The sequence below is a fragment of the Pleurodeles waltl genome, chromosome 8 (genome assembly GCF_031143425.1).
Source record: "Pleurodeles waltl isolate 20211129_DDA chromosome 8, aPleWal1.hap1.20221129, whole genome shotgun sequence".
In the NCBI taxonomy this organism is placed as follows: Eukaryota; Metazoa; Chordata; class Amphibia; order Caudata; family Salamandridae; genus Pleurodeles; species Pleurodeles waltl.
The window spans coordinates 1,137,034,261-1,137,106,349 of record NC_090447.1 but is presented as its reverse complement, the minus strand read 5'-3'; positions in this window follow the sequence as shown (position 1 = coordinate 1,137,106,349).

The following is a 72,089-nucleotide window of genomic DNA, read 5'->3' as shown; positions in this document are numbered from 1 at the left end:
CATCACCCACATGCAGACACAGCAACATCCACTGCCTCCACTGTGTCCCCCTCCTCCTCTTCTCCCTCCTTCCTCCCAGTGTCGTCTACACTCTCACCTGCATGCACTACATCTACAGGCACCAGGACTCGCACCAGAACACCCAGCACCACACCCTGCTCACCTGCACTCACCACCTCCACTCCCATTTACACGTCCCCTGTGTCCTCTCCCAGTGTGTCTGTGACGCCCCCTCCCAAAGTACACAAACGCGGGCACCCACACACCCAACATCCATCCACCTCACGACAGCCTCCAGTACCTGCACCTGCACCCAAAACACATAAAGTGACACCTCCTACAACCACCTCCTCTTCCTCCACTCCCAGGCCCCCTCAAACTACCCTTCCCAGTGTTCGTCAGAAACTGTCCCTCTGTAAAGTTGACCTTTTTGCCCCCACCCCCCCCTCCAATTTATCAGTCCCGTCGTAGCCCCTCAGCCAAAAAGCCTCCAATACCAGTGGTGCCTGTTCAAGGTGTGTGGAGTGCACCGGCCACCAGGGCAGGCAGTATGGCCTGGAGCCAAGGCACTGGCAGCCCACCCCCTGTAAAGGCTCTAAAATTGGAAAGTGGCCGACAGGACCCTGTGAAGACTCCTGGAGGCAAAACAACTCACAGGGGTCGCAGGGGGATTGCAGAGTCAGCTGTGACTCCTCCAAAGATGGGGAAGGGCCAGAGGAAGTCTGCACAGCCTGTTGTGAGCATCACGGCGGAGAAGGGCGGCATCCTTCCCGGCGGTCGGGACGCCACCACCAGCACCGTCGTCACTGGTCCGGAGACCACCGCCGGAGTCAGTGCCCAGGAGGGCCCAAGTATCGTCACTGGTCCGGAGACCACCGCCTGAGTCAGTGCCCAGGAGGGCCCAAGTATCGTCACTGGTCAGGAGACCACCGCCGGAGTCAGTGCCCAGGAGGGCCCAAGTATCGTCACTGGTCAGGAGACCACCGCCGGAGCCGCTGGGCAATGACGGAACATCATGCCACACACCAATGCCCAGTCCAGGGAACGTCATGCCACACACCAATGCCCGTTCCAGAGACCGCCATGGCAAAGCACCGCTGAACAGCCCAGAGACCGCCATGGCAAAGCACCGCTGAACAGTCCAGAGACCGCCATGGCAAAGCACCGCTGAACAGTCCAGAGACCGCCATGGCAAAGCACCGCTGAACAGGGCATGCACCGGGGAAGAATGAAAAGACCGCCACATCAAGCATCGTCATCCCATGTGCAGCTGGGACAGTGACGGGACAGGAACTTTCACAGGGAGGCTAATCCAGTCTGGGCACCAGTCCCCCTCCAGAGCCAGTGGAGGCTGTTATCTTCTTGCGAAACTGTGGCTTTGCACTCCCCAGGATGGTACAGTGAGCAAACCACCCACTGTTATCGAGTTGAGAGACTGTGGCTTTGCACTCCCCAGGATGGTACAGTGGGAAACCCACCCACTGTTATCGAGTTGAGAGACTGTGGCTTTGCACTCCCCAGGATGGTACAGTGGGCAACCCACCCACTGTAGAGACTTGAGAGACTGTGGCTTTGCACTCCCCAGGATGGTACAGTGGGCAACCCACCCACTGTTATCGAGTTGAGAGACTGTGGCTTTGCACTCCCCAGGATGGTACAGTGGGCAACCCACCCACTGTAGAGACTTGAGAGACTGTGGCTTTGCACTCCCCAGGATGGTACGGTGGGCAACCCACCCACTGTAGAGACTTGAGAGACTGTGGCTTTGCACTCCCCAGGATACATCAATGGGCATGGAGCCCCGTCGTGGATCTGGCTTTGCACTCATCCGGCTGAGGTGCCCCCCCTTCCCTTCCCCCTGAGGTGCCTGTAGTATTTCTATCTGGTGCCCCGGCAGTGTTCTCTCCGATTGTGGACAGGTATCTTTTGTCGGCCTCGCCCGTGCATTTTTGGACTAGTGGTGCACGGACATTGATATGTGCATATCTGCACTACTTCTCGTAATGTATATATTTTTGAATGATTTTATAATGTATCTGTATATTTTTGAAACATGTATATTGATACATTACAATGTTTGAACTGATTTCGTTTTGTCTTTGCATTCTTCCGGGGGGATTGTGGGTTGTTACTGTGATTTTAGTAAATGCATTGGTGTTTGTGTTGAAATATGCAAGGGTGGGGGTGGGGGTGTGGGTGTTTTGTGTGTGTCCCCCTAACTTTTGCCTCCCCTATGTCGTAGGTGCAGTACTCACCGTTGTCTTCGCCGGTGCTGGCATTGCTCTTTGTAGATGAGTAGGAATACAAGGGCTGGTAGAATGTGTAATTGCGGCTCCATGGAGTCCTCCTTCCTCGTGGGATGTGTTCAGGTGAGCGTTTTCCCATTGCAGTAACAGTTTCCGCCGTGTTTTTATCCATGGTGAATCCGCCCCGGAAAAGGTGGCGGATTGGTAGGTTGTGATACTATGGGCGGTACATTGTCTTCCGCCTGTCTGTTGGCGGTGACCGCCGCGCTGCTTGTCAGCACCGCCGTGGCGGGCGGTGTGTTAAACTGGCTGTCTTTGTTGGCGGTTTCCGCCAGGGTCACAATTCCCTTTTTTTGTCTGCCAGCCTGTTTGCAGTATTACCGCACCTTTAACACCGTCCGCCAGGGTTGTAATGACCCCCATTGTTTTTTTTACTGTCACTTTATTGACCACGCGATAACCGATGCATGCACATAGTTCACCATTTTTCTATGGTACAAAATAAAAATGGGGATATCACCGGTGTGGTAGTATGACATATGAACCCTTTGGCCAGCAAGGTACTCCCAAAGGTAATGGTTCTCAGGCTAAGAAAGGGTGTACACTCTAACCAGTTTTGATATTCCTGATACATCAATAATTGTTAGCTCTGTATTGTTGTGGAATATTATCAACTGTGTATGTTTGAAATGCATTTGTATTAGCATCGAATGCAGTAAAACTGACCCATAAGTAAAAGTTTTGTGCCTCACCATTGATGTAACCTCTCCAGTCCCATTAGGAAGCCCATTTTGAAGTAAATATTGTGTGACAGCATGTCTACAATTTACTGGAATAACTACTGGATTAGCCATTTCAGAAAATAGGATTCAGAGAAGGAAACGCAAGGTCTGGTATCCTTTTAAACGTTCAAGCTTGAATAACTTACAGACAAATATAGGTGCTACCTATACTGCTGAGGGGGATAATTCCCTAACACCATGGACGTCTTCATATAAAAGTGATTAGGGGACGTTAGGCAAACAAACAAAAACTATCCAGGAGATCTGCTAAATGAGTACCTGACCTTGATATGTTGGTGGCGTCATGTTATTTGGTTCCTACTTTAGTAGTAGATCTGCATGTTTAGAATGGTAGAGTGTGGAAAACTGAGTCCATCCACGCAGTTAGTAACTGTCAGCCTAACTCCTGGCTAGCTCACAGTGTCACGTGGGCTCTCATTATCTTAAATGAGACTACTGGATTTCTAGGTAGCAGGGTTGTTCCTGGTGTGGGGGACTAAGTCTTACCCACTTGGAAGGACCACTGTCACCCCAAATCCGGTTTTGCTCCAGCTAACTAGCAGTGCCTCATCTCTCCCAAGGGGAAGAGATGATTGGGCAGCCGAGCGCATGACATCTTTGGAACTTCTCAGGGAAGTCGTGGTCACTCAGATCCAAACCAGCTCTCTCATTTACAGAATGATCTCATATACAAATGACAAAGGCAGTTTGAGTTTTATAGATTGTTTTAATAAAACAACTGTATTTTAGATATTAAGGCATGAGCCGCAAGAACCAGAACCATACAACACAGTAGGATTGAAATAGCCACTAGGAGAGTGAAACATAAGAATAACGCTCTCATGGTGTTAATAGATTCTACTCTCTCTCAGTTAATTCTATTTCGAGCACAGCATGTTAAGCTTCTAACTTGCCTTTTAAATTCCCCGGGAAGCCATCAACCCTCATACCTGAGCAAAAGCCTGTGATCTGGTTCAGCATCTGCAACAAGGCAGTCAGCTTCTAGTTGTGGTTCCCTGATCGGAAGCTCCCTCTTCCGTGTATTAGGACAAGGAAGTGTTTTTATAACTAACATGTCAGTGTGATCACAAAATGTCCCTACGCAAGAATGCCAAAGACTAAACTCCTACCACGTCTATCGGCAATGTACCAGACTGTATCCTTGACTGAAGCACAGAGTGAACAAGAATGTGTTATTGAAAACTCCAGTGCTGAAGTAGGCTAAACAGTGTGATGTAAAAAATAAAACAAGACCGTAGAACTGGCTATTTGAAAAATAACAGTATGAGGCTGAATAAAAAGCATTTAGAGCAAAGTGCACAGAGGCTCTATGCTGTGAGCAAAGGAATAAAATACATCAAGTGCAAAGTGCACAAAGGCCTAACGCCTGAAGCTAACGCGCAAAGGATACATAAAACTGACCACACTACAACAGTGCCTCACCCGAGCCCCAAACCTACAGGAGTAAAAGATGATTATGGCAACCTGAAAGGGACAATCTGACGCCCCAGGGGAGCCATGGAAACTGATCTTACCACTTTCGTACCTAAACTCATGCATGCTAATCTGAGGCACAAAAGATGCAAAAAACGTTTTCAATGTATTTATTAAAGCAATTGTAATCTGGCATATAGAGTGTAAGCTGCAATAATTCAATAGAGCAAGGTAATCAGCATTACACTCATGGTAAAAAGAATAAACAATCCAACTATGATGTATATGATTCTAGATGTTCTGTAGGATCCTACCTAACCCTATGTCTACACTGAGAACATGTCAGGTGTACCCTTCTGCTTGGCCCGATCTAGGTGATTAGCTCCAAATCCATGCCTGGAAACAGTGTCAGGAGTTATGTAGCTGGCAATCCACTCAGGAGGCAGTAGATCAGCACCAGCCAAGCTGCATATCACACATCATGCGTCCCAGGATAGTTGTGTCCAGAATGCCCTCTGCCCTTACTGGGTCAGTGCACCATTTATATAATAAACCATACCATGCTGGAAGTACATTCCGATGCAATGCTATTTCTAGGTGGTAGAGGCTGTCTCCTGAAGGGGCTACACAAACCAGCATATTGTGTACAGTGTCCTTTAGCTTTGGACAGAAACTACTGATTACATGTCATGTAAAAGCTAATTAAACAAATGGTTTGTGCCTCACTTTCCTAGAATAAAGCCAGCTCATACAAATATGTAAAATCATTGCAACTAAAATGAAGCTAAAACAGGGGTGACCAACCTGGGTCCTAGAAGTCTTGACAACAAAAGAACCTCTACATGGGGCAGACAGCATTGCTGCATGCCAGACAAGGTATCAGTCAGAAACTGTCACAGGTAATTGAAATCCTGGATGATATGGCCTCTGCCCTGTCTGCTTTATAGAGAGCTTCTATGCTGCTAGTGCCTCCACTGAGCTCAGTGCTTCTGGCACACCTGCCCTTACTTAGCCTTCTCTCCCTAGTCTAACCCCTGACACCACTCCCACACTCCCCCATTCAAAGCCCTCACCCTGTTTCAATTGACAGCCCACTTTCTCCTTTTGACCCATCTTTCTCAATCCTAGTAGTACGGATTTATGCAGAGTGAGTGGTTTGGTATGTAGCTTGTAAGTGTGGCAAGTTTTGAGTTTTGTGTGAAACTGTGATATTTATCCTAAGGAGAGTTTGTTGAATGAATTGAAATCTACTACAGACTGTGATAGGACACAATTTTTGATTACGCATCTGTCACGCCTGGCACGCACACCTTTGAATGCATAGTCCTGGGAGCGAGAGGCGTTCAACAGATGCTGGCTACCAATTCCACTTAGAACTCCTCCATCCACCATTACTAGAAGGCTGAATGAGAATTTTCCCAGAGGGGAAAGGGGAATGAGATGACCTGTAGAGAAGGTACTGCTATTCTTTAGGGCTTGTTTGCATTCTCTAGTCTTACTGCCTTCCAGACTGCCTCTGCTGCCCTTGTGCTGTGCTCAAAATGATGTTGTGCTGTCTTTGTTCTGTTACTTGAAAGGACAGCCAACAAATTAGTAAAAAATTTACCCACTTCGGTATCTACCCCAAACCCTAGTGAATTACCTCAGATTGTATTACATTCTAAAACCTATATTCCACCAATCATCCATCCTTTGAATGGTTACTTTAAAAATACAATGTGTATTTTACATTCCTTATGCTTTTCTTCCTTGGACTTAAGGTCAAGAATCTTCTGCTCTCCAGATTTGACCTATAAAATAGTTCATGAGCACAACACCACAGTAGTATGATACTTTGTTTTTGCTTTAACTAGAGGTATCATGCACTGTCATTCTATTCTACTTGTTGCATTGTATACATGTTTGCCTGAGTTCTCAAGTATTTAACTACCAAGTCCATACTGAGACTTATCTGACCCAAAAACAATAAACTTTTATCACAGTACTTCAGGTACTAGTTCTCGAGTTTCTCCTCAGGTATGTTGTCTCTTAGACTATGTTGTTCTATTCAAAGCCAAAAGCTCTGTGCCATATAATTGAGTTCAGACACAAAGGCATCTTCCAGTTCAGTTCAAACATACTAGTTTCTTCAAATTAAGTTTTAAACATAAAATGCTCTAATTGTTGTTCACTCTGTTTGTCGACTAGTCATTGAGTTGATAACTTCAACTGTTCTTTTATTTCCAGGTTCTCTAACAGAAGCAGGCCCATTGCGTTGACAAGGAGAGAGATTCACAAATGGAGAGGCTGCCTTGGGTAATAATCCTTAATAACAAGCAACTGAGGCATCATAGGCACGGTTTAAAAAGTGACTGTAGGATATTGGGTTGTTAGTTGTGTGGCCTGCACAGCAATAGGTCCACAAATGTCCTTAATGGTAGTCAAGCACCCCATTGTAGAGCTTGAATCTCTCCGAGGAGTGAAGCAGAGCAGCCCAGGGCCTACTCAGGGAAGGTGGTGTGGACTAGTAATCACTGTATTAAAAAATGATTGTCCAGTCAGTAGTTTTTCTTTAGAAAAAGAAGTACATTTCTTACACACACACTACTAAATACTATGCAGTGATTTAGAAATGTATACATTGGCAGATGGAAAAATACCATAGATGACTTTACATAATCACCTTTGACACCCTAAGGGGGTCATACAAACATATCAAGTAATTGTATTTGCTTTATCAAGGTTCAAGCGCACCAAAGCACATGTTAAAATCATCATTTCACACTTAAAAGCAGTCATCAAAACAATAATTTTGAGCAAATTATCTTATTAATGTTAAAAACACATTTTCACTTTGATCACTAATTATTGACAGTATTAAATCAATAAAACATGTAAAGTGATCAAAACATGTTTGTCTATTTGTTATACATTTTCCAGCCATAAAGATGCAATTATAAAACAGCTCCGAGACGGCATCACATTTGAATTATACTACATTGCAATCATGGACTTGGCCCCAGAGGTGCATCAAGACATGTATCTCCAATAACCACTTCCAGCCTTTCAGGCCACAATAACTGCAAACATCAACACAAGCCCTTGAGGGTGCAGCTCTCCCAGCTGTAGAGCCAAAGCTCCAGCCTTAAGAGTGAAAATCCTGGTGAGGGCCTGGATTTCTGACCCCCGCAAACATACTAATAGTACTTGTAAAACACTGTCTAGGTGTGAACTGCTATTCTCTCGCATCCCCCCATGCTTCCTTCAATTTGTTGGTGGTGTGCTACCGTCCTGGGGCCACCATAAGGGGAAAAACATGCACATATGCAAAAGCCCTGCAGGGCATTATAGGGCCTTCCAGCCGGAGCAGTGAATATTATAGTAGAGGCTCTCCCACTGAGCCAGGGAGAGCCATGTAGCTTTGCTTTTGCCTTTTAAAATATTTTTATGGGAGTGCTCTGTCTCATCTGAGCTTCTCCGACTGACTCCTTAGATGGGGGCAGTTAAGGAAGTCCAGCCCTGGCTGCACCTGCCGGCTCCCCACACTAGCAACATTTCCTTTGCTGCCCATAGGAGCTGGTAGCTCGGTGGCCTCCTGCTTCCTGCAGGTACAGGCATGGGGAGTGGGGCAGGTCTACAGTGACTGGGAGGGTGTGACAGCACTCCCCCTGCTCTCCTGTGCTTCAGGGGGCCAGGGATGGGGTCCCGGTCCCCTTTTCCAATAAGTATGACCTGGGGGATGGGGTCCCAGGGTCAGAAGAGAGTCCATGCACCCCTACTCCCTGCCCAAAAATTTAACATAGAATCCTGCACTAACCCCGAGCCCTGGCTCACCCTGTGGTAAAGTAAGAAACGGCAGCAGAGTCCCATGCTCTCCATCTCTGGTAAAGGGTTGCCAAACATTAAAATGACACAACTCGAGCCCCATTGGGTCGATGTTGATGATCATGGGCTTATTTCACTTCTGCTGATGAGCTCCAGTCACTTGTGGCAATTGCAGCAGACTCACTTACCTCCAAAGCACAGCAGTCCTTAAGAAACTGATTCTCCTGGCTTCTTTTATGGAGACAGTACTACAGCACTTAATAAGTCGATCCATGCAATGCGTTATGTGCACCAGTGAGGTCCATTAGTACAGCAGTATCCATAACAGAAGACTATTCAATGATGATACAGTCCAAAATACATTTTCCAAAGGACAAGTGATACAGCATCAATGTTGATACAATCCAAAACACGTTCCCAAAGGACAGACTAACCAGCCAACATGTGTTTCGTCACTGGAACGGGAGTTTTTCAAGTCTGAAAACACAATTAAATACATAGGCCCTCAGTACAATCCTGGCGGTCGGTGATAAAGTGGCAGTAATACCGCCTACAGGCTGGCTGTAACTACCGCCAAATTATGACCATGGCGGTGAGAACTCAGATAGAAAGCCATTTTACCACACGTACCACCAGGGCGGAAACAACAGCCACCACGGCGGTAGCCGCCTACAGCCAGGCGGAAGTCAATGTTCTGCCCACAGTAGTACCATCAACATGAAAAGCCTGGCAGAAACACTGCACAGAAGTCAAAGGACTCACCTTTGGAGACACAGGGAACAACCACAATGCCATGTAGACCGAGCTGCAAATATTTCCCATTATATTTTACGTCCTGCTCCACCACGAACACCAACGACAGCGCAGATGACCACAGTGAGTACAGCCGCCTAGCACACTGGGGGGGGAGGAAAAGGAGAGTGACACACACACACACACAACACACACCCCCACTCCCAAAACCATACACACAATCAGATGCAGTAAGAAAACATATTTATCCCATACCCCACAGGAATAATGCAAGGACAACACGAATAGATGAAAGTGAGTGTAATACTATAAATACAGTAAGAATATGTTAATTCCAAAAGTATATACATATGTACATTACAAGGGACACTACCCAGTCCTCAATGTGCGTGAGCCACAGGGCCACATGACAAAGTCCAAGGCCCCACCTGTCTCCTGCACCAACACGGAGAAACAGTGCAGGGGTATCAGTTGGAAAATAGGCATCCACCTCAGGGGGATGGGGAATGAGGGGGGACCACCTCAGCCGGCAGATGGAACAAATCCACTGGTTCTGGAGGGGGCAACATGCCCTGTGCTTGCTCCTGGGGAGTGCAAGGCCACAGTCTCACGAGTGGGTGACTTGCCCACTTGCTCTGGAGGGGGCAACATGCCCTGTGCTTGATCCTGGGGAGTGCAAGGCCACAGTCTCACAAGTGGGTGACTTGCCCACTTGCTCTGGAGTGGTCAAGATGCCCATTGCTTTGTCCTGGGGAGTGCAAGGCCACAGTCTCTCAAGTGGGTGACTTACGAAAATGCTCTGGAGGGGGCAACATGCCCTGTGCTTGGTCCTGGGAGTGCAAGGCCAGAGTCTCACGAGTGGGTGACTTGCCCACTTGCTCTGGAGGGGTCAACATGCCCATTGCTTTGTCCTGTGGAGTGCAAGGCCACAGTCTTTCAAGTGGATGACTTGCCTACATGCTCTGGAGGGGGCAACATGCCCTGTGCTCGGCCCTGGGGAGTGCAAGGCCACCAGTCTCTCAAGTGGGTGACTTGCCCACATGCTCTGGAGGGGGCATCATGCCCTGTGCTTCTGATCCTGGGGAGGATGGGGTGAGTGGGTGGCATACCCACTGGTTCTGGAGGGGGCATCATGCCCTGTGCTTTTGATCCTGGGAAGACTGGGGTGAGTGGGTGGCATACCCACTGGTTATGGAGGGGGCCGTGCCCTGTGCTTCTGATCCTAGGGAGGCTGGGGTGAGTGGGTGGCATACCCACTGGTTTTAGAGGGGGCATCGTGCCCTGTGCTTCTGATCCTGTGGAGTGCAAGGTCACAGTCTCTCAGTTGGGTGTCATAACCACAGGATTTGCAGGGGGCAGGCCGCACAACAGCCCATGAAGGCAGGACTACAGGCCATCTGCTGGTGGTGACGGCTGCTCAGTGGTGGTAGTGGTGCTGCTGCAGCTGCTGGTGGGGGGGGAAGCTCTAGCCCATTCCCTGCAGCCTCAGAGGGCTGCCCACTGGTTCTGGTGCTGGTGCTGCTGCTGCTGCTGGTGGCGGCTGTGGGGGGAAGCTCCAGCCCATCCCCTGCAGCCTCGGATTGCTGCCCACTGGTGCTGGTGGTGCTGCTGCTGTTGGCAGTGGTAGGGGCAAGCTCCAGGCCATCCTCTGCAGCCTTGGATGGCTGCACAACCATGGTTGGTGGTGGGGGCTCCAACTGAGTCCCAGCACCAGGCCCCTTGTCTTTCCTGCCTGCTGGTGCAGGCCCCTTGCCCTTCCTGGCAGCAGGTGTGTAATTGCTTCTTGCCCTTCCTGTCAGCAGCTGGGGATGGCACCTTGCCCTTCCTGTCAGCAGCTGGGGATGGCACCTTGCTCTTCCTGGCAGCATTTCAGGCAGGCTCCTTGCCCCTCCTGGCAGCAGCTGAGGATGGCACCTTGCTCTTCCTGTCAGCAGCTGGGGATGGCACCTTGCCCTTCTTTGCAGCACTTGGGGCAGGCTCCTTGCCCTGCTGGGCAGCACTTGGGGATGGCACCCCTTCCTTGAGGCTGCCAGGTGCCCTGTATCCTTTCCCACCATGAGTAGGTGTGGACACTACTGTGCCCGTGGACTTGGTGGCTGAGGTGCTTGCCTGGGTTTTTGCCACACTGGCCAGATGTGAAAGATGGGAGGAGGGGGAGGGAAGAGGCCAATGGTGGAGAGGAAAAGCTGGTTAGGGACACTGGGGCGGGAAGAGGGAGAAGGTTTGGGAGTGGAAGAAGAGGGAGTGGTTGTAGGAGGTGTCTGTCTGCTGTGTTTTGGTGCAGGTGCATGGGTTGGATGCTGTTGTGAGGTGGATGACTGTTGGGCGTCTGAGTACTTGCTTTTGTGTACCTTGGGAGGGGGGACAGACACAGTGGGAGAGGACACAGGGGGCGTGTGCATGTCTGTTGTAGTGGTGTCTGCAAGTGAAGTGTGCGTTATGCTTAGTGTGGTGGTGATGCTGCTAGTGGATGATGGTGTAGTGCATGCAGGTGTGAGTGTAGAGGCAACGGGGGATGTGGATGAGGAGGAGGACACAGTGCAGGCAGTGGATGTTGGTATGTCTGCATCTGGATGGTGTTTGTGTGAGTGCCTGAGGGATGATGTGTGGTGTTTATGTTTGCCATGTCCACTCTTGTGTGTTGTACTGTGTGCATGCTTGTCTGCCTGTGTGCTTGGGATAGGTTGGGATTGAGGGAAATGGGATAGGGAAGAGGAAGTTGGAGGGGGGGATCGTACAAACAGGGATAGTGGCTGCCATCAGAGAGGAAGCCAGAGCCTGTATTGATCTCTGTTGGGCCGCCAAGCCAGTGTAAATGCCCTCCAGAAATGCGTTGGTCTGTTGCATTTGGGCTGCCAGTCCCTGGATGGCATTCACAATGGTTGACTGCTCTACAGAGATGGATCACAGTCAAAAGTCTCCTCACTCAGGGCAGCAGGGCTCACTGGGGCAGGGCCTGAGGTGCCTGGGGCGAAGGAGATGCCCACCCTCCTGGGTGAGCGTCACGGGCAACTCGATGAGGGGCTGCTGGGAGGGCAGTGCTGGTACGGGGTTTGGCGGATGTTCCTGTTGCCGGGGTGGTCACAGAAGTGTCTGCCACCACCAGGGAGCTTCCATCGGAGGAGGTATCTGTGTCCGAACTGTCCCCTCCTGTTTCCCCATGGTGCTCCCCTCGCCCTCTGTCCCACTGGTGCCCTCACTGTCAGTGTACTCTGCCTCCTGGGACCTGTGGGATGCAGCTCCCTCCATCGCCGGTGCCTCTGCTCCTCCGCCAGATGATGCTAATGCAAGGACAGGATGACAAAACAAAAAGGGGGGGAAGAGACAAAGGATACACTTGGTCAATGGCTAAACCAACACCACCGTTGGTGTACATACCACACTCACACACAGGGATCAGGTCTACGCACTATGCAATTCAGTAGCAGAACCTATGCTAGCCTCCAGGGCATGGGGAGGGACACATCCCGCCAATTGCAGCATACCTGCAACCCACACAGTCCTGCCCAGTAGAGGATATCTACAAGCTAGGTAGGAGGAATATCACTTCAGAACTCTGCACAACATTGGACCTACTCTGTAATGTCAGGCCTGGACTAGGGGCACCCACTGACACACATCCCCCACCCGGATACCACCCTACCAGGCGTAAGTTGTAATGATGGGCACTGTACTCACCCCCTTGTGGCTGCTGTGATGCCCTTAAGCGCCCATCCAGCTCTGGATAGGCCATCGCCAGTATGCAGGCCATCAGGGGGCCAGGGTTCGACAGGCATCCCTCCCTCGTTGGGGGGCTAACCCCAGCTGGGCCTCCACTGCCTTCTGTAACCAGCGTCTCAGGTCCTCCCACCATTTCCGATAGTGGGTGCTCTGCCTGCCAGAGAACCCTAGGGTCCACACGTCCTTGGTGATGGCACACCATATACCATTATTTTGATGGGCGTTGACCTGCAGAGAAATACACACAGGAAATGATATCAGTCAGACTTTCCTGGCTGTTACACTTTTGGCCCACCGTACCCCTTCACATCACCATTTGCACACAAAGGGCCCACTCCACAAGCTGTACTCCGCCCAGGGGACATCGAGCCCTTCACACACCAATCCAGTGCAGTCATGCCCTATGCATCGTACTCACAGTGTACTCACCTGTTGGTCTGGAGGCCCATACAGCAGTCTGTACTGGGATAGGACCCCATTTACTAGCCTCTCCAACTCCTCTGAGGTGAAGGCAGGGGCCCTTTCCCCAGTCACACGCGCTATGGTAGGTCCCAGACACAGGTCACAGCAGCACATGCAGTGTAGGTCCTCTCCTGTTGAAGGTCAGGTAGCAAGTGAGAGAACAGATATAAAATGGCGGTGACGTCTGCAGTGGTGCATATCATCACCACCGGCGTTCATCACCATTGGCCTCTGTTCCCCTATAGGGCCCAATGTTATCCAATGAGGAGTTGCACGGCGGTTCACGACCGCCTCCCACAACGGCGCACAACGTCAGCCGGAGTTACCTCACTTCCACCTGTCCCGCCACACAGGACAGGCGGATGCCATTTCTGAGGGGGGGGCACAGGCCCTGGATTATAACTGCATCACAGTTCACAATTGGACATACAGGACAAATGCCACTTATACATTTAAAATGACATCATGCATTGTACTGTTGTGGATCCAATTTTCAGTTTGTGTCCGGCTCCTCACTCCTTTGTCCCTTAGACCGCCACCGCTGTGGATGAATAGGAGATGGAGACATACCCCTGTGTACAGACCCCTGGTGGACTTGACAACAATGGACGACAGGCACATTATCCTCACCTACAGTCTTGACAGGGCCACTATAACGGATCTCTGTGCCCAACTGGAGCCTGACCTGGTACCTGCTATCTGTCACTACACTGGGATTCCCCCTCTTCTGCAAGTTCTATCAGTGCTCCATTTTTTGGCAACTGGTTCTTTGCAAGTGACAGTGGGCTTGGCAGCAGGAATGTCACAGCCAATGTTCTCAATTGTGCTGACCAGAGTGTTGTCTGCCCTGATTAAACACATGTGCAGCTACATTGTTTTCCCACACGTGGAGGATTTGGCCACAGTGAAGACTGACTTCTATGCAATGGGACATATCTCCAACATAATTGAGGCAATTGATGGAACACATTTTGCATTTGTCCCCCCCGGCAAAATAAACAGGTATTCCGAAATCAAAAAAGCTATCATTCCATGAATGTCCATATGGTGTGCCTGGCGGACCAGTATATCTCTCATATCAATGCTAAGTATCCTGGGTCGATGCATGATGCCTTTATCCTGAGGAATAGCAGCATCCCTAATGTGATGGCCCAACTACAGAGGCACAGGGTGTGGCTGATAGGTGAGCCCTGGTTCCAACCCAGTGGATGTTGGTGTATGGGTATCGTGTAGGCCATATGGAATGGTGTGTGGCTAAATGTTGTCCCTCCATATTTGCAGGTGACTCAGGTTAACCCAACCTATCATGTCTACTGACCTCTGTGAGGAATCCCAGGACAAGGGCACAAGAACGTTACAATGAGGCACAGGGGCGTACAAGAAGGATTATAGAACGTACCTTTGGGCTCTTGAAGGTGAGGTTTCGGTGCCTCCATCTAACAGGTGGATCCCTGTGCTAGTCACCAAAGAAAGTCTGCCAGATGATCATGGCATGCTGTATGTTGCACAACTTTGCTTTCAGACGCCATGTGCCTTTTCTGCAGGAAGAGGAGGATGGTAATGGCTGTGTGGCAGCAGTGGACCCTGTGGACAGTGAGGATGAGGAGGCAGAGGATGAAGATGAGAACAACAGAACTGCAGTGATCAGACAATACTTCCAATGACACACAGGTAGGACAGTGTTACTTTACATTTAATTGTCAATATTTTGATTATCTTTGTCACTGGCATGATGTTATTTCCCTCTTCAATGCCCACTCACTGTACCCTTTGATAACTCATTTTGCAGATCTTGGGCCCCCTTCATACAGATCCTGTTGACCGAGTCCAGAGAACTAACTTGCCCTTCCTACCTCACACTATTAGTCTTGATCTCTATGACGGACCAGCAACCAACACACACACACTAACATGTTCTGCCTCACTACCCACTTTCTGAACAGGCCCACTGTCAATCGACCCTACTGCAATCCCCAAATTACTTACGCTTCTAGAAGGAGGGGAGGAAGGGGCGAATGTTTCTTTTGCTACATTTGAGACATGTGTCTGGTTTAACTCAATCCCACTTACAATGCGGCTGGCTCCCTGAGTTATAGGCAACTAGCTGTGTACAATTCCGACTTGCTGTGGATATAACAAACAGAACTGATCTATAAGATAGTTTCTGACAAGTTTAAGTCAGATGATGATCAAGACAGCAGTAAGAGTGTGTGAGAGAGAGGGGGCATTGTGTTTTTGTTGTGGGAGCAAGTTGCATATGAGTAATGCTTTAAACTATTTTGCTGTTAACCAAACTTGTTTTAAACGTGATAAGGAAGGGAATTTTGACAGGGTTTGCAAGTCAAGTAAAAACAAAATAATGAGTAGTGGTAAAACCTTTAGATGGGGCCTTGTCTGATGGTGAAGATAATAAGATACTACTGTTGTCCTCAGTTAACATGAAAGAGGACAATGTTAGTCAAGTAGTCCCCGTGTGAAGTGTGAAAGGAGGAAGCCTCCCATGTGCAACGTCAACATTAACAATGTCAAAGAGAAAGTTATAGCAGATTGAGCTTTGCTTTTCACTTTCATTGGTGAGTCTGAGTTCTCCAAACTAAAAACCATAAGTCTCAAGGACTCCCATGTTAAAATCTTTGCACATGCGGTCAAAACAAATTGAGGTTGTGGGTCAATTTGGGGCTATGCTTAGTTTTGAAGACAAGACAACCACTAGTACCATATATGTGACCAAGGAAGGATAAAATGTACTTGGTTTGTAAGAGCAAGAGGATCTGGGAATGATTTTAGATCTGAATCACCCAGATCTGAATTTGTTCAAACAACAACAAGTGAAGTTTTACAATAATGAGGTGTGTAGTGTGAATGCGTAAAAATTGGTCACTAGATATGTGAAGTTTTTACTGATCAATTAGCTAAGTTAAAGGATTTTCACCACCTTATTGTGCTGAAAGAAAATGCTACTCCAGTGGTACATAAGGTACGTAGAGTGCCCATTAACTTGCGGGCAGAACTCAAGTCTGAGTTAGAAAGGTCATGCAAACTTAGGGCCTGATTTAGAACTTGGCGGACGGGTTACTTCATCACAATGGTGACCGATATCCTCTACGCCGATAACCCGTCAGCTGAGTTTTAAATCAGGCTCATAGTATTGTCAAGCCCTTCGAACATTTAGAGCGGTTGGCTCTTGTGGGCTTAGCATGCAAATGTGATGAAACTTTGAGATTGTGTGTGGATTTGCGTGATTTGAACTCCGTCATTTGGGTTGGTCACCGACTTCCTAGCATAAGTAAGATATTGGCCACTCTTAAGGGAGCTGCAGTATTTACCAACTTAGATATGTCTGCAGCATATCACCAAGTAGAATTATGTGAAGAGTCACAACATGTTACTTCATTTGTATCATCGGAGGGAGCATATTGTGTTCGACGCATGCCTTTTGGTTTGGCATCTGCCTCCTTGGTGTTTATGAACAACCTGTTTGGGAATATTTCTGAAGTAGTATGCTTCCAGGATGACATTTTGATTCATGGAAGTGATAAGAGCATGCACTATTGGGAAAAGTTTTAGGAGTGCTTAAAGTGATCAGTTTGACCTTGAAAAAAAAAGAAGTGCAAAGTTAATCAAGATGATGTGGACTACTTAGGCCATCACGTGTCTAGTTGAGGGGTTGAACCCAAAATGAAGATCTTAAGGCACCTGCACCCATAATAAAGATCAGTTGAGGTATTTTCTTGGTTTAGTTGAGTACTATGCCAAATTAGTTGAAAAATTTGCTAGTAAAACAGTATACTGATTAGATTTGTTAAAAAGTTGTGTATAATCTTTGTGGAAGGATAAGTGTCAAGAGGTTTTTAACTCCATCAAAAGAAACATTGTCATTGCTTGTCCTTTAAAACTGTTTGATGCTCATGATGTGTATAATTGTAATTGATTCAAGTAATTTGGGGTTAGGAGCAGTGTTGATGTAGAAAAGCAGTGATGATAGAGAGGAGACAATTGCATTTGCATCAAAGGCATTACATGGGGCTGGGCCCACAAATTCCACCATAGAGACAGAAGCTTTGGGTTTATTGTGGGGTGTGCACTATTTCAGAAATGTTGTTAGGGGAACTCAGTTCATTTTGTATACAAATCACAAACCTCTTGTGGATCCATTTAGCACAGGTAAAGGCTGAAGATCTATTCCTCGCATTGCCAAATGGCAATACTGTCCACAAGAGTATCAGTCCAGTTTGTAATATGTTCCTGGGAAATGTAATGCTGTTGCTGACTGTTTCTCATGTTTGCCTAATGGGGTTGATTTTCAGGAGGCTGAGTCTAAAGAAGAGGATTTGGAATTTGTGTGTCTGGTAAGTGTAATCACTAACAGAGCTTTGTCGTAAGATGAGTGGAAATGTGTGGTTTAGGAGGATGAGGTCTTGCAGAAGGTTATTAGATGTATTTCCAGTTGCTGGCCCAAATCTATAAGATTGGATGAAACCCTAGTTCCTTATTGGTGGTCAGGTGATGAATTGTCTGTTGTTGATGGTATTTTGCAAAGGTGTGAACGGTTAATAGTTCCCCAGTGACTTAGGTCCAAAGTTCTTAATCTTGCTCACAAAGGTCAAGTAGGGTTACATGCTATGAAACAGAGAATTAGAGAAGATTTTTGGTGACCTGGTGTTGACAAGGCTGTGGAGCAGTGTGTGAGAGAAAGTTGTACATGTGTGTAGAGTGACAAGACACAAATTACAGCACCTTCCCCCATTACTCCAGTGCCTAGTGAAGGAATACCTTGGTGACAATTAGCATTAGATGTGTACTTTTGGAGTGTTGGGAAGTACACCCAAATATGAGCTTGTGTTAATTGATTATGGGGGTCATTCCGACCTTGGCGGGCGGCTACTGCCGCCCGCCAGGCGGAAACCGCCATGCGGCCGCACTCACGCGGCCCCCATTCCGACATTCCCGCTGGGCCGGCGGGCGCAAACCAAGTTTGCGCTCGCCGGCCCAGCGGGAATGAGGCCGCAACACAGAAGCCGGCTCCGAATGGAGCCGGCGGTGTTGTAGCCGTGCGACGGGTGCAGTTGCACCCGTCGCGCTTTTAACTGGCTGCTAGGCAGACAGTGAAAAGCTGGCCGGGGCCCTGTTAGGGGGCCCCTGCCCTGCCCATGCCAGTGGCATGGGCAGGGCAGGGGCCCCCAGGGGCCCCAGGACACCCCTTACCGCCATCCTCTTCCTGGCTGTGAAAACCACCAGAAACAGGCTGGCGGTAAGGGGGTCATAATCCCCAGGGCAGCGCTGCCCTGGTGGATTATCGCCGCCGGGGCAGAAATGGCGGAAAACCGCCGGCCCCGGCGGTCTGACCGCGGCTTTACCGCCGCGGTCAGAATGGGGAAAAAAGCACCGCCAGCCTGTTAGCGGTGCTTTCAGTCATACTAGCCCTGGCGAATGACCCCCTAAATGTCTAAATGGACTGAGAGGAAAGTTGTAAATTGTTTCAGCACTGGTGAAGTTATTGCGTTTCTTCCGAAGTTGTTTCTCAGGGAAGGTTTCCCAGGAGAACTTGTGACTGACAATGGGATGCAACTAACGTCCATGGAAATTGAAGAGTTCTTGAGGGAGAATGGTATTAAGCACATAAGTACGCCATTGTATCATCCTCGCAGCAATGGTCTTGTTGAAAGAGTTAACCATGTCATTATAGACCAGTTGTAGATAGCATTGATGAATGGATTGTGTTGGAAAAACTTAAGAAAGATATGTTACGCGCAATGAGAATGACCCCACACAGAACCAGATTTTTTCCTTTTACTTTGTTAAAGAGCAGAGTGGCAGGGTCTTGTTGGAAGAAAGAGGGTCTGGTTAGGCAATGTGTGGATGCAGAATGTGTAAGACATTTTTGGAGGTGGAGAATAAAGTGCAAGAGAAGTATTGTGCCATGGGCTGTGATGAATTCATGAGTTGACGGCAGGTTAAAGTTTGTGATTATGTGAGTATTAAGATTATTCGTCATGTGCTGAAGTGTTATTCTAAATATTCTAGACTAATCTTAGTCAAAGGTGTCAAAGATCATCTGGCAATTCTCCAAAAATGGCAAAGTGTGGAACAAAAGCATTGTGGTAGTAGTACTGAAATCCAAACTTGAGTATGTGTGTGATAAGTTGGGAGAGGTCTTGCACATCGACTGGATTGGTAAATAATCATGACTGTTGTAGGTCTGAGAGGAAGACCTGCATGCCTTGAAAGTTCAAAGATTATGAAATATAGGAATATATGTGGTCTGTTTCGCTATATCATATGTTTAGCTGATTGCAGCTTACTTTAGGATTTTCTTATTTTGTTTATGCTGATAGTTTAGCATGTAGAGTACCAGTGGCAGCCGGTACTTATAGCAGGGAGGGGGTGGATGGGACATAAACACACACATAAACACTGACTCACGTCCATGCATTCACACATGCTCACACCACACGCATCCATTCACAACTCACTCCCATATATTCATGCACCAAACATTAAAAACGTTTTAAAAATCACACTTACCTGCAGCTCTGCCTTGGCGGTCCCAGGAGGGTTGGGACTTCTACCTTCCCTCATTGGCTGGTCAGCCAATGAGGGAAGGCAGCAGTCCCCTCGCATCACAGAGTGGGGTGGAATCAGCGAGAGTCGCTGACCCCACCCCACTCTGTGCTGATGTGTCAATGATTGGCACTCTGCCCTGGGTACTTCCAGGCTTAGAACTGAAGCCACTAAGTCATAGGCAATTAGTGAAACTCCCTCTTGTCCAGAGGGGGAGGGCCTTGAGGTGCTTTGCCTGGTTAAAGATTTCATGCGCAAAGGAGCTATGACTTCTTTAGCCTGACAAATTCAGCTCAGGCAGCAAGGAGCCTGTGCACTTAGCGCATATCTAGCTCCTGACTGCCTGACCTGAAAGTAGAGGGGCATATTTACAAGGAGGTTCTGTCGCCAGTGCATCATTTTGTTTTAGAGGTGGCAGCTCATTCCTTGACCCACATTTACAAAACAATGCAATAGGCCTAATGCATCACTTTCCGGTGGCCTGCATCAGAGTTTTCCTGTGCCTCAACTGTCTACATCACACAAAGTTAAACATATGCAAGGTAGGCATTCCTCAATGAAATCCAATGCAGAACGGATGCAGTGATATTTACAAGTCTATGGAAAAGTGATGAATTGTTGGCAATCGGAGAGCAGAGCATAAAATGCTTCAAAATTCTTGAGCATTGGCAACCCAGGTGTAAGAAATGACATATTTGCACTGGTATATATACAGATCATACCCAAAGCCCTTTGGCAAGCTCAACTATGCCATAGAGATGCTCATACTGCAGCTACCACCACCACTGCCACCCCCAAACCAGAGGTAGCACAGAAGAAGGGAGCAGATACACCGTCCAAGGACTACCCTCATTGAGCTCAGGGAGCAGGAGATCATCACCTACTACAGGCTCAAGAGGGAGTCCTTCATCCAGCTCCTGAGCCAGATTGCACCAAGGCTGCAGCCATCATTACAGAGGTGTACCAACATCCCTCCACAGGCCAAGCTGATGACAGTCCTCCACATGCTGGCATCTGGATCATTCTGAACTGCCACTGGCAGAAATCTCACTGCTATCCTTTTTGGCATTCCTACCCTCTATCCTGGATGCCATCATCATCCTGACACACCAGTACATCATGTTCCCCAACAGACAGCAGCAACAACTGGAAAAAAAGGCAGACTCCTATGCCATAGCTGGATTCCCACATGTCCTGGGGCAATGGACTGCAGACATGTGCAACTTGTGCCTCCTGCTGCTACATCCCACCTGTACCGCAATAGGAAGACACATATTCCATCTACATACAAGGAATAGTGGACCATCTGGGAATGTTTGTCAATGTGCTGGCAAAATACCCAGGGAGTGCTCATGATGCCTACATCTTCAGGCACTCCATTATCAGTGAGCGCTTCCAGAATGGGAGGTGTGGGTTGGTAAGTCCATCTGAAGTACATGACAGACCAAATAACATTAAATAATGTATGATAAAACAGCCATCTCTGTGCTTGATGACTGAGACAGTGCATATGTAGGAGGGGTGTGCCTCATACTTGCACCATACATAAGGGCACATGTGCTCTGCAACCCTGCAAGTCACACGTGTTAAGAACTGCTAAGCCAATGTGTGTGCCTTGAAATGGTGGAAAGATCCTGAGCAATGCAACACTTAGAAAAATGCTGTGTTGCAACACTATGTGGAAGGAAGGGCTTCTGTGTCTGTTGTCTGTTGTCTGTCTGTCCACATATAACTCCCATGGTCATGAGACATGTCATGAATCCAACACAAGCTAAACTGCAAAATGTTTCAAAGCATTTGCACTCCCCAGGTCATGTGTACCACGGACAATTTACATAAGTCATCATAAATACTCTTGCTACCTATGTGTGGTGCATTTCCTAGTACACAGACATACACTATCAGGCCTTCATGGGTTCAGGCTGTCCAGGAAGGTAGCCCCTCATGCACAAAGTATATCTCACAGGAGATGCAGCCATGCATTCACCATGTTGCAATTGTGCCCGGCTTGGTGCTACACAGCCTATTGGGTGCCAGTGCAGCTTGAAAACTCAGGACTTTGCTGTATGGCTGTGGCAGTGGGTATGGCGATAATAAGGACTAGACTGCTTGAGTGGGTGAGAATCAGTGATTTTATTTAAAGTTCATTACGGATATGTGAATTATTCAAGCATATGCGGGTGGTGTTCTCTTCATAACAGGATGTCCCTTCTCTCTTCTCCAGGTCCCCTCTTGACTGGCGAAGATGTTCTTCTCGGGCTCCCAGACGTACCGAAAATAAAAGGGACGGAGATAGGTGTAAGTCGAGATGGTATAGAGGTAGACGTCTTGTTGATAGTATAAAAGAGAGAGAGAGAGAGAGACAGAGAGAGAGAGAGAGAGAGAGAGAGAGAAACCCCTTTTGGAAAGAGTGTTAAGTTTTGAAATCAGCGTGTGCAGGGAACAATCACCTCTTAGTGTCCTCTTTGACCTATTTTCTGTCCCTAGGTGCTTTTTAAATCTTGGTGAGTAGTGATCTTTATTTCTGTGTTTTTACTCCTTTTTCTTATATCTATCTTATCTCCTCCTACTCTTCTTTCATCTCATTACTGTCCTTTTCTCCACCCCTACCCTCTCCAGACTCCCCCTCCCATCTCCCTGTAATACCTCTTCCCTCCCCTCTCCTGCCGTCACTCTCCCCTTTTCTTCAATAGAGCTTGTCCTTTAGAAAGGACCGTACTTTGGTTAGCCACGTCCCTCCTGGGACGTGGCGGAATTCGCGTCCTTCGGCTCCTCTCTCGGGCCGAGCTTGGGTGCTCACCTCCAGGGAGTCGTCGCTGGTCCGGTTTCCCCTGGAGTCTTCCGTTCTTCCTTCTTCTTCCCGTTCTTCTCTGTCGGCGTTTTTTTCTCCTCCTCTTGCGCGCCACGCGTGAAGTCTGTCGTCTTTTTCAATCAGCTTGGGAACCTGGATATCCGGGTTCCCTGGGAGGTTTCCGGCGTCCTCGTCACCATGGGATCCGGGCGTGGCGTCGTTTACATAACAGAATCGGGACTCCGTTCCCGATTCTGTGAAGCTGGGAGCCGGAATATCCGGTAACCGGCTACAATGGCCTACAATATGTCCTACACTTTCTTTACTTAGTGAGGCAGTGCTGTGCTGATAATTTACTAGTTGCACTGCACAGTGCAAGATTCCTATATTTCTGTGAAAGATGAGGGCCAATGCCAACATCTACCCACAATTGCTGGTACCTAGTGAATAGACAACATTGTACATAACTTTTTCACAGATGCATAGAGTATCTTGATGGACACCAGTATACTGATTTTTTTCAAAGAATGTTAAAAAATGGCAATAAATGAATTAACTCTACCTTTGTGTAAGCAAGCTCATTTCACAGTCATTATAAACATTAAGACATTCACATTTCACCTACGCAAAAGTGTGCAGCTATTTATTACAAATACCGCAGGACAACATTGTATGTAGCAAATATTTCTGTATGTCAACAAGATGTGCCAAATGCATGTGCTGTGGGAAGACATACACCAAACTAAGCTAGAAATGTGGCACAGTGTGGACATGTTGTGAGTACATGTGCTGCTGCAGTGTGCTGACCGTCAGGCATCCTACTATAATCCAAAGGAAGTTTAAATGAAAACAGTGTGCAATGACTGCTAGCGTGTGTTGTACATCTAGCCATTTGTACTGCCTCATACTTGTGAAGGCCAGTATAGTGATGTCCGATGCCTGTGAACAGAAGCACATATGATGTTTGTGGGAACACAGTGCAACCCATATAGTGGCTATATGCTACATCAATGTTTACAAGCATAAAGCAGAATCATTTGTGCTATTTCACATAACACATATAAATGTGGATTCCTTAACTGTGCCGGTGCTGGATTGGCTATCTAGGCCTAATGCTGGCACACTTGTCCCACTAGGCAAGGATGCAACTGTTACATGCAGGGATGTATGTGACTGTGTTAGTGTGTCACCCTGATACAAACAATGCTGTTACTCTACAGCTCCATCTATATATGTTAGTAAAAACAGGACACATAGAGATCCAAAATAGCTCAGTAGTTGTGAAGGTATGTCTACATGCAATATCACTTTGCCAAGGTAGCATGCACGGACGCATTCTAGGTTAGAGAGGCATAATGTGTCACAAAATGACCAAATGAGCATCTGATGTGAATTGCTACCCCCATTCTAAGTTCACAGAAGCCCTCTCTTTTGCCAAATAAAGTAATGTGTGGTGATGGTAAACATATACCTCCTTGGAAGTCATCACACTTATTTTGGTTACTCAAGCTGCCCTCATGATGACCAAAATATAGGCTAACATGTAAGCAAACACTTTTCTGCAGGGGTAATGTGCATGTGCCACATATATTGTTGCTGACACCAAACCCATACAGTAGATGTGTGTGTCCCACAGCAAAATATGCTGGTCGCTGGGTGTTTCTGTATGGTAAATATGTTCTCATGCATATTAAAAGATGTAATATAGGCCTAGGCATACACCTTACATATCTAGACAGTCAAATCTGCAACCTGGATGCCACATACACTTTAGGCTGGTTGAAACAGCCAGTGTATGTCATTCCCAGAGTGTTTATTGCATCCGTAATGCATCCTATGTCAGGAATGCAGACAGATAGTATATTCCCCAAGTTTTGTAATACTCATGAACCGCAATGGTGTTCCTTTTGCATAGGACTGAAATACCTGTGTAAATGGCAAAAGTATTACACAGCTATCTACGTCCAGCAAAACCTGATACAAACTGCAAGACAAAAAATAATGTAAAGGTCTCAACATTTCAGAATATCTTAGTATATTTCCCAGTGATAAATTGCATGTCCTAGTGCCCGCACTATCAATGCAAAGGCTCACACATATGTTCACTATCAACATACACATGCAACACATTCCAAGTCTTCAAGCATGTCAGGCTAGTAAATTTGACAAGTATTACTGATCCCTGTGAGTGTTTAACTGCATTGCACAATACACTACACTGTACCACACACATTAGGCTAATTTCCCCATTAAAAACACATGCATTAGCTTCTTGTGTGGTGTATTGCACTAGGCGTGTCACTCAGAATCCACGCATCCACACCAATGCTTCAAAAATGATGCAGTGTGCATAGGCAGGAGTTGTGCAAAAATCACACATTGCGTCATTTTCCAATGATGTGTCAGAAAAAAATATGCATTACTATAAAACATGATCAACCCAGAAATATTGACGTTGATATTGATTAACACAGTTTCCAATTCAGCTTTGTCTGATATATGTTTCCATCCACTCCAACAGACAACATGACACCTGACCAGCACAAGACCCGCATCACTCATTTGGGGCGATATCGCCACATCAGGCAGGTCACAGGCCTACAGGCACATGGCTCTGCAAAACATTGAGGAGAGGGCATATAGGGCCTGGAAGTTGACACCCCCAGGGCCCAGGAGAACATAACAAGGCAGACACCAGCCAAAATGTTTCAGAGGACCAAGGAGATGGATTGGTTGCTGTTCCTGGCCCTTCAACTGCTCAGCCAGCTGGACCACCACACCTCATGTCCTCAACCACTGGACAGTCTACTGATTTTGAGCAACTGGCCCTAAAGGACCCATATGACCTCAAGAAATGGGTTTCCTGACTGGAGGACAAGGTGGACACCTTCACACATATGATCTGGACACTACAGCAGTCAGTGGACAGAACTGTGGACCAGATCTAGGCCTCACTCTGATTTTATGACCTTCCTCAGTTTTTTATATATTGGTATTTTTGAGTGGTTTATAGCATAGTTTAGGATAGGTTTTAGTTTGGGCATAGGTTAGTAATTTTAACATTTTATGTGTGAATTGTTCTTAGTTGGGCATTTGGATGGGTAGGTGATTTAGTGGGTGGGGGAGTTGACGTGTAGGATATGTGTTGATAAAAAAATAAAAAGGCAAAAATACAAATATATATATATATATTTGTATCGCTTTCTATATTTAGGTAGTTTGTGTATTGGTATAGTTTATGTTGTTATTCTGTAAAAAGTTGTATTAAGGGGTGGGGAGTTGATGTTTAACATGTCTGTTGCGGTATATGTGTAGAGTAGTGTAAGTTAAGCCACATTTAAGGCACACGCTAAAGAGCATAATAAATTATATCGTTCTCTTTCATTATAAGTTTTCAATATGTATATACAGTACGTGTTTTGTTTCGAGAAAAAAAAAATCCAAATCAACGTATCCTAATTAAATCCAATATTATTGGATATTGAAGTACAACAATTCAGTCCTTTTATGTGGTTCAGAAAGTATTCCAGTTTAATCCAATCAAACAAAATTCTAGTCCTTCTGCATATGCCAGATGATAATTTCAGTTTTGACTCAGCCAACACGTGTTTTGTCTTGGGAAGTAACCCTTCCACTTCATCAGGGCTAGAAACATCATCATCAGGAGATAATCCCATTACAAATTAAGAAATCACAAATATAGTAATCAATGTTCTGTCACCAAACACCCTGGGTATGGAAACCAAAATACTTGCAAATCCCTCTATAATACATAATTCAAAAAGTAAGAGCAATATTAATGTACATCACTATAAATGTTAACAGTAACATCATAGTAATATGCCCCTCAGTGAGCTGCAACATAATGCAATCTGGGTAGCAACAACATCACATTTATTATCCATATTATATAAGGCACAACAGCTCCCATGTGAATTGTGTGACACATCATGGACACACATGTGTAACAGAACATGGTGAATATAAAAGAAAAGAGCACTATCCAAGAGCTCTACCTGGTAAATGCCAATACTTTACAACAAAATGTTGTGTCCGATCACCTCCGTTTAATAAGTTCCATCATGCATCCGCTTGTCACATTAACTGTCAAGACAAAAATCATATTCGTATCTCATAACGCCAACCATTGTCATAACACCGCTAAAGAAACAAAACTTCTTGTAAGTAAGTTATACCCATCTATTTAGCCCCTAGTGAAACATTAGCCTCCACTGTCGCAGAATCGCCGATTAGTCATCACAATGACCGAAATATTATAAGTAAAGAGTTAACCTGCCCAAAGATAGACTGTGTAACTAAAAACCGACACCAGAAAACACCATTATACTTAAAAACGCATTTGTTTGCTCACCTGAAGAATGTTGACAGGATATAACATGTACATTCGTGTAGAAGGACGTGCCACAAATACACTGACAGCTACCTGCATGCAAAATCTCTCCTTATATCATCGTAACAATAGAGGATGGGCTAAACAAATGCCCTCGAGTGTCCACCATCTTTCCATCATTAACGCCCATTGGTCTATAGTTCATATCCACCTGAAAAGAAGTGCATTTCGTGTATCTAAAAGCCATATCCAAACCCACAACTGTACTTGAAATATAAACCGAAAATACTAATAGTCTAAAGAGTTCTATCCAGAGAAATGCACCTCGAATACGCTAATATCACTAAAAAGACAGAAGAAGGACTAAAATTCTGTCCCCTAATGTCTGCCATTTTAGAATTTACACTATCGATTATCGTTGTATACAGGATTGTTTTTGTGCAAGAAGGGATACCTTCCTGCACAAAAACAATCCTGAGAGGCTTTTTCCTCTTTCTGTATGTGCTGAAGAATGCAGCACACATAGAAAAAGAAAAAAAAAGAAGAAATAAACCTATATCTCCGCGTTGCACCTCTCCAGGGGAGGCATATCTTTTTCACGCATTCTCAGCTTTATAGGTTCTTGTAAATCTGGGAATGCATCAAAATCTATGGATGTTGCATGGGAACACCCACGAAACACCCATGGAAATGCCTCCTTGGAGCAGAGTAATGTAAAGCAGTGATTTGTGCTGCGTTTCATTACTCCAGATTTATGATACCAGGCAGGGCCACATAAGATGGCGTTGCGTGGTTTCATAAATCCCACTTAAGGCTTGTATCCCTCTTGCGCCACACAAGTGATGCAAACCAGGCCATAAATATGACCCACAGTATTTAAACTCGTTCACTTTCAACTCAACATTGATGTGTGTTACTTCTGTGACTTGTGTGTATTGAGGGGAAGTGGCAATGCATTTGCCTTTCAGATGGCAGGCTCTGTGCATTGTTCACATGACACTCTGTGACAAGGGTGTTTGCTTGTGTCATACCACACATTGCAACACAATTACACAGCTTGCTGGCCTGCCCTGCCAGTGCAGATATGTTGAGTTAAGGTACACATCCAGCTTGGAGATTGGCACTTCTATTAATAATGGCTATGTCTAATGTTTTTTTTCATGTATTCACAGCACTGCTGTGGAAATTGCATCAGCATTGTTCCAGCTCACAAATATACCTAGCATTCCCTGTGGCCACTACTCAGTCCACAGTAAAAGTCAACAGTGTTTGTTGATAAATTCAATTTGATCCTGCTGTCAGCCGTACACATGCTACATCATGGCAGTCTGGCTTGTTGTGCTATCTGGCATGCACATTGTGCATTCATGTTGTCAAGGTGCATATTGGTCATGCATCCATACAAACTAGCTACCTGCTACACTGCAGGAATGTGTAAGTGCATATTCTTGCTATGGGTGTGCTATCTGTCTAAACAGTGGCCACTGTGTGTGAACTCTGAGGGGATATAAACAGTGAAACTAAGTAGCTAGCTAGCACTGACGCACACCCAATTTCATTGTTGCCAGAGTTGAATATCTGCTGATTATCACACATTGTTAGACTCATGCCTACTCACTTGAACATGTACATGACTCCTCTTGCAATCCTCATTTGGCCTCAGTAACTCCACTTACTGTCACACACAGATGGAAGCCTGTTCATGTATTGACCCACATACTATGCCAAAGCCTACATTTACATACACCACTTCCAATTGCCTAACTTAGCTGTGTGTTTTTGTGAGCTATGTGTCTGGCTGGACCCTCACATGCTTGCATTTTTGCTTATACCTATCATGGACCTACCCTGGTTTAGCACACACCTTTACCCATACTTCTCAGCCTCAAACCATCACAGATTCATGCCTACAGTTATGGCAACCTAGCTCCTCCTGTCATTTCTGAATTCACTTTCTGTCATCCTCCTGTTTTGACATATGTATTGTGGTATGATTTGTCTTTTTCCATCACCTTCCTGGCACTTGCTACATCTTCCCCTGTGGCGGGTCCATTTGTAATTCCCTGTCTGGGCACAGTGATGGCTTAGTTTAGGCTTGCGGCCTATGCCCTTTTACCCAGATAACATGCTCTGTATTCATTTATTTGTTTTTATTCACTTTAGTTCAGCTTCTTTCAGTGGTAATGTTTTTATTTTCATAATCAGTCGCTATTCTGCGAGAACGTCACTATCACTGTCATGGATGACATACTTTTCATCAAGTTCTTTTTCTTCAGGTTCACAAGGACAGAATGTGCTGACACACAGGAATAGTTTGTATTGCTGCCACAAGTCTACATAAACAGTCCAGTGCTTAGGTACATACCCACGTCAGGCTTCTGTGCAAGAACATAAACGTGTCCCCTATAAAAACATCTTGTAGGACAAAGGGTGTTGGAAGGGGTTCCAGCCAGGATTTCCATCTATGCTGCATGCCAGTTTGCGGCCGACCTCAGCCTTTGTGTCTCTGTGGAGCCTGATCTGGAGACTGAAGGCTTGATCTTTTATCAAGGTGACGGGGTGGGGTGTGCTTCTCATGGACACTGCATGGACAGAGTTGGCTTACATCGCCATGATCTCGCTAAGGGGCTAAAGATTACGTTTCAGGTAGGAATTATATGTTCATGTCAGTGCAATATATTGGGGTTGTTCATATTTACATCACTGATTTTCACAATCCTGATGTTGTTATTCCTTATTATCCTGATCATTGCAGCTCATGCATTTTATCGTAAATTGCAGACTTTTAAGAAACTTTATTTAAAACTGTCCTGCAACTCTTTTCTTGCCTATGTGTGTGTAAGAGACCTATATGTGGAGAGAAAATAGTAAGGCATGTTTACCACGATTTCACTGAGAGGTTTTCAGAGTTCCATGTGCAAGGCTGCCACAAATCTCTTTTATCATTTGGGTTTGGGTGAGGTGCTGCTAGAGAGCCAGGAGGGTTGTGCTGACAGCTGCCAACTGATGTGGGAGTGACTCAGTCGCCTGCAAAGCAGAGGTGCTGCTATCCCAAATCCAGCAGTCTTGTTGTAATACAAGAGTCCTTATGACACCCCCTGGTGCACATCACATGTTGGATATAGCACACCCATGCCTTCTTCTATGCCATCCCTTCCCAGCAGCAACAGATGTGTGACAATGTCAAACACAGCAATGCATGTGTATAGTTCAGCCTACTTTGTAGTACACATGCCACTTCTCCCCTCCTTAGATATTTTATGTCCCAGGATTGAGGGTGTTGGCTACGATGGCAGGCTACACTTGTGTGCTTACACTCCACACATCATGGTATCTGTGTGCAATCTAGTTTAATACTAGGGACTAAGGGACATATTTACAAACTGCATGCACCACTAGTGCAACACTTATGTTGACACATCAGAGGTGGAAATTTCAGATACATATGTATGAGGCCACACAAAGGCTATTTGTATGTTTTTGGATGGCATCATAGATACTGAGTTAGAAAAGGCATTGAGAAATGGCTGGGTTGCCTCAGTTAGCATCAGGGGGTCATTCTATGTGCACTGTGGTGAGTTGTCCAATGCAACACACATGGGTTTTGACTCATTCACAGATTCCCAAAACAGGTAAACCTGGACATGAGTATAAACTTATATGCCTACCCAGGACAAGTATACCAGGGAAAAATAATTTTCTTTCTCCTCCTTTAGGCCTCTTTCCATGTGTGTTGCATATGCTACACAGAAGGGAATTGGTAAATGCATCCATGGATTGTTATTATGCAGAGGGGTATGCCTTCTTGCATAAAGGCAGCACTGCATTAACTCAGGAACCATTGCAACATGTTGTACTTGTGCCAGCTTTTACGCTAGGCAACCTTTAGGGTGCCAGCATGGGGGGTAGGAAAAGGAGTGCTCTGTTTTTTTAGCATAAATAGCACTTGTGCCCTTTACTTATGGCACAGGGCAGCACAGCATGGTCCCTTGCTGTGCTGACCTGGACCTCTATTGTTGTACTTGTGCTCCTCTGGACGTGTCTCAGAACATGGTCCTATGTGGTGGTACTTCACATGCCCAGCAACCTGACTCTTCTCTCAGGTGAGGAATTATGCCTCTGACACCCACATTCCATTCCATAGCGTAGCAGTCCAGATTTGGCTGCATGACCCCATGGGAAACCCACTTACCTCATGGTGCAAGGGGTCATGCATTATCCAAGTCTGGGTGATCAGGGTTCCTGTGTCCTGCTGTGTTGTGGTCTTTTAGACCCGGGGGCATATGTATTAGACATTGGCATAGGGCAGATCCACAAGCCTTCCTGCTGCACTGCTCTGTGCCAATTCGAAAGGGCAAAAATTCAACATTTACAAGATACAGTGCATTTCTGTCCTTTCCCCCCGCCCTGGCACACAAAATGCTGCTTAGTGCCAAAGCATGCACCCTTGCTCCATGGTGCAAGGGTGTCTGCATTGTTGGCAGGGTTGTTTTTTGTGTTGGAAGAGGCACCTTCTTGCATAAAAAACAATCCAGAGAGGCATTTTGCTATTTCAATGTGTGCTGCATGCAGCACACATAGAAAGAGTAAACAATGAGGAGAAATTGAGATATTTTCTCCTAGTTGTGCCTACCCTACGGTGGCATACCGTTTTGACACATTCCCAGATTTACAGATTCTTGTAAATCTGAGAATGTGTCAAAACCTATGGGTGTTGCGTGAGAACACCCGCCGCAATGTCCATTGTAGTCTTCCCTGAAGCAGTGTAAGGCAACACAGCGACTTGCGCTGCATTGCCTTCCACCATATCTAGGAGGCCATTAAAAGTCACACAAAATGGCTTTGTGTGGCCTTGTAGATATGGGTCTGCACTATGTGCCGCCAGTGAGTCACAGAAAGTGACGCACCAGAAGCATAAGCTCCTTGTCAATATGCCCCCCAATCTTTTGCTTGGTATTGTGGTACTTGTAGTCCTGGACACTGATGTTATAAATTGCACAAAAATCCCAAAGACCAACGGTGAAGCTAGAGTGGTGCAGCACATAACACATGGACTGAACACATATGATGGCTGTGGACTGGGTGTGTGACTTGTGTGTTTTTCTTAAGTTGCATTTCTATGATGTGTGACTGGACATGTGGCTATTTCAATCCCTTTCCCTTATTCTCAGCACAGTAAATCCCCAAAAGGTAGCATGCTGCACTGTAGAACCTGACACATTTGGTGCAATTGTCCCTTGATGCCACTTATCCTGTGTGTCTTGTTGATCCTCATAAGCTGCACTGTCATGTCCTTCCACTCCTGTCACCAACTCGACTGGATTGACTGATTCCACCTTTTCCTCCAAGGACGTCAGCTCCTCCTGGACCTGAGGTCCTCCTCTGGTGTGCATGGCTGCCTTCAAGCTGCTGGGCAGTTTCTCCTTGGTCCTGCACTTATAGTCATGCCAGTGCTTCTTGCAACCTGTCCCTGTCCTCTTGGCTTGCCCTACACTTTAGATTGTATCAACTATGGACTTCCATTTGGCCGCTTTCTTCCCTTATGGAAAATTTGAGGTGACAAAGAGTTGGGGCCATATTTACTAACATTTTGCATCATGGTTGCACCACTCTTGTGGGGCATCCATGATGCAAAATGCTAGTAGATATTTACAAAGCCATGCAAGGACTATTTGAGCAGCCTTGCATGGATTTGTAAAGGAAATATAAGAGGGTGCAGCGGCTCGCATTGCATTCCATTTCATTCTGGGAGGCGTTCCATTGGCAGAACATATGCATCCACCCACGGATTTCACCCAATCCCAGATTTACAAAGGTTTGTTAACCTGGGATTGCGTGAAATTGCTGCACCTCCCAGAAGATGGCGTAACGAGGAGGATTTTTTTTTTCTTTGATATTTCCTTCCAAACTGCTGGACACATAGGAAGAGGAAAATGTCTTGAAAGATTGTTTTGTGCAGGAAGTTATCCCTTCCTGCACAAAAACAATTCTCCTTGCAACACAGGCACCCTTGCACTATGGTACAAGTGTCCCTGCATTGCACTAGGCTCATTGAAGTGCACTGGTGCAAGGAGAGAGAAGATAATCTCCATATATTCGTAAATATGGAGCATTTCTGCACTGTCCCTTTCACACAAAGCAGAGCATCAACTTTGCTTTCTGCCCTGCTTTGTGTGAAAGTGTAGTGTATATGTTGCTGGTGTTCATGCTTTGTCACCTCTGATACTAGTATTTGGCTCTTCTCCTCACTGAAAATAATTTCCCTTTTTCCCTGGGGGTCTGCCTGGACATCCAGGCAGGAGCTGTGGTTGTTGGAGTTGTTACCCTAGCTGCTGCTCCACCATTTCCTTTGTTTGAATGGAGAAAACATTTTTTTTGTAATGCGTCACTTTTTGTAAGATTTCTGATGCATTCTGCATTTAAAAGTGAGGCAAGACTGATTTGCGTTACTTTACATGTCCCGAACCAGCCCTGCGTCACTTTTGCAGCAAAAACGTCAGATAACCTTACGACATGACACCCATGGATGCGTCACTTTTTTTGACATAGCCTGGAACCTTACGCCCTGGTGCACCGTTTTTTAAGTGCAACCCATCCTTGGCATGAGACTCTGTCATACAGTAGTGCAAGTTATTTTGACGCTTCACTATGCCCCAGACTGTCTGTCAGTCTGACCTTTGCTCAGCCTGACAGACACTCTTCTTTTCAGGCAATAAATGAGTGGGGGTGCCCCTTTTGCCTAATAGGATGGGCCGCGACTGTAGAGTACTATGAGTAGTAGTGTATTGTATAATGTAGGAAATTTGTACTTTTCTATGTTATAAGTGAAGGGGATATGTAAGTAGATAGCAGAATACGTCATGAGCGTTTCGAATGTTGGAATGGAAAGGGGCTGTTGTGTTGAGTGTCCTGTGAGACGGCAGTTGCTGGCTGACCACTGGTGCTTATGGAAATAAACTTACTTTCTCTGTTGGAGGTAGCATCTTCTTTTCACTGTTGTATATGAGGATTGTTACTTTTGAACTGTAAGAAAACAAAAGACTCTCTCTGAAAGATGTAACCCACTGAGCTATCTTCATAAAATACAAGTCGGTGATCTACATGGTACACGTGCTTTGCAGGAGACATATTAACCCTCTGCACTACTTTATAATTAATCAAAAGTGCCATTAGACAAGATTCCGGTCTTCCTCCAGCAGCTGTATTAATCACCAGGAATAGCTTGAGATTTTTATTATTGACTGAAAGTTGATGGACACACAAGGAACTGTACTGCATGTGCTTTCAAACCCATTAAATATTTCAAAGCACAGCACCCACGAGCTCGGTACCTGATTGGTCGTGCCTTCCCAAAGCCGGTCTTGACGTGACCACACTACAGCGGACAAAGTTGCGTATAATTTAGAATAGGGCACTTCCGTCACAGAAACCTCTTTTTAAGCACATTTTTTTCATTCAAGCAGAGCAAAATACGCACTCCCCCGTTCCCACTGTATGAGGCACTTTGGCAAGCATCCCACAGTCATTAGCTTTCATCGGAAGGGCAAAGTTCCATGTGTGAAGAGGACAACTTCCCTGGAGATCTGACTATAAAACCACAGTCTCGCAGATAAGCATGGTCCTCGAAGAAACAACCCTTCTCAGGCAATATTATGTCTACGGGTCTGACGGCAGACAGCTTTGGGAGCAGAGAAGCACTACGCAGGATGCTGTTATCAAACTGAGAATTCTGTGGGCAGATTGTGTCAGTTAAGGCATGTGATCTTGCAAAAATGAAAATTCAAAAATAGAAAAAAATGCAGCCAGCTGTAGCTGGTGCAAAACATGGGTGTACCATGACAACGACTCTGCACAGACATCCAGCCCAAACCACATCGAAGAGCTGCAAAATGTGGCGTGAAGTAAACCACGGCTGAGTCAGTGCGCTATGTACATAGTTCATTAAGCCATTATCGGAAAGATGAGAGTCCAGTGGCCGTAAGTTTTCCTTCGGAGCCCGCTGTTGACAAATGCTGTGTTTGACGGATACTATCAGTGCCTATTCTTGCTTAGGCCACCCCATGCTCTTTCTTACACTCCCTGTCTCTTTATCTCACAACTACAGGTTCTTTTTCATTCCTCCTCTCTCCGCCTGTCTCCGTTTCCTACATTTCTTTCTCCCATTTCTTCCTGTCTCTCTCTGACTCGGGATCCAAGTTTGATGTTGACATGTAAGTCTGGTCTCCAAATATGAGTGCCTCTGCTCACTGCCTGCGAATTACGCACTGTTTTTGACGTTTTTAATACCAGACAACCTCGAAACTACGATTTAGGAAGTCAATTTTTTTTATAGATTGCAGTATGTTTAAAATATGAATTAAGTAGTTTCTGTGGAGATCGAAAGCTCTTAGTATGCTGTACTATTTTCATACATACAAACAGCAAAATGATACGAGCCTCATGAACCCGCACAGAAAGTAACACATGTGGTACACTACCAGCCAATAGGACATTCTCCTAAAAAGGTACATACACTGCCAGCCTCTGGAATGCTCCGAAGCAGAAAACACACTTTCTTCTCTTCCTGCTATAGACGAGTAGAGTTCATATTATAGATCCCACACGTTTATAGTTTCACTTATTGTATCTGCATTATATTTCATTATAGATTATTGTCTAACTTTAGTGAATAATTCATTAGATTATTTTTTTGTTTCTTCCAGGACTTTTACGCTTATTTATTTGTCTACAAACCTAAAGTTGTTTACAAAAAGGAATAAAAGCCAGTAAAATGCTTCATGTGGCAACGCAAACAAAAAATGAACCTGCAGTTTGGGGGTTGTGCAAGAGAACTGAGGAGCACATGCTGTGGTGGGGGAACGGTTAGGACCGTGAGCATCTGGCTTCCTGAGTTTCATTTCCAAATCCTCTATGATATTCATTTGAGACATTGTCAACAGCTTCCTTTCCGCAGTGTTAGAGTGACGCTGGTACTGCTAAAACGGGCCTTCTCTCTTAAGTATTTCCTTCTGCAGCATGTTTTAATAGATCATGGTCTCTCTTCATATTTGTATTTTATTACTTAAGGCAGTCTTCATGGTGTTCCTGTCCTTTGTTGGAAAGGAAATATTTCACAGGGAAGTTATGGGCGCTTCTCTCATGCCATCAGTCTATACAGAAGGTGAACCTTCTGAGAAGACGGCTCCCAAAGGTATCCGTCAGGTTTTCCTGTGAGTTTAATTTTTCAAGAGCTCATTTAAAACTGACATTTATTTGTGTCTACCCACAGTCACCACAAAGGAAGCACTTGTTGCTCATATAGAATTCCAGAGAGAGCCCTTTTCTAGAAAAATAGCTCCTTTATTTGGTGGAAAGATCTTTTTTTTGTACTGGCACATGCACACACATCTTCAATTGAAAGATTTGTTCCAGGAGGAGGAATCTGAAAGCATTTTGCCTTTTTGTGCACTCGGGATTCAAATTGTTGCGACTTCGGTTTGGTTTGGTACTCTTTAATGTGCTTGTTTCTTTTTAGGTCTTGCTAACAGACAGTTTTAACAATATCTCCAATATATAGGCAAAGTGGGCTCAGGGTCAACCTCTTGGGCGTGATTCAATGCATTTCTTGTCTATCTCCATTCCCTCCTCCTTATTAAATGGCTTTCCTCCCTATTCTTGTGCCAAGCTCGATTAGCATTTTAATTTCACTGTGTCTTGATTCGACGAGTTGTATCCTTCCACTGTCCATATAAGGACATTCCATTAAAGTGCATAAGGGACTATTCTTTCTCTGTCTACTGGCTCTTCCTGCTAACCCCTTTTCCACCACCACTTCTTTTAAAAAATAAGTCAATTTGTCCCCTACTCAATTACCAGTGTGCCCTCTCAGGTCCTCTGTCCTTTACCTGCCACTAATAGTACAGTGGGCAGCCGTCTTTTAATGATTTTTAAAACATTACAAGATGACCTCCCATTGCTGTGCATGTGTGCGCATGTGCACACACATGGCAGCCTTCCTGGAATGCATGTTCTCATAGTTTATGTAAAAAAAAAAATCCAAGATATATATATATATATATATATATATATATATATATATATATATATATATATATATATATATATATATATATATATATATTTAGCTTTGAGTTCTGAATGTCCTGTGTGTATTAATAGGAAAATCATACTACGCTGACATACAATCTTTCTGTAAGCTTGCCAGGTCTAGGACTTCTTTGTAATTTCTTGTTTTCCCATTTATGCCCTTTGCACATAGTAGTTAAAAAAACATAAGAAAAGCAATCTCAGATGGCCACTGTACCTGTTTGCACATGCACTGTGGCCATGCTGGAATGCTTTTGATTATACTGGAAAAACATTTAAAGATGGGCACCATGAGTGTGTACCCATGGGTAGCCACCTTAATTGCTTTTTAAATAAACAGTGGCAAAAGAAAGCTTGCATTAGCAAAGGTAGTAGATATGCTTCCAGTGTCACAGTTACAACCTATTGGTTTTGCTAATACGTGTTTGATGCAAGGTGAGTGCCATACAAAGCTATGTGAACTGATTTATTTTCTCTGTTCGGTGTTTTCTCAAGGAAGCAACCGCTAGAACACATAAATCAGCTGACATTGCAAGGCCATAGCCTGTGAGCTTGGATTTATCTCGATTGATTGTGATCTTGTTGATGGTACAATACTTTTCCACAGCATGTATGTGGTATTTGTATAGTGCCAATCTAGCCAAAAGGCAGCAGAGAGCTGTACAGGGTCAAATGTGAGCCTACAGCCAAAGATTAATAAAAGAGGTAGCTGGATGATCATGTATGTCCCTTTGTAGTACAACACACATAATCAGAAAAAATAAAAATGCTGGAATATTTGCTTTTCCCAAAAAAACAGAAATCAGAATCAAGCAAAAGACATGCTGTATCTCCAATCAGGTATGGAAAAATTGCTCTTTGAAAATAGAAAAAAGCATCAGAAACGATCTCCATACTTATTCTTTAGGTAAATGCACATTTTCTTGGAATATGGACTATTGTAGTATCTTTATGCGCTGATTACTAGTCATTTGCTTGTTAAGAGGATTGGTTATTATCCTCTCTGTGTAAACTCTTTCACACCATATTCATCTTATTGTTTTTTTCAGCTGGATATGATGAATCAAAATGTATTTCAATATTTATCTATAAAGAAATTGTTTTTTCAAGTGAAAAACTCCATGTACTTTGACTATAAGCCTGAAACCTCTAGTGTCCACATTTTAATGCAAGATCAGCTACCTGTGGACAGCTGAGATAAGGGACTGTGAGCAGGCTGCGTGTGGCTTGTGTTTATACCTGTAGTCTGGGAAAGGAAGACTGCTCTCTGACTCAGCATAGCATCCACACACTAGTAATCCTGTGGCAGATGTGGCCTAATCTAGATTGTTAAAAATCAATTGGACACTGAAAGGTAGGGTAAAGTGCATGATTTTTAGTGTTTTTCTTTATGCACTTTATGCTTAAACTGTAATAATATTGCAGTTTTGAGTTAGCACATGCTAGAAGGATATTGGTTGAAGTCTTGTATATATTTTTCTGGGTCTAGAATTCAGATTGAAGTTTATTTGTTACCATTGGTGGAGTCTGTAATCTACAGTATATTTCTCTGAGCAGTCTTGGGCTGCCTAGCAGAAGGGAGTTCATTTCACTGCATACCCCATGGCTGATAAAATGCCCCACTGAACAAAATGCTCTCTCCATGGAGACTAAGGGCCTCATTATGATATTGGCGGTCTGATGGTAAGACCGCCGTGGTGGCGGCCACCATGTTAGCAGTCATAAAGACAGCCATACTACAAGTTACACAGCCAAGCCCGTCAAAAGACAGCCAAAATGCCGACACCGCCAGAACTCTGGAGGGTGGGAAAGAGGCGGTACAACCACCAGCACCACCAGCCCACCAAAAATACACACAAACTATTACGAGCCACAAATCACAGTAGCGGTTCTTCCATGGCAGAAGACCTATGGCGGTATGAACCGCTGAGGCCGGCGGGACCACAGTAATACACAAAACCACATTGGATAGTTTGAATTCCACACACCTGAACACATTCGCACACCCAACACACCTACGAATTGCACTATGAAACACACCCCTTCACACCCCATAATCCTTTGCAACCAGAGCGCCGCACACAGCAAGAAAGAGATTGCAAGTATAATTTTCAAACCATAGATCAGGCACCCCTCCACATTTAAAATACCACTCATCCCACACCTCCACAACATACCCAACACACAAATGAGTACCCTACACATCAGCCACCACCATCACCCACTAACAACACAGCACCCACAGCTCATCATCTGTTTTCATTACTTTTCCATGTTGTCCAGAACCACTATGTCCCCACACAAAAATCCCTGTTTCACTGATGACGAGTTGAGGGTCATTCTGGACGAAATCATCAGAGTGGAGCCACACCTATTTAGAGCCCAAGTCCAGACAACTATCAATAGGAAAATGGAGATGCAGCAAAGAATAGTCAAGAGGATGAATTCTGTGGGCAGCTATCCATACACAAGGGAGGATATCAGGAAGAGGTTGAACGACCTATGAGGGAAGGTACGATCTATGACCGCCAGGCACCAGCTGGCAGTCAGCAAGACTAGCGGTAGTCCTCCACCTCCTCCCCCACAGTTCTCATCATCGTCTTGGCCATCCTGATGGCTTGACAGGAATACTTAGGCGAGTGGAGTTGCATAAATCACAACACCTATAATGTCACCTAAAAGTTTTGTCTTGCATGCTCACTGATCACCTTATGATATCTTAACTGCCAACCCACTCACCACCCCAGTGTCCAACTGTCCTAATACCCCTGTCTGGCATCCCACATGTCAACTAAACTCTCCTGGGGGCACAGTGCCTGTGTATGGCGGAGGTAGTACATGGACTGACAGCACTACAACCCCCAGCAGGCATTGTTCCACCATTAGGAAAACCAGAACAGTGTACCGCTAAGAAATTTGCCTCACATGTCAACAAAACCCACCTTAATGTTCCACAATTGTACAGTCTATGCCAATGACAGCAATGTGATGGACATCTGCCAGTACAATACCACCAACACACAGCAACAGCTGTGTCCTCTGCTAAACTGCATTTTCTACCTCCCATCAACTTTTGAAATACACTCACCTGGGGAGAATACACATATATGCAGTGTGCGGTACTTGGTGTAACCTGACACATATGACCAGGTAGAAGGGTTACTCCTAATTCAAGGGACAAGTCACTTCCCACATTAAATTGTGCAGCTGTCTGTTTACTCAATACTGAACTACTGCTAACTGGGAGGTAACATGAAAAATATAAAGCTACATGGCTGCCAAGATATGAGTCCATGAACAGCCATCCAAATGCCAAGATACTCTGACATCCTGTAGCAAGGTGTATGATATAGGAATTGTCAGTATTCCACATAGCTGTACTCTAGGTTTGAAAGCAGGTGTCAATGTCATATTGGGGGATCAAGCAAAGCCTTTCTGTACATGGCTCAATGCATAGCTACCTGTCAAAGTTTGACACTATGTGTTGCATTACAATCTGTAATCGTTTGTTCCACTTCTTCAACAGGGCTACTTGCCATTGGGGCCATGGAGAGGATACCTGAGACAGCCATTTCCCCCAAGCTAAGCCCTCAGTGATGAAAATACCCCTTGATGTGTGGACAATGAGGACAACTCTGACCCATCTGGGATACCTGGTCAGTCCACAACTGTCAGCCTCACCCTGCCCACATTGATTCCACCCAACTCTGTTGCATCAACATCCCAAGCAATCATTTGCCTCAAAACCAGTGTCCTGGGAACAGTTTCTACCATAATGTGCCCTGAGTACAGGTATAGGAGTCACAAGTAGAAAACTACTGACAATGAAGGACCTGCCACCACTAGTAGTGGGCAAAGTGTGCCAAGGGCGCAGGCACATGGGGTTAGGTGTGTGGGAGGAATGGTGTGGTCATTAGACTGAGGCTGTTAGGGATACTTCTGGCTAGGACACCATATCCCAAGTCTTGGGAGCTTACCAACAGTCCCAAGGCGTGATGGGCCAGGTGCTTTCTAAGATGGGGGAGATCAAGCAGCTGCAGAGGGACAACCACTTGAAAGTAATGCAACAGTGGGAGGCCCTCAATTCCAACATGGTCTCCCTAATGGGAGTGCTGAGAGACATCAACACCACCCTGAGCAGGGCCTATCTACAACACCACACCCCTTCCACTGGCCATGTAACATCAGCCCTTTCTACATCTTTGGCAGCCAGTGGAATGGAGGCTCTGCCAGGGGTAGGACATGCCTCAGACACCTCTGCCTCTGTAGCTAAAGAACCCCTCCCGCAAATGTGGACATCCACCAAAACAACCAGGAGGAGCAGATGCCAAGACTACCACCACTGCCAGGAATTGATCCTCTAAAGACTGGTTCCCCATTGTGTGCCACTGATACACCCTGTTGTCTATTTTACGCCACTCTCCATTTTTCACAGATAGTAGCAAACTGGACTTGAGACTCCAAATGCAGTAGCTGCTACCCTGATGATAACATTCACCATGTCTAAACCCTCAATATTTGCACTTTATTGCTTTTATCCCATTCATTTTTATTTTTTCTGTGCACCTGTGAATAAACATAACTAAATCACAACAAATGTTTGAGAGTCAAATTTCAACTATTTTGAACAGTTAACTGTGAATTTTCTTGACTACACATAATACACTCAAATGCAGCAAATGTGGGAATAAAAAGGTCACATGTACTGATTATTCTGGGTTCACATTTGTCATAGGCCCATGATCACACACATGACACTATTGGACCCACATACCATGGGAAACAGGTCCATTGTGTGGAACAGAACACAACTATTCCACTGTCCTGATAGCCTGGCCATGGTACTCATACACAACCAATATAATGCCAGACAGTATCTGGATCAATCCATGGCCTCTTCACATGTCAGACCAGCTAAACCCACATGACAGTGACACAATTCAGAGATGTCCACATGACGATGGCATTGTGAAGAGATCTGGAAAATACCAATTTGAAACAAGGATTTTAGGCAGGTAAGGGTCAACATGACCTAGAAATAAATGTCCCAAAGACAATGGTAACTTTAAAAGTGCACTGTGACAAAAACTAAGAAAAGAATAACATCACAATAGTTTAAACTCCATTTGCCATTTTGCAGTAAAACTGGGCTATGTATTGCAATGCAATGAATAACATGTCTGATGGTCATAGAAAGACCCTTCTCAAACATTCATAACCCCACCACAACCCTACAGAGTCAATACAAATACTCAACAACACATACCTCCAGTCAGGTGAAGTACTGAGTGATGAGATCTGCCCAGATGTCTACACCTTCATCCTCATCACTGTCATCACCACTTGGCATTTCTGCATTCTCACCCAGTGGAACTTCTGGCTCCCCCTCATCAGGGATGTATGGGATCTGACACCTCAGGGCGAGGTTGTGGAGCATGCAGCAGGCCACAGCGATCTGACACATTTTGGCAGGTGAGAAGAGGAGGGCTCCACCAGACTTATCAATGCTACGGAATCTTGCATTCAGGAGCCAAAAAGTCTGCTCCACGACATGCTGTGTCCTTCCATGGGCCTCACTGAAGCAGACTTCCCCTGGCATGGTTGGGTACCTCACTGGTGTCAACAACCAGGGATGGATTGGGCAGCCAGAGTCTCTTGTAAGGAATCATTACATTTGTGTAAACATAACTCTTGGACATCTTACATTTGGCAGCCGACATAGGATACTAACACACCTGACATATGGGACTTACCAACCATCCAGGCCCTCTCTGGGTAGTGTTGTGTCATCAGCTCTGGGATGGCGCTGTTCCACGTGATGGAGGCACCACGGACTGAACCCAGGTACTGTGCACATACTTAGGAAATGTAGAGGTCCACCAAACAGACTTTTTGGACATTAATGGTTTGTAAGTTTTTCTTATTCCGATACACCTGTTCATTGCCATGTGGAGGAACCAAGGCTACATGGGCACCATAAATGGCTCCCACTACATGTAGGATGTGTGCCAAACTGTGAAAATCTGCCTTCACAAGGGCCAAATCCTCACATTGTGGAAATCTGAGGTAGCCATCCAGCTGTTTTAGCAATGCAGATAATACATCCTTCAAGATCAGACTGAATATAGGCTGGGACATGCCTGCAGTTAGGACCACGGTATTCTGAAAGGACCCTGTGGCTAGAAAATGCAGCACTGACATGACTTTTATGTAGTAGTAGTTTATTGTACAGATAATAAAATCCAATACAAATAAGCATGGCAAAAAACTATAAAAAAATAGTAAAATACCCTCAGAGACCGAGTTCAAACTAAAAGCACACCATAAATTAAGCATGCGACATATTAAAAAACATTTCTCCCAAAAAGGAATAGAAAAATAGAATACAAAGCACCCGACCCGGAGCCCCACATAAAACACAAGGCAATATACATAGGACACAGCCCTAAAGTGCATGGTGCATAAGGTAGTAATTGCACTAAACATCGTCATAACTGTTAGAGCTCCTCATCCTAACCAATAACGGCAAAACTGCAAAAATGGCAAGAGTATGGAAGAATTCCAACTAAACGTGTTCATTGCTCGCAGTGCCATTAAATTTAGATTGAGCAATTTTGATAAATTTGGTCAGTAACACATTTAACATTGGATTGCCTGGGTCCAGAGACTGAATAATAGCCTGTCGACAGGAGCAGATTTCCAATTCTTTCCATTTGCTCCGGAACAAGAGTCTACACTCCTTTAATAAAGCTGGACACAGGCAAACTACATGGTCAATGGTTTCCTCTGCATTGCTGCAGCCCCTACATGTCACACTGTCCCCAGGGAGTAGCTGCCATTGGGGCAGATGTTTTAAAAAACCTCAATCACCCATCCTTAGGGCCAAAAAGGCCTTTTTTAACCAAAACCCGTATGTGCAAGAGAAAAAACTGGAGTACATACCTGGATTAAAGGAGCCAATTACTGCCCAGGCATGCTTCTGATGGGCAAGAATGGAACAGTCAGAGTGATAAGAATACTGTTGAACAAGCCTTTTAATCTCTGATTTAAACAAGGAGTAGGGGGGGTTGCTTTCCCAAAGATCACTGGCATCCAATTGCCGTTTACATTCAACCAAAAATTGGGAATAGGTGCACTTCGGTTTCAACTCACTAATTTCTTGCCACAAGACTGCCTCCTGGTGGCTGTCAGAGGTCTGACGCAGTTTATAACACAGCTTCAAGAAAGCACCCGCGTCAACTGCCACCAAATCCGGAAGCCCGAACTCCAACCATACCTGCGAGGGTGAAGCCAGGTGCGGAACATGAAAGACTCTCTTATAGATTTTATTAACCAACCTATTTAATAGGCAAGAGTCTTTGCCCAACAGAATTTCTTGACCATAGGCCAATGAAGGGGTGACCATAGGCCATTAGGGGAAGACGGGATGGCCCCTTTAAAACTTTAGCTAATTTGGAAAAGGCCACCTGCAAGGCCACAGCTTTAAGTTCAATTTCCTTCTTATGTTTAACAAAACTACCCCTGGAGTCAAAATGTACCCCCAGATATTTGTAGGACTGGTCGGAGACAAGCTTACAGTTCTTATAGTACCAGCTGTAACCTGAATGTTTTTTCCTCCCAAAAGGGACCACTTTAGTTTTAAACAGATTAACTTCTAGTTGATTTGCGGAGGTGTACATCTCAAGTTGGTTAAGCAACCATTGAAGACCGATCTTAGTACAGCTGAACAAAGCAAGATCATCGGCATAAAGCAGGTGACTAAGCCTGAGACCACCAATCTGAGGGGGATGAGAGTTGACGGCGTCAAGAGATGTTGACAAATCTGCAATAAACAGGTTAAATAGAAGAGGAGCAAGTACACAACCCTGTTTCACACCACGGGTGGTAGGAATTCTCCTAGATAGGGAGCACCCGTCACCAAGCTTAATACTGACCCAGGTGTTAGTATGGAGTTCTATAATAGCACCCAAGACTACTGGGGGGATACCCCAGCTTTGTAATTTGGCCCAAAGGGCACTCCGGGGGATCCAATCGAATGCTGCCTTGAAGTCCACAAAACAACAATTCAATATCAAGCCTGACGAGATCACCCTGTCAATCAAAATATAAAGTGCTAGTAAATTGGTTGAAGTGCCTGAGCCAGCAGAGAACCCCGTTTGAACTAGAGGAATTAAGGCCTTCGATTCAACCCAGGCACGAAGATCCTGCAACAAGAGGCTGGCATAGAATTTAGCCTCGTTGTCCAGCAGGGCTATCATCCTAAAATTGGCAGGATCTGACCTTGAGCCATTTTTATATAAGGGATGAAGGATGGCACCACGCCAGGACTCAGGTATTGTTGAAGTTAAGAGGCAATGTTCGAACAAATGTGCAAAATGATTGGCCCAAAGGAGAGGGTCCTGTTTGAATAATGCCTGTGGAAGACCATTAGGACCGGGGGCTCCAAATTGCTTAACCCTCGAGATAATATGGGGGAGGCGTAATTGGAAGGACTCCCTTACTCCCTGCAAGGGGATTGGAGACCCTGTGAATGAGGGACACATTTTAAATGAAGCAGGAGTAGGACTATGGGTGCCCTCATCCAACAATTCCCCATCATGCTTGCTGTCAGAAAAATGGATGGTCAATAAGACGCCCACGCTCCTTCTGAAATGTCAGCAACTCCTGTGCCTGTTTGATTACTACTTATGTTATTTAAGAGACCAAAATTTTGTGGAGTTTGAATTTTTACTTGCGCTTAAAAGTTTAGCCCAAAACTGACTGAGATAGGTCTGATAGACGTCATAAACAGCCTTTCTATAATCTTTCCTCAGTTGTTTATGTTCAATGAATAAACACTCAGAATCGGGGGTTTTCCTAATTTCCCTCGCTAGCCTATTCCGTGCTTTCTTTAAATTCTTGGTTTCCTTGGAGACAACAAAAGGCCTAGGTCGAGCACAATTGACTGCAGATTGGTGGAACTGTGACCATAGAAGGCAAGAAAGTTTAACCCATGAATTAATAGCGGACACACAACCCGATTCCTCATAATTAAAAAAATTTATACATTCAATCAATACTGTGCCGCCAATAGAAGCATTCCATTTTATGCGCTTTAGTGATTCAAAACAAACGCCACCACCCACGGCCGGCATGACATCATGAACAGGTAAACTTAATTTAATAAATACAATTTGTGGACATTGGACTCTCTCACTCCGTGGGGAAATCAGAAACCTTTCAATGAGGGGAAACAGTTCAATGTTACAGATGGTGTAATCTAAGTAGGAGCGAGATTGACCATCAGACCTTGTCCACCGTGGGGGGGGGGCATCATTACGTAAACGACTATTCAAAACTTTAAAGCCCATACTGTTAAGATGCATTACTAAGCACTCTCCCAATGGGCAGTACAGAAAATCCTGGGGCCTTGATTGTTCGGTAATTAACTGGCAGTTACCACAATCTGGACCCTCAAGAGCCTCCATTGTATCCTGAAACAGGTTTGTGTTGAAATCACCGGTTATAAGATAATTAACACATGGGTAATCCCCAACTAAATTGGCGACAATCTACATTAGTCGAGACAACCTGCCCCTTTTCTCCTTGGTTCCGGGGGCAATATAAACGTTAATTATAATGTGGGTCTGCTGCGCAGGCCCATTCCATATGGCAATCCCCTAGATCCAGTTATCCTCCCAAACCAGAGGCAGTATACTCCCATCCAGTTTAACAGTCACGTAAATGGCCAAACCACCATTGGCGTGGCCATTCTTGCTCGTTCTATGGGCAGGTTTCCATATTTCTAAGAACCCTGGCAGTGGACAGCTGTGCTCAGCCCAGGTTTCCTGAAGGACAATTACATCGTGACTGTTAAAAAATGTTAAGAGGTCTGCCGAGGCGAACTTATGCACAACCCCATTAATGTTCCATGAACATAGGGACAGATGTCCAGATGTTGGAACAGAACTGCCCACCCCTATGGGTCAGTCGGGCGGCAGTGCAAGAGAGTGGATGGCAGCCAGTCCCAGTTGGAAGACCCCTTAGAACCAGAACCAGTGTGGAGAATGCCATTAAAAGTAGAGGAGCCACCTAGGACACTTTTCAAGATTGAGAATGATTGCAGAGCTGTGGAAGCCGTCAAACACTGAGATTCTGATAGTAGCACAGGGTAGCCAGACTCCTTAAAGGGAGTTCTTGTAATACCCCACGAGCAAAATAAATCTCTCCAAGAGAGAATGAGTAGTTGTAGCAGAAATTAGTGTGACCAAGGTGGAGTCTCTTGGGTAAGGCCCTCTAGAATAAACACAAGTTTTAGAGTTGGGTGTTCCACTAAAGTCATAGAGGAGGACGTGGAAATTGAGGGCTGTGGCTCCCCCTGGACCAGATTTTCAACAAATGCGGTCCGAGGGCTTGATGGCAGGAATGCAGGAAAACTGCTTCTGTTGACAGATGGCAATTTAGAGGAATTGGTAGAACCAAAGTCCAGAACATCGCTGTTCATATTTCCATGGACGGTTTTGGATACAAGCAGTGTGGTGGCAGGGCGAGCAAGTCCTACACTACCCCAGGATGGGGCTGCCGAAACCAACACACTACTAGGGTTGCCTTTCTCACCCGAAACCAAGTAGTCCTTAAAGGAAGAATCATTTTCCTGAGCAGTTGTTCCCACCAAGGGGACATTGATAGGCACAGACTGAGGGAGATTAGAAGGTGAAATCACCCTAGGTGCACCTTGAGACTGCAAAACTGACATGACTTATACAATGGGTGGCATTCTATTTGGATGACGAATGGCAGGCATCAGATTTGGCTCCAACTGATGGCAGAGATCCAAAATTGTCTGCCTATCCAGGGGGTAGATCTGAATGATCCTCGATCTTCAATGGTCTGCAGGTCCGCTAGTGGACGGTACACTGGAGGTTGTCTGACCACTTTCATTCCAGGGTAACTATGTGAGGGAAATAAGAAGGTATGTCTATCAGTCACTGGGTACCTTGTAAGTTTCTAAACATATGTCTCATATCATATTGTGACATGGCAAATGATACAGTAGGAACATGGTACACAGCACACACCAACGTTTATTATGTAGTGGAATCTCATAACCTTCCTTCAATTATGACATGGAAATGTAAACGCATGATTCATGATTCAGGGAGCCTCTGTTATGTGTTATCTAGCTATGCATTACATAGAAAAACAAAAAAGTATCTAGCCAATTGTCAAGAGGGTGCTGATTTTGCCATTAGAGACACCTTACTTTTATCTTATCACCATGACAACATTTCACTTCAATCTGGACATTAATACATGGTTAGTTAATGCCAGCACTCAAGACAATGCAGTATATATGCTTCAGATCTTGTGAAGCATCATTGAATTACCTTTTTCTAAAGGGCCTTAAAATGGCGACTGCCTGACCTACTGTACTAGACAACAGGAGACGACCGCCGGCGGAAATCGTCATGGTGGTAGAAGGATACTACAGCGGTGGATATTGCGATTGGAACACATTCCTGTCTTTGGGGGTCTAGGGCCAATGACGATGTCCGCTGGCGGTGACAGTCTCTTATATGGTGGATGTGACCACCATCTCATACTTCATCTCTCACTTGACTCCTGACACTCCTGCCAGCAAGACCTCCGTGACCTGAGCTGCTGTGTACTGCCTCTGGGAGCAATCATACCACGTCCTACAGGTGAAAGGGCCCCTTCCTTCTCACCTGAGGCCCTGTATGGACAGCTCTACGGTGCACCAGGGGAGCAGGTAAATGCAACTTGTGCACATATGTCTCATTAGCTAGACTATTATTTGATATGCTAAGTAAGGGCTGATGGGCAATGTTTCAGATTGTGGCCTTAAAGATCTTTTGGGTGCTAAACTTGTGCTAGAATGGGTGACTTCCTGCGCATGTACAAATGTTTGGTGCAGAGGAGAGTCCTGACACTTTGTGGAGAGGATGTCATGTATGTTCCCTGAGCCACCTTGTGACTGTTGCACATGCTTAGTGGAGGTGTCTTGCCAGACTTCACCTAAGAAAATTCTTCTTTATATGTGTTGGGTGTCTGATCATATGTGATAACATGAAAGATGGTGCTGGAGATGCATGTTGTCTGCCTGTTTCCAGCTCACATATGCCCTCACTAAATATACTCATCTATCAGTGGAGTGGATGTTCCGGACAGTCTATGTTAGGATTGCTGAACTGACTTGTAAATTACTCTGCTTGTCTTAGTGGGGCACATGTAAACATGAAATTGTTTCCGGTCTTTGTTATCCATGTAGGTCAATGCCCATCAGCAAAAAGGGGATTTGGTGTGCCATCGCCAAGAGAGTACAGTCCCTGGGGGCCCACAGCAGGCTGGGCAACTACTGTCGGAAGCAGTGGGAGGACCTGAGACGCTGGGCCTGGAAGACCGCAAACACCCAGTTGGGGATGCCCTCCCAACGAGGATGGGGTGTCTGTTGGACCATGACCCCCCTAATGGCCTGCATTTTAGAGGTGGCCTACCTTGAGTTGGATGGGCATTTGAAGGCAGCATTACAGCCACAAGGGGGTAAGTATAGACCTAACAAAAGTCTGCCCCTTTATCAGGTGAATGAGCGATGGGATGGAACAGATGATTAGGTGTGACAATATGGTAAGTGCAAAGTGTCACAAATCTCATGTGTACACATTGATGTACAGTAGCCATCTATTGCACACAGGTGTGCACACCTACATTTATATTGAACCACGTTACTCAACTATGTTGTCCCCTCAGTTCAGTGGCACATATTGATGCACATATGACTGTGTCATATGTGCACCGATATACTGCTTTTTCTACCCTGTAGGTTGTCAATTCCCCCCAACAGGTCAATCCTCCCAATGCCATAAAAGGTGAGGGGTGTAGGTCCTTGCTCTCTGTACTCTGCAATGTCAAGTCATCTCTAGTTTTCTAATGATTTCTGACAAGTGACAGCCTCTTGTGAGGTTGTGATATCCATCTGACATGTCACATGACATACAAGGTTAACATCTTCACGCCCGTAGCAAGGTAATTCCCTTTGGTAAGTGATGGATGTACATAGACATTTATTATGTCTCACCAGAGTGGACAATATGCATGTTGGATACCATTGAGGTGTTCCAACATTTATATAGGCATTTAGATAGGCACACATATCTTGGTATCATATGTATGAATGTAACCACCATGCTGATGTTCTGATAGTAGACACTGCCCACACAGCTTTGTGCATAGGCAATCTGTTGTAGGAATGATGCATAGGCAATGGTAGCCTAGTCACAGCTATGGCCCAGAAAGTAATTTGACAACATCATGTGTCAATGGTAAGGTCAAGTAATGAGTCAACATTGATATTTGTTATGTGCACATGCTGTTGCTATGAAGGATATGTCTGAGTCCTGCCAGTTTTGTAATCTCATGTGTGCCATGACACCTATTTAGTGCAGTTGCGGAAGTTCATATACACCTGTGAGTCGGTTGGTTAGTGTGTCTAGGCTGTTGGCTTGCATCATGGTTGGTGTACCAGTGATGTTAGCAACCCATATGCTTTGGCTCTAGGAATCCTCCACAGACAGATGGCAGGCATGCAATGTCTTATGTGTGGGTGGTGATGTTGCTAATGGCCTATTGAAGGATTAATTGCATAGTTAGCTATGCCTGGTTCACACCTTCCTGCACAGTACAGTAGTTCATTTGATACATTCACTTTATTGACAACTTCTTAGTGTGTGTTGGACATTGGTCTAAGCTTACTTGGTCCTCACATGACTGATATTGTTTGATTTCTGGAGACCATGTTCCTATATGCCTTAATTCACATTGTCTTGGCACTCCTTGGTAAGTCACCATTGGTGCATGTGTGTGTGACATGTGTTCAAACTCCTTGAACAACATTTGAAATGTGTGACAATTGGAGGTGTTACATGTTGGCATGTGTTCATAGTGTATGGTAGTAACTATGTGACATGAGGAATGTTTGGCTTGTTTACACAAGGCTTGCTTGCATTTACTTTATAACATGTGTTATTGTCTGGTACATAAAGTCAGGGTAAAGTATTTGTGTGTTGAACATGTTTATTGGTTTTGTGGAAAGCTATTTCACATTTCTGATCTATTGTTTGATTTTTGCTTGTCTATGTTGATCTGGATAGAAAGCCTTTATCAAGTGGCATAGTCACCTTGTCATGCTATGGTCAGTGTGATTGCTCATCTTAAATCATGGTATTTTAGGCATCTGTTAGGTACCTTTGCGGGTGTGTCACAATGTACATTTTGAGGGACATACATAATATTTTGTTGTGTCATGATGTTGGCACTATACTCGCACTTCCTTAGGGTGATAATGAACAGCTTGTTAAGTGACTTATGTGTAATTTATGATGAAAGTGTTATCTTGTGAATGCAATGACCCTACTTCACTATCCATTATCAGCATCAGCACCAGCAGGCTGAGGGGACAGGACATAGCCAAGTGGGGAAGCTTCTGGCCATGGGATCTCCAGTCATGACACCACAGACACCAAGGGTATCAGTGGCCTGGAGGGCAAGGGGAGTGTCATGGGGAGATCGGATCCAGTTCATCTTCTTTGGAATCCTCCTCCAGTGGCCAGCTACAAGGTCTGTAATGATGTTCTAAACATTGCACACAACTTGTATGTTCATGGAATATGTGCTTTTATCGTTACTGAGTATGTATTCTAGATGGTATATATGCACATTTCCCCATCTATGCAGCTGATGACCTGTGGGAATCCCGCTATCTGTAGAATTGTGTTTTGGTATGCTGCATTTCCAAGTTGTCTCTGGGCATGTAGATGTGCTGGAGCATGGAGTCTAGGAAGTTGTTGAAAAACACGGCAGCACACTCTGCGATCCCCCTCCAGCCAAATCCATGACATGCTGGTAGCTACCACTGGCCAGTGGGTGGAGGGAGCACAGGACCTGGACATGGGTGGAAACTGCATTGCTGCGCTGTGTTGTGCTCTCAATGTGTGGCTTTAGGATGGCAGTTAGCTCAATGATAACATTTCTACTCAGCCTGTACTGCTCAAATATCTCCTCCTCTGAAACCAAGGTCAGCCTGACCCTGCAGATCCTCTCCTGTCTCCACCTCATCTGCTGCTCAGCTAGTATTAATCTCCTCCTCACCATCAGGTATAGACCAGCCATTGTTCGTAGTCCCTGATTTATCCTGGGGCCTGTTTTTATAGGTTGGTTCAATATAACACCTATTTTGGATTGGTGTTAAATTGCATGTGCAAATGTGCCATTTTGTAACTACATGCAAACTGCGACTTGTTTGTACATGCATTTTTGTAACTCACATTTAGTGACACGCAAATTGCAACTCACGTTTTTTACCGCTTTTTTTGTGACTCGCAAATCACTTGCATCGCAATTTTGTTTTTGCGTATGCTTGTCGTACATCATGTGCGGCTGTTTTTGCATTCGCAAAGCTGATTGCGACCCGTTTATGAGTCACAAATCAGTTGAACATCAGGCCTTAAGAGCCTCCTGCTGCAAGGAGAGATGGGGTTGTGGATTTCAAGAGCCGTTACTAGCAACTTCCGATTAATTAGGAAAGGTCAAACTCTAAAAGTGAACAATACTAGGAGTGCAGACTTCTGCCTCTGGTACCCAGCAGTAGGTTTCTTTAAAAATGTTAGTGGGAAGCAGAAGGCCTGCATGGGCGGAGACAAGCTGAGAGCGATTATGTGCTCTAACTTAGAGAATCGTCATTTTGGATTTTCCCCCCCATAGTGTGCAGGGGTGGGAGAGTCAGTGGGCTGGTTCTTTTAGTATCAGGAAGAATTGTAGAATTTGTGGATATTTGACTAATTAGAGACCTATCTTACCCCTTCATAATCCACTGCACAGGTAATAATTGATGAGACAGAGGCCCTCATTCTGACCTTGGCGGTCTTTTCGCAAGACCGCCGAGTTACCGCCGCGGTAAAGACTGCCGACCGCGGCAGTATGCCGCTGCGCGTATTCCGACCGATGGGAGCTTTCCGCCGGAATACCGCCAGCAGCCACACTGGCGGTCGGCGGGAAAGTGGAGACTGGTCAACCTCCACCGCCACACCAGCAGAACACCGCCCCCAGAATTACGACCCACATTTCTGTGTGGCGGTCTTCTGTTGGCGGTCTTCTGTTGGCGGTCACGTCCCTATGGCTCCCGTCGCCTCCCGGAGGACCAACGCACAAGGTAAGTTGATCGTCCGTGAGGGGAGGGGGTGGGGGGGTGTTGTGTGATGTGTGCGTGCATGGGGGTGTGCGTGTGAGTGTGTAGAGGGGGTGTGTGAGTGCGTGCATGCGGGCGGGGATTGCTGCTGTGCCTATGGGCAATGTGTGTAGTTCGGCGGGTGCGCATGTCGGCATGTATGTGTGCGGGTATGTGTCCCCGTTGTGTATGTGTGTGTGTAGGGGGTGTGTATATGTGCATGTTGGGGGTGTGTGCATGTCGGGGTGCGTGTATGTGCATGTCGGGGTGGGGGTGGGGAGGGGGTTCGTACCACCTCTGGGGGGTGGCAGGGGGGTGGAGGGTGTGGGGGGAGGACTCGGGGGGGCAGTGGGGGGTGGGGGAGACCCCTATCAGTGCCAGGGAAGGAATTCCCTGGCCCCGATAGTGCCTACCGCCATGGTTCGCATGGCGGTTCCCGAACGCAAGAAACTGCGGCGGTAAGCAGGGTCATGATAGCGTTGGCGGTCTTGGGTCGACCGCCGGACCGGAGTGCGCAGACTCCAGCCCGTCGGTCATGACCGCCGTGGCTGTCGGAGTGGGGAAGTGGCGGTCGGTCGCGGCGGGGACCGCCGCGGTCAGAATGCCATTTTTAATACTGCCGGTCTGTTCGCGGTCCGACCGCCGCCTCTCCGCCGACCGCCAAGGTCAGAATGAGGGCCAGAGTCTGGAAAGAAAGGACGAAGGGCCAGCACTGCTGCTCATCTCTTTTACTTGCTGTGAGGGTTCACCTATTTGTGGCTTGTTCTTCTGGACTGTCCTGGGCTCCCTGCTCAGGGCAGGTGGTACTAGCTCCATAATTCTCCCCCAGGCCTAGTGGGAGAAGACCTGCCATGGTGCCTTGAGGGTGAACTCCTGTTAAGACTGGGCCTGCTAAAGTGTCTGCAGAAGTGAACGTTGTGAACCTTCTCTGTTGTGTAGAGGCACCTTGCAACAGGCTGACAGCCTGGATAGTTGGGCAGTGCTATGCCATGGAGGACCAGAGTGGTGCTGCTGATGAGTTGAAGTGCCTCTAGTCATGAGACAACATTGGCCTGGCAGGATGGTAGGCCCAGATCTCCTGCAGTAAAGCTGCTGTTGCCATGTGGAGAAAGCAGTCCACAGAGTATATGAGGGATGAGGAAACCCTTCTTAGCTGCTGGCACCTAATAGTTGAGGAAGGTACCCTTGTGTACCTCAAAATCAATACAGTGTGGACCGAAGTAGCTTAAATTAAAGCTGCCTCTTCTGTGCCACATTTCTACTCTTGCATCAGGTGCCCTGAGACTATAAGCTCCCATTCTTAATGAACAATTCTCAATGCTACCAAATGCTGATTCATTTTGGCACTCTGCGGTGGCCCACATCATAATAACCCTCACCAAAAATGTGCTCCACCTAAGTATCCCTCTTTATTAAAGGAGGGAGTAAAGCTGTGAATTTGCCATCAGCTTTAAAGGAAGAAATTTGTATCTTTCCCCAATAGAATAGAAAGCCACAAAACAAGGCACAATCATTGAGGTTGTCCAGGGACACCACAGAATTGTGAATCCTTTCCATGGATCCCCACATCAGGAAGAAAAGACCAGGAGTGGGACAATGCTATAACAAAGGAGCAGATGCTGGCCCCAGTGCAGAAGGGTGTCATGAGGAGGGCCAGACTGGGAACCCAAAGCAGCCATGGCAATTTTATCAGACCAGCCCCCACAAAAACAGCAGTTGAGTGCAAGTTTTAAGCACTGACCATCCCGGGAGGCTAGAAATGAGAGGGAGTGGATTATGCTTGCTTGCTGCTTTAGTTACAGTGGGCTAATATTGCAGCACCTTTGCAAAACAGGCCCCCAGTAACACAACCGGTACCCACCTTTCCAGCCTCCTTGGGAATGTCTGATGCCCGGTAAGGCCAGTCCGGCCCTGGTCAAGAGCCCCAATAGAAAAGGGACAAATGCTGCAGTCTCCAGGCACCCACATGTATGGCATGTCCCCTTGGTGGTGAGAATCACTATTGGAAAAACAGAGTAATGAAAAATGAACTTCATGATTATATCGTTGAGCAGTGGCTGAGTATTTCTTTCTGCAAACAGTCCAGATTTCTAGCTTGCTAAGGGAAGCAGCTTTTACCACATGGTCTTTACAATGACTTGCCGTTGCTGCAAATAGCTTTATTATGAGGCTAGGGGTCACAAGACCAACAGCTTCGCAGTGCCGATTGGACCACCGGGGATGTTGTGGTCCGACCAACACAGTACAAGTTTGTCGAGTGGACCCGTCTATAGAACACCGTCCCTGCCGGTATCAAAGATCCCGAAGGGCTGACAGCAGTCCTGGTTGTAATCAGACAGGGCAGCGCAGAACTCAGTGCCTGCTGATTACATACTTGTTCTCTGCCAGCCTTTTCATGGTGGTTTCCCCACCATTAAAAGCTGGCGGAGAACAAGTGTAGGGGGCCACAAGGGGACCCCTACACTGCCCATGGCCATGGCTGTGAACCACTGGTGGTGCAGAGGGCAGTGCTATGCAGTGGGCTGATGAAATGCAGATTCCGGCTCCTTAAACAGTCGTAAATGAAGTTGCGGCACTCCATGGGTGTAGAATTGCAGGAGTTTGTTGAGCTAAAGGAGGACTAATCAATGCATTTCGGCATTAGCCCTGCCATCGACACAGTACGCTGTGAGTTCATTTGACTGTTGAGGCTAGCAGGCTCCCCATGCACTAAGCAATTGTGGGGGATTCCAACGCAGGTGACTTGGACTGGAAGACTCTCCCCTTCCGCAGTCAAGCCCCCACGGAAATTTCAGTATCTTGGGAGCCAGAGCTTAGGGCACACAAGCCTGTTATAAACCATGGGTGAGCAAGAAATTTTCTTTGCAATAACGGAGGAAGAAATTGCGTCTAGGTTGGCAGCTGCCAACAAATTATTTCAAAAGGCTGATCAAGAGACAGATGGTGCAGCTTGTGCAAATGGTGGAGCTGTCGTAGTTGAACTCTTGCTCTAAGCAAGACTGCTGGTTTAAGGATGACAGTACTTATGTTTGTTGGCGACTATGCCAGTCCCACAATAAATCGCAACTGTCATCCCAACCCTCCCGGCTCACAAGTAGCACCTCACCAAAAACCCAAACAGTAAAAGCTGATTTGTGGCGACCTTTACGCATGGACTCAAGAGTATGACATCTCAGGGTGTGTCGTTGCTAAACGGAGATTACCCCTTTCTCACATAAACACCATGTCTCAACCAAAAACAGGCAATGAAGAAGATGCAGTAAATTTCAATAGGTTTTATTTAGCAAAACTGCAATCTGCGATACGTTGCATGGGCTTCAATGATTAGGATAATGAACAATGCAAGAAACAGAATGGTAAAGACAAGAGTCATTAATACAAGACCCCCACCATCTTGCAATAATATGAAATGACATGACGTGTGAAATCTGTCCTAATACCCTAATGTCATGTACCTAATCTCTAACCTAGAAGAGAGCTAGGCATGTTAAACCTAATCTGCCAATGCCATGTCCATTGGAAGAGCATCCCATCCCTCATTACCTTGGAATGAGGTCTCTAGCTCAGACTCCGTAGGGACACGAAGACTGGGTCAGCGTCAAGGCGACGTGTAGCATCAATAGCAGCGATGGCATCTGGTCAGAATCCCTCTGACTATCTGTTTAAGTGAGGAGTATTTAGACAGATCTGCTTGGACCTCTGACGTAGGTCTGTTCCCAAACAATAGATAACAAGACACGCTTGGGACGGTAATTTATGTAAACAACTCCCTCGAAAGCGTGAAGAGGGAAAGTACCTAATGTGAACACCTACAGTTTGTTTATCTTTGTTGCTTGATATTGACGCCTTAGAGCGGTGGCACTGATAACACAAACTATAACATGGGCCTAACTAATAACAAGGCAGCCATCTTAAAACCTAAAACAGAGCAAGCTAAGTAGGTTAAAAGTCACTAGGTGACGGGGGCACAAGTGAGTGACATCACAAGGCAGTGTTAACCTGAAAGTGTTGTTGGTGAAACTGGAGGGACTTTCTAAACTCAAAATCTCCAATTGGTGGGATGCCATTCCTTTAGGAAATTACATGGAAGTGGGCAGAATACCCCGAGGTTTAAGGATCACGATTTTACTCATTTATGAAAATCCCCAACCAGATCCTATTGAGAAATGGGTTGAAGCAAATAAAAATGAACATGATCAAAATCCTAGTGAAGTATGCTGAGATCAATAGAAATGCCTTAATGGGTCAAATTAAAAGTATTAATAATGAACTAAGGTAAGAGCAAGATCAGGAAAAAATCAAAACTTTCGAAAAGGAAATGAAAGTGCCCATGGTGAGATATGAGGGAACAATTGAACAGTGGAAGGTGCACAAGTTTCACAGAGACAAAATGGATTACCAAATGGGGGAAATTTTTACTTACACACGTAGATTTGAGACAATGCGAGACAATGTTTGGGTGAAGGCAATCATCTCAGACAGGAGGTTCTCCTGAGTGATACCAGTTCTGACCCGGGTGTGGAAGCAAAAGGGTAACGTGATGGAAATGAGAGACCATGTGTTTCTGTCCAGGATGAATTTTGTCTTTTTATGGATAGGCAGACGCACAAACCACAGACCAAAAAGACAACAAAGAGAAATAGGAAAAAGAGGAGAGGGGGACAAGGGAAAAGGAATCAATGGCAAGCCGAAGGGTTGAGTGATACATAACAAACCTAAATTCTGATGTAACAGAATATGGTAATTAACCTTACAGATATCACCCTTTCGCCAGAGTCTGAGGAAGTACTGTCCCTAGACCTTTCCTACTGCTCTGTGGCTAGGTTTAAGTATGCACAACTACGAAAAGACTTATTTAAATTTATACAGAAACTGAGATTGAAATAAACAAGACAATCATGAGGGGAGTAGGGCATGCTTCAGTCGATTTACAGGTCTCTGATTTGATGGCCTTAAGGAACTTAATATCATTGGTTGAGGAGGCGGTGGGGCAGAGAACCCCACAGGAACCACAGAGAAATCAAGGATTTTGACCTGAGAGGAGGGAGGGGACACTAAATTTAGGCCTAAATCCAGTTTTATTCCCATCACTCATGACAACATTGTAGTTTTTTGTCACTTTATGATTACTGAAATGAGATAAATGCAAAGTGTATCTGAAAACGGTATGAGGTTTACTAGAAATATGAATGCTACATTCAGGCCTGTAATGACCAAATGGGTGACTAGAGATGATTGTGTGATTCGTGCTTCTGATAAGGGGGGCAATGTGGTGCTGTGGAGCAAGGCGAGATATATGGAGGAAGCATATGTGCAACTCAATGATACCAAATGTTACTCTAGGATTTCTAAACAAATGTTTGACAAGTTGAAAGATGATTTATTTGTCATTTATCTGAATGGAGATATTCATATTCTGAATTATTGAGTTGGGATGAATACAACCTCATCTCAAAGATCCACAAGGGTGCACTGAAACCACCACGTAGACCCATCATAGCTTGCAATAGGAAGTTGATTTGAAAATACCTCAATCTATATTGATCATTTCTTACAAACATTAGTACAGACCTTTCCCTCTTACATCAAAGATACTTCAGAGTTTCTTAAAATCATTTTTGATGTAACTTGGGAGGAGGGTGTGCTCATGATGAGTCTAGATGTGTCAACATTATATGCGAGTATACACCACGAGGATGGTTTGAGAGCAGTGCAGCATTTTTTAAGCGCGAGATCTTTGAAATACTTTGCTCACACCAAGATGTTGCTTAGCATGATTGAGTGATGTCTGACCCATAACATTGCTCTTTTTAATGGAGAATTGTTCCAACAAGAAAGGGGGACTGTGATGGGTATCTGTTTAACCCCCAGGTATGTCAATTTGAATATGGATGGGTGGGAGGAGTAGGTACTTAACAGTGCGGAGATAAGTGAGTGGACAGAAAGAATTCTGTTATGGATAAGATTTATCGATTACCTTTTTGTTTAATGGACAGGGGATGAGAGTACAGCATTCCAATTTGTTGAGCTCATCAATAATAACAAAATGAATTTGCACTTTACGTGTCACACAAGCAAGACACAGCTGGACTTTCTTGATGTCAGTATATTGATACAAGAATCCAAACTAGTTACCATGGTGTTTAGGAAACCCACTTTGGGGAACAGTACATTTAATTCTCAGAGTTTTCACCCTACAGCCTTTAAACAGCCTGTCCCCCTTGGGGAGCTTTCAAGGGCTAGACGTATCTGTAGTATGCAAGAGCAATATAGTGCTATAGAACAAGAGATGTTATCTAGGCTCAGGGCAAGGAGCTACTGTGAAAACACTTTGGAAATAGCTACAACTAGAGTTTCAAACTGAAGAGGGAAGATCTTTTCTTCAGACCCAGTAAGAAAGTGAGTAACACCAAGAAGGATAATGTGATATGGTCCATTACGATATATCATTATAAACATTTACAGTTGAGAAAGATCTTAAATAGTCACTGGCATCTAACTAAAAATCATCCACTTATTTGGGACAGTATTACCACTAAACCACAGATCACGTACAGAAGAGCACGCTCCATGAAGGATTTTCTTGTTAGGAGTGAGGTGACGCCCAATAAACAGCAGTGGCTTAGTCCCATGCCATAAATGTAAGGCATGTAAAAATGCAGGGATTTGACAGCGATACAGACACCCTTTCACAAAACTATCAAGTTAAAGAAGTGACAGGGAGCGTGAACGGCTCAGGATAGAGTCTTAGCTCATCCTGGAGCTGGATAGCTGAAAAACATTTGGGTTAAACACCGCTGAACGATTGCATGTCTGTCCTTGATGCTATTGTTAAGAATAAGAAAATTGCCTAGCCACAGACTTATGGTTGAAGGGATTGTTTACAGTCTCTTATTTCCTTTTAATGATCATAATGATTCATTTTTACATTTTTGTATGTTTTTTTAGGGATGAAAATGACTGGAAACCCTTGAGAAATTAGATCATGTAGAGAAAATCTTCATAAATGTTATGAGAAACTATTGAATATCTTGATTCCAAGGCTACTGCATTTTTAAAGAAAGGTCATGCTGGTTTATTTTCTTAATCTAAAGTTTGAAGTGCAATTCTTATTTTGTATAAAAATAATTGGGACTGTGTAGGAAAGTACCCTCTTTCTTGACATGCTTACCCCCCATTTTCTGCCTGATGTCAGTGTGCTTGACTGCGTTCACTGGGATCCTGCTAACCGGAACCCCAATGATTATGCTCTCCTCTAAATTTGGTTGTTACGTACTGTTAACACAGTCTTTCACCCACAATTGGCATACTGGTGCACCCTTATAAGTCCCTAATATATGGTACCTAGCTACCCAGGACATTGGGGATCCGTATGGGCTGCAGCATATATTTTGCGACCTATAGGGAGCCCGTGCAAAGGCTTCTGCAGGGCTGCCATTGCAGGCTGTGTGAAAATGTGCAAGCACCGTTTCACTGCCATTTACACTGCACCAGGTCACTTATAAGTTACCCCTATAGTAGGCCCTCCAGCCCTGAGGGCATGGTGCAAAGTACCTGTGTGTGAGAGCACCCCTGCACTAGCAGAGGTGCCCCCACAACCTCCAAGCCCATTTTCCCAGACTGCGTGAGGGCCTGGATTCCATTTTATGCGTACACTGGACATAGGTCACTACCTATGTCCAGCTACATAATGGTAACTCCAAACATAGGCATGTTTGGTATCAAACATCTTGGAATCATACCCAAAGGCTTTTGCAAGCATTGGTTGTATGATTCCATGCACTCTGGGGGCTCCTCAGAGGACCCCTAGTGTTGCCATTGCAGCCTTCTGAGGTTTTCCAGGCAGCCCCAGCTGCTGCCACCTCACAGACAGGTTTCTGCCCTCTGGTTGCTTGAAAAGCTTGTGCCGAGGAAGACAGAACAAAAGATTTCCTTTGAGAGAGGGGTGTTACACCGTCTCCCTTTGGAAATAGGTGTTCCAGGCTTGGGAGGGGTATTCTCCCCAAGCTCCTGGAAATGCTTTGAAAGGCACATTTGGTGCTCTCCTGGCATAAACCAATCTATACCAGTTCAGAGACCCCCAGTTCCTGCTCTAGTGCGAAACTGGACAAAGGAAAGGAGAGTGACCACTTCCCTGTCCATCACCATCCCAGGGGTTGTGCTCAGAGCTCCTCCAGAAGGTCCCTGGGTTTTGCCATATTGAATTCCAAGTTGGCAGGGAACTCTGGTAGCATCTGAATGGCCAGTGCCAGCAGGTGACGTCAGAGCACTCCCCTGATATCTGCTTACCTGGTTAGGTGACCATTCTCCCTTTCCGGGCTATTTAAGGTCTCTCCTTTGGGTGGTTCTTCAGATTCAGATTGCAAGACTCCAGCAGGAATCCTCTGCATCCTCCACTTCGACTTCTCACTGAAGAAACAGCATCTGGACCCTCCAGGAACTCTACAAACTGCAACAAAGAAGCAAGACGCCTTCTGCAACATTGTATCTTCAGCTCCTGCCAGCAACTGCAACTGTTTCCCCATTGTGCATCCTCTAAAGACAGCCCATCTTCAGCCTACACCACTCTCCCTTTGGGTGAAGGAGTCACTCCCCTGCTTCAGCAGGCACCAACTGCAATGACAACTGGCTCTCTTTCTGAGCTGCGTGGATCCTGCATCACAGGTGGTAGACTGAAGTGGTCCCGACGGTCCTGATGTCCTACTGTCCAACTTTGGTAGCGGTAAGAGACTGCCTCCTCACGCAAGACAGTACCCCCATACACCGTGTGTTTTGCAGCTGCCAAGGCTTGTTGGAACCTTCCACAAAGTTCTTCATGAGTCCTGAAGCTCCAGCCCCCAGCACTCTATCCTGCGACACACAGCTTCCTGAGTGGTTCTCTGGCGGCGTGGGAGCCTTTGTCGTAGTGCTGCTTGGGCCTCTTTTGCACCTTCCTTGTCCCCATGCTGTGGGACTGCTGAGCATGCTGCCTGGTCTTCTGTGGGCTCTCTGAGTTGCTGAGAGACCCTTCTGATTCCCCTTCCTGGGTAAAGTCCACCTGGTCCTTCCTGGTCCCGGGCAGTGCCATTTTCCGCTAACCATAGGCTTTGTGTGTGCCAAGGCTTGTTAGCCGACTCCAGTGACGCAAACCAGACTGCAATCCTCCATCCGGCATGGGACATCACTAGTACCAACCAGGAACATGACTCCATCTTCTTGGATGCAATAATAACTGTTCTTCTTCACCTGTGGTTCTCCTTTTGCACCTTCTTCCAGGTTCGTAGGGGCTCCTGTTCTCCCTGGACTCTTCTGTGCTTCTTGAACTTGGTCCCCTTCTTCCACAGGTCCTCAGGTCCAGGAATACACTGTTGGTGTCTTGCAGTCTCTTCTGGGTCTTGCATAATCCTTCTTTTCGTTTCTGTGTGGGTTCTGGGAAAGTTACTGTGTTTTACTCCTGCTTTCCTAGGCACTGGGGTGGGTTCTATTACTTACCTTTGGGGTTTTCTAGTACTCCCAGCTTCCCTCTACACACTACACTTGCCTAGGTGGGAGACCGACTTTCGCATTCCACTTTCTTAGTATATGGTTAGTGTTCCCCCAGGCCTATTTCTAACTATTGTGATTTTGACTAATTGCATTGTTTTCTAACTGTTTTTACACCTGTTTCTGCATACTACTGTATATAATTTGTGCATTACTTACCTCCTAAGGGAGTATAGTCTCTATGGTATTTTTGGTAATTGTGTCACCAAAATAAAGTACCTTTATTTTTGTAACACTGAATATTTTCTTTCTAGTGTGTGAATACTGTGCGACTGCAGTGGTATTGCATGAGCTTTGCATATCTCCTAGATAAGCCTTGGCTGCTCATCCACAGCTACCTTTAGAGAACCTAGCTTCTAGACAGTGCCTACATTTCACTAATAAGGGATAACTGGACCTGGTATAAGGTGTAAGTACCATAGGTACCCACTACAAACCAGACCAGCCTCCTACAGACCTGTAGCATTATCCACTTGGGCGCAGTGATAAAGAGGGAGCTGTTTGACAACTCCTGCTTGCAGAAAGTGGAGCTTTCATCTGTTTCCCTGCATGACATATGAATGCAGGGAAACAGATGAAACCCTTGCTACTGCAAGCAGGGAGCTGCTATTTAAAGCAGCTCCATGCTTGTGGGAGCAATGACCGCTTCGGCAGGATGCAGGGAGCAGGCTAGGACCACAGAGGGCTTCAGGCTCCTCCTGTGGTCCTCAGCTGGCAGCAAGCATCTTGCTTGTCTTCCACTTTTAAGTTATTCCATGGAGAGACCATTGCAATAACAATAGTCTCTCTATAGAATAACTTCAAAGTGGCACACAAGCAAGATGTTTGACTGCAAATGTTATAGTTATGTTTTGAGGCACAGCAGAAGAGAGTCTCTTGTGGCCTACTGATAAGGCTCTTGGACTATTACTCAGTAGGTTAAACTTTCAAGTCCTGGCATCACATGCAGTGTGTCTGTTTATTACTAGTGTTTTGACTGTTAAACATGCCTAGTAATGAAACATTTGTCTTTTTGCCATCAAAAAGGCAATCTTTTACCAGTGGTCAAGACTAGAGTTTAAGGTCTAAGGTTCTCACCCTGAAGGTTTATTTTTTAAACTTTATTGTTTTATCAATAAATAACAAATAACATGGCACATTATGCAAGATCCAACTCCTGTCACCGAAGGGAGAAATAATCTCTCAGGTAGAAATAGACACCATTTAAAGTCTCATGTTAATGAGCCTGCACACAGCAGTCACATGTGAGGTTGTGTTGTTGGGGGCTGTCATACGTGCACCACAGTTCAGTCACAGTGCATATCCATTGCAGTCACAGTTCCGGATCTCATATTGTGTGAAGTCGTTCCGGTGCCATTGTCTTCCCATCGACACACCACAGCACAGTCAATGTGCATCTAATATAGTGAGGTAGTACTTTAGTGGTTGCCAAATATTTTTGAGGTTGGAGGGAAGCATATCATTCACTGTTTGCATCACAGTAAATGAGGCTACGTATCCAAGCCTCTGCCAAGGGCGCAGGTTGTGAGCCTCAATGTATGGCTACCTTTCGCTTAGCTAGCAGTAATGCCAGTGCCGTAGATCGTCTAAGTGACTTAGGAATGTTACTCACGTAGCCCAGCAAAGCCGGGAGGGGATCAGGGTCTAAGACCATATCCACAATGAGAGATAGACGTATAAATACTTCCCTCTAGTACTGGGGGGCAGTAGGACATGTCCACGACATATGTATAAAATATGCTATTGGGGTCCGACATCTAAGGCATTCATGTGAACGAGATGTGTCTATTTTGGAAAGAATAGTTGACGTGGCATATGGAGCCTGAGAAATTTGTAGTGTATTAGGCGGTAACAATTGTTCATGGATGCTCTGTGTGTTTGGGTGTAACAGTTCATCCACAACTTATCTGTTATGTGGTGCCTCAGGTCCGTTTCCCAGTGTTCGCGAAGCACAGTGTTATGTGTGGGTAGAAGGGTTGGGTAGCTCTATAAAACCTGGAAACCATCCTCGCACCCTCTGTTTCTGTAACGAACATCGTGAGTGGTGTGAAATCATTTGTGCCAGCGGGTATGTAGTGATAAGGACACAGAACGTCCTCTGTAGTCTATGCAGTACAAAATGGCCCACAGGGGTTGATGCTGAGAAATGAAGGTCTCCCGTTCTGGAAAATATGTACCTGTCAGGAAACAGGTCTCCCATAGTGTGAAGGGACATGTCTGTAAGTGTGCACTTAACTAGCTGTTCGCAGGACAATGGGAGCCATGGATTGTCGGCTATCGGCAATGCTGGAGAACACAGTGTCCCGCCCGCCAACACACTGGTCAATCTCCACCAAGCCCAGCATATGGTGGAGAGTATCTGAACATCCGAAGGGTTCCGAGCATGGCCCCTCAGAAAAAGCATATGCAGAGTGGCAGGAGAGATCAAGTCTCTTTCAGGCACGGTGTATTGTATACACGCATCTGGGTGGTACCAATGATATGCAAAATAAGCTACACTATGCCACCAGGTAGTACAGATGAAAATGGGGAAGACCATAACCCCCCCATTCATAAGGAAGTGCAAGTACCACTCATCGCACCCTTGAATGTCTGTCTGCCCAAATCAGGTGGACCAATGGGTCCATTGCTATTGTAAAGAGCAAGGGAGAGAGGGGGCATCTCTGGCGGGTCCCCCTATATCCTGGGAAGGGAGGAGAGAGTGTGCCGTCCACCTTGATACGTGTGGTTGGATTTACATTAAAAAAACTGGATCAGGGCAGTAAATCCCAGGGGAAATCCCAGTTTTCTGCATGTGGCAAATAAAAAGGGACACTCTAGAGAAGAATCGAATGTCCTTTTGGCATCAAGAGAGGCATCTATCCTATTCAGGACCATGAATAGCGTACGTAAGTTGATAATAATAGATATGTGGGGGACAAGTCCTGAATTTACTGGGAAGATGATGGTATCCAGTAATTGGGATAGGCGTATTGCTAATACTTTTGCCAGTATCTTATTATCAAAATTTAGCAATATGGATGGTATGATCCGCAATAAGGGGGGGGTCTTTGCCAGGGTTAGGTAAGAGAGTGATGACCACTTCTCGGATACTTGGAGGTAGTGTATCTTTGGTAGTGTATCTTTGGTGAGAGCCTCATTATATACTTCTAAAAGTTGAGGGGCAGGACTCTCCTTATAGCCCTTATGAAACTCCCCGGCAAAGCCATACAATACTGGCGCTTTTAAGCCATTAAAAGTTTCTATGGCTATTATTATTTCTTAACATGTGAAGGGCTCACCTAGGTATTTTTTTTGTGTCTCTGTAAGCCACACCATGGCTACCTCCTCCAGGTAGTCAGTCAATGCTGAGGTATCATGATGACTGTGGCCACCATACAGCTTGGCAAAATAGGAAAGAAATGTTGATTGAACCTCTACAGTGCCTACCCTATGTGATCCCTCATCGGAGTACAGTTCTGGGATATAGGTCAGAGACTGTGGCAGTTGCAACAGACGTGTCAGTGTCTGCCCAGGAAGTACACCCTCAGCATACTGGGGCGCAGTAACATATCTCCCCAGAAAGAGGACCTCCCGATCTGCCAGTTCTTGAAATTCCTCCTCCAGGGCCACACGGGTCCTCAACCCGGAGTCACCACTCGCACAAGTACCCACCTGGTCTAGGTCCTGGAGTGCAGCCTCCACCTTTGCCAGACCGGCGCATATGAACTTTAGAACACCAGCAGACTGTACGATGCATGTGCCCGTAGCATAGGCCCTAAACGCCGCCTAAAGGGAGGCATATGTGGAGACTGACCCTATATTTAATATGAAGTATTCCTTTATGGCCTGTTGTACGACAGCACAGAACAAAGCGTCTTGAAGTGGCAGGGTGGCAAAGCACCAGAAGCGTTCCCTCATACCTGGGTGTGGAATATCACGTCATCACCACCAGTGAATGACTGACAGAGGTCAGCCACGCTGCGGCCAAAGGATTTAGGAGCCAGAAGTCAATTTGTATCCATGTATAATGTGGGGCTGAAAAATGTGTGAATTCTAGATTTCATTGTGGTTGCACGAGCCATGGGTCTTGTAGCTGGTGGGGCTCACACATGTCTGAGGACACGCAGTGATTTAGGTTTCAGTGTCGGGTTGTCTGACGTAGTGTTCGATAGGGGGTCCATTATCATGTTAAAGTCCCCACCCATAATTATAGTGTTGCAAACTGCGTGACCTAGTTTGGGCAATAGTATGTGAAAAAATTGGGGCATTTATGAACAGGGCATAGATGTTAATTAATAATATTTTATGACCGACCAACACTCCCTCGACCAGTATTTATCTACCCTCTGTGTAAGCGGTAGTGGAGATATATTGCAAGATAATTTTCTTAGGGATTAATGTGCAGACCACACATGATTATGAAATGTAGCTGGAGAAAAACCCGATGAGGTCCCCACTGGGATGAGAAAGAATTTGTTGAGCGTGAGGCTAGAAGTGTCTCCTGAAGGAATGCGATCATGGCTTTTTGTTGGGTTAGATACTGCACCTTACCGGGGTTATTTAAGCCCCTAATATTCCAAGATATAAAGGTTAGAGGCAATGTGGACATAGATCCATTCAACTGTCATTGGGCCATCTAGAGGGGGTGAGCAAGTCTAACGGAGGTGTCACAATGTGCCAATATATGAACAACAAACATTAAATGTTCCATAACCCCTCACCCACACTCAGCATAAACAAGCTGGGTAAAGTCCCTCAAAAATGCCAAAAACATAAACAAAATAAACCCCCAGCGATTACCATGGTCTCAACTGGGGGTGAGGAGCAACACTTCGACAGTGAGAGCCACATTGATACATTTTAGTATGCATTATGAAAAAGAGGAGTAAATAACTTGAAAGGAGAAGACAATGGAACCACAGAGCTAGATATCACTGTCTGTAGGTAGGGCCGTCAGTGCCACGAATGAGTATTAATAGGTTGTGCAATCTCACTCCCGTGGAAACAAGTCTGGACTGCCAGATGGGTGCATGTCCTGCAGAGAATGTCCAGGGGAGTACTGTGCTGACTGCTACCCAGCCCTGTTGTAGTTCTTGCAGTAGTCCAGTGACTCTTTAGGTTTGTCAAAAAATACGGGTTCTGCCATCTGCATCAACCCTAAGTCTGGCCGGATATAACATGCTAAAGAGCAACTCCAGCTTACGCAGCACTGACTTAGAGTCCACAAATTTGCAACAGGCCTCCTGTACCACCATAGTGAAGTCCGGAAACAGAGAGATCTTCATCACCTGGTATGTCAGCGGACCCTTCTCTTGTGCCAGTCATAGTGCCACGTCACAATCTCTAAAGTTCAGGAATCTTGCAACAATCGGGTGAGGCGTCGCTCCAGGGGCAGGGTGAGGGCCAAGGGATCTATGGGTGCATTCCATTACAAATTTATCCATGAAATTCTCCCGGCCCAGAAGCTCACTCAACAGCTTCTCCACAACAGTCTCGAGCCTACCAGTATCTGTGAGCTTGGCGACTCCAATAATGCAAGGTTGTTCCTGTGTCCCTGTGCCTCCAAGTCTTCATTTTTTATGGCAACTGCTCGTAGTCTGGTCTCCAATCTCTCCAGTCGCTTGTCCGACTTAGCGTGGGCATCTTCAATTGCTGATGTTCTGTTTTCAGCGCCCCGCAATCTGATGTCCTGCCACTCCAGGCTCTACCCCATTTTATTCAGCCGAGCAGACAATGTATCAAACCTTGTATCTATATCTTGAAATCCTTAGTGTAGATCTTGCAAAATTGGTATGGTGTTCTAACACCCGGCCTCCTGCTGCACCCTCCTTCTGGTGGCACTAGTATCTGAGGGAGGGGGGATGAGGCTTGTTAAATGGGTGCTTATATTGTTTAGGGTCACAGCAGACCATAACTATAACCCATGGGGCCTGCAGCAGATGAGCAATATTATTTCCCCAAGCAGAAGGGGGGGGATGGGAGGAGAACACTGGTGCGCTGTTAAAGTTTAAGCAGTCCAGTACATCAGGCTGAAAACCCCCATCTAATGCAGAAGTGAGCACCACCATAGTCTGCACCCGTCTTGCTTCACAGGCCCCTTAAGTATCGGCTTCATTTATCCTGCCATGTGCCATCACTTGCATTCAGGCTGATAGTATGTTTAGTGTAGTAACAGGGCAAGGTTAGAACGTTGCACTTCAGTTCAATCTGCGTTCTGCTCTCGATATCTCGAGCACCCAGGACCTCACTTACACCTCGGCCAGCCGCACCCTCCTCGCAGCCCTTCCCCTCATGGGGCAGGTATGGTTAGGTCGGTGTGCAGTATCAGCATGGCAGATCGCACCCATCTCGAGGCCTAGACATGCCCAGGGCAAGTCTGCATCCCTAAGATGGCACAAGTGCAATAATTACAGGAGGGGGCAGCAGGCCACTCCGCGTGGCCCTCCGGCCTCAAGGCTCAGGCTCTCCCATAGGGCATCTGAGGCCCAGACCGGGTGAAGGAGTCACTCCACTGACAAGTCACTGCAAGCAGCAGGTTCCTCCTATTATGCGGACGGTGACCCATCTGCTGACCCCTCCCTACCTTAAGGGGTCTCTGCAGCCCATTAGTGGCATTCCAAGGTTCCTCTAGTGGGTTATGGGCGTCCCTTATCTTGAACTTCAATGCCACGCATCCATGCTGGTCACCAGCTTGGCTCTGCCCCCTCACCCTGAAGGTGGAGGGTTCCAGTCTGCGTGCGTCATCAGTCACATTCCTCTTTTAATTACTTTTCAAATGAAAATATTTAAGATGTACACTGAAATGTAATTGCACTCTTTTTATTCGACAAATCCAGTTTTTTTCATTTTTGTCCTAAAGTATATCTGTTAGACTTTTCATCCTTGGCGTGTTCTCCCTTAACTTTTTGCCTCTATTTCCCAGGATGTTGATGTGTGCTGGACTCTGTTTTTGCTGTTTTTGTTACTCTGGGCACTTTACCTCTGCTAAACAGTGCTAAAGTGCAAGTGCTCCTATACAAAATGTGTATGTAATAGGCTTATCCACGATTGGCATATTTGATTTACTAGTAAGCCCCTAGTAAAGTGCACTAGAGGTGCCCAGGGCCTGTAAATCAAATGCTACTAGTGGGCCTGCAGCACTGGCTGAACCACCCACATAAGTAGCTCTGTAATCATGTCTCAGACCTGCCACTGCAGTGTCTGTGTGTGCAGTTTAACTGTAAATTCATCTTGGCAAGTGTAACCATTTGCCAGGCATAAATATTCCCTTTTCTTACATGAAAGACACCCCTAAAGTATGGCCCTAGGTAGCCCCAAGGGCAGGGTGCAGTGTATGGTTAAGGTAGGACATACAGTATAGTAATGTGTTTTATATGTCCCGACAGTGAAATATTGCCAAATTCGTTTTTCACTGTTGCATGTCCTGTCCCTCTCATAGGTTAACATGTGGGCTACCTTTAAATCTGATTAAAGTGTAGATTCCCTTTGGGTGCAGATAGACATGTGGAGTTTGGGGTCTCTGAGCTCACAATTTAAAAATACGTCTTTTAGTAAAGTTGATTTTGAGATTGCGTGTTTGAAAATGGCACTTTTAGAAAGTGAGCATTTTCTTGCGTAAACCATTTCTGTGACTCTGCCTGTTTGTGGATTCCCTGTCTGGGTCAGTTTGACAGTTAGGCTGGTTGCGCCTCTCACTAGACAGTGACACAAAGGGAGCTGGGGTGTAGTTTGCATTTCCTGATGAGCCATCTGTGCTAGGAGGGAGAGGAGAAATGGTCACTCACACCTGAAAGGGCCGTGCCTGCCCTCACACAATGCAGTCTCCAACCCCCTGGTGAGTGTCTGGGGCATGACCTGGGCAAGGCAGGATTTCACAATCAAGAGAGACTTTCCTTTGAAGTAAGCCTACTTTAAAGGGCAAAATATGGTTTAAGAAGAGCACCCAAAACCACAGACTTTAGAACACTTCTGGAAACCAAGAGGAACCTCTGCCTGGAGAAGAGCTGAAGAGCTGAGGAAGGAAGAGCTGACCTGCCTGTGACTGTGCTTTGTGGAGCTATCCTGCAGTTGCTGCTTCTGCCAGAGTAAGAGGACAAAGACTGGACTTTGTGTTGCCTTCCTTCTTGTGACGAACTCTCCAAGGGCTTGATTTAGAGCTTGCCTCCTGTTGTTTGAAGTCTCAGGAACAGCAAAGACTTCTCTCTGCCAGCACCTAGAGTCTCTGGAGAGACTCCTACTCTGCCATGTGGTGCCCATCCAGTTTCTGGGACCCTGAGAAGAGAACCTGGAAGCCAAGGAGTGAGAAATCCACGCACCGACCACCGTGCGGGGAAAAGATTGACAAGACTCCGATCTGTGGCTAAAAAATCGACACGCCGCCAGCTTTGCAGCTGAAATCGACACTCGCCTGCAATGCGACCGGAAGATCGCTGCCCGGGGCTGGAGAAACAATGTACAGCATCGCTGACGGAGGCTGATGAGATCGCAACCCGCACTGTTTGGTTTTTGGATTATCATGCGGCTGGATTTCTGACGCAAACACCACTGGGCGTGTAAAAACGACTCAAGGCCTGCCCGGACCCGAGAGTGCTGACCGGATCAACGCATCGCTCTCCTGCAGAGAGAAGAAACGACTCACGCTGACCCGACTAAAGGAGAAATGACGCAAGGTCTCGGTCTTGAGTGAAATTGACGCATCGCAAGCCCTTTTCGACACATACTCGCCTTGTGGGATTATTTTTGACGTGCCTGAGGTACATTTTCACGCTAACAGCGTTAGCGTGTGTTTAAAATTACATGAAGACTCTTTTTGCATTTTTTTTATACCTTTTTGGTCTTGTTTTGTTTAGATAAATATTTTCTATTTTTCTAAACCTGTGTTGTGTCATTTTGTAGTGTTTTCATTATATTACTGTGTGTGTTGGTACAAATACTTTACACCTAGCACTCTGAAGTTAAGCCTACTGTTTATGCCAAGCTACCAAGAGGGTAAACAGGGGTTAGCTGAGGGTGATTCTCTATTACCCTGACTAGAGTGAGGGTCCTTGCTTGGACAGGGGGTAACCTGACTGCAAACAAAAAACACCCCATTTCTAACAATATCATTCTAAGTATATCATTCATCAAAATCTAGAAAAACTCTCTGGGTGGTTACAGGGAGCTGACATCAAGACCTGGACAAAGACCAAGCCTTGCTGTCAACCCTAGACGTGCACGGCCAAAGGCCGTGACCAATGCAGGGCTGAGTTGTTCCTATGGAGGCCAAACCCTACAGCTAAGCCTCACTGCGCATGGCCAAAGGCCCAGCGCAGCATTGGTTGGATTAACATAGGGTAGTTAAAAATACTTTACATTAAAAAAAATAGAAATTCACTGA